The following is a 60,948-nucleotide window of genomic DNA, read 5'->3' on the forward strand; positions in this document are numbered from 1 at the left end:
AAATAGATAGATAGATAGATAGATATACATATATACAAATGGATACATACATACATATATAAACATATACTTTCCATAACATATTCTACTCCTAGTCTTTAGTTTTATGATTGTGCATATCTCTTATTTCCTATTCCTCCTGACTCCTCTACTTTAATTTTGCACATTACTTTACCCTTCTATTATTTAGTGTAACTCCTTTCCAATGATTCCTCCCTTGTCTTCCCATTCCACAAATCTCAGCACCCTTTTGTATGCTTCTTTGACCTATGCCCGCAACCTCCCCTTTAAAGATCCCTCCCTTATCCTCTCCCCCCTCCCTATCCCCTTAGCATTTTATTTTTTTCTAAACTTAGGAGACTTTTATACTATTCTAGTTGTGTATGTATTCTTCCCTCTTGAACCCATTCCCAACATAATTAGGTTTCCAGAACTAACAGCCCTCCTCACCTGTCTAATTCCTCTGTATCAGTTCTTCCTCTGGCACCACATTTGTGTAAGATACTCTTTTTAGCTGTTCCTGACAGTTTTACTTTTTGAAGTCATATCATGCTCAGGTTTACCCCATTATTTCTTATGAACAACTCAGTTACTATTAACAATCTTGGACATCTGCTTTAGAGTTTACTTATGTAAAAGGTAAACAGTCTATCCTTCCTGAGTCCCTTGTAATTAGTGTTTGGTATGTAGCTTATGTTTCTCTTGGCTCTTGTATGTCAAATCTTCTATTAAATTCAGTTGTTGTTTTTTTAACATCCTGAAAGTCTGACAATTCATTAAGTATCCATTTTTTTTCATTCAGAATTATGTTTTGCTCTGCTGGATATGATATTTTCTACCAGAAGGCAATTCTTTTCCTTGTGAAATATACTGTTCCAAGACCAGCAGTATTTTAGTATCATGACTGCTAGATCTTATGTGCTTCTAATTGTGGTATTGTCAGAGGTATTTTTTTCCTGTTGCTTGTAATATTTTATCCTGGAGCTGAGGGCTTCAGGAATTTTACTGTAATATTCCCATGGGTTTTCCACATAGGATCTCTTCAGGTGGTGATCAGTGGAAGTTTTTTCTCTTTCTACTTTCTCATCTTGTTCTAATGCTTCAGAACAATTATCTTTGATTATTTCCTGTATTATTCTATGAATTTTTTTTTTAATCATAGCTTTTAGGCAGTCTGATTAATCTTATATTTTCTCTTCTTGATCTCTTCTCCAGATCAGTTTTCCTTATGAAATGTTTCACATTATGTTCTATTTTTTTATTCTTTAGGTTGTGTTTTATTATTTCTTGATCTCATAACTTCACTGACTTCCCCTTGCCCAATTTTGATGTTGGTGTAGTCATTTTTTTCCTTAAGATTCTGAGTCTTCTTTTCTATTTCGTTGACTTTCTTTTCATAATCCTCTTGTTTTTCTTGGATTGTGTTTTTTTTTCCTCAATATCTCTCATTTGATTTTTAAAGTCTTTTCTAAGCTCTTCTATGAATTCTTTTGGGGAAGAGGGTCAGCTCTGTCCACAGAGCCAGCTAGTTATCCTTTCACATGAGACATAGATAATCATCCATATGTGATTATTTTCATAAAATGAAAAAAAAATAAACTCATGTAGTAGAAGGGAGCACACGATGACAAAGTGTTATTTAACATACAGAATTCCTTTACCATTTTACTTGTAATAAGTGTTTCAGTGAATCAATGACATCTTTATTCCTCAGGCTGTATATAATGGGATTAAACATTGGTGTTACAATGGTGTAGAAAAGAGAGAGTATTTTGTCAGTTTCTCCTGAGCTGTCTGACTTGGGTCTTGAATATGTAATGGTTGCAGATCCAAAGAAGAAAATGACAACTATAATGTGAGAAGAGCAAGTTGAGAATGCTTTATATTTTCCCATATTTGATGGCAGCTTCCAGATGGTAGTAATGATTTTAACATAAGACCTGATTATCAATATAAAAGGTATCATGACAAACAATGCTGCAACAACATAGACAGAAAGCTCTATCACAGAGGTATCTGAACAAGCTAACTTTAGTAATGGAGGGATGTCACAGAAAACATGATTAAGTTTACTAGAATCACAGAAAGGCAGAGAGAAAACCTGATATGTCTGCCCAATCATTACTGGGATTCCAGTGGTCCAGGAACCAATGACAAGCTGGACACAAACCTGATGATTCATGATGAAAGGGTAGTAGAGCGGTTTACAGATAGCAACATAACGGTCATAAGCCATCACAGCCAGAAGTAAGCACTCAGCCCCTCCAAGAATAAGGAGGAAACAAAGTTGTATAGCACAGGCCAAAAAAGAAATACTTCTGTCATGGGTCCAAAGATTTGTCAACATAGTTGGGAGAGTGACTGATGTGTAACAGATTTCCAAGAAAGAAAAGTTCCCAAGGAAAAAATACATGGGAGTATGGAGAGATCGAGAAACTTTGGTTACTAAAATGATGAGACCATTTCCTATCAGGATACTCATGTAGATCATTAAGAAAATGCCAAACAAAAAACCTTCAAAATTAGGAAGGTCAGAAAATCCAAGGAGAATGAATTCCACTATGTTAGTAAGATTTGTTCCTACCATTATTTCCTTTGTAGTCCATCTATAGTAATGTTGATTCTGGGACAGCACAGTTACATTATCTTCCTTGGCTTACAATTTCCTTTTTATTTTCTTTTTTTTTTCTGTAAAAATAAACATGGCAGGTTATGATCTCTGAGTACCATGAATTCTATGCTTTAATATCCCTTCAAACACTGTCAAAGTATACTGTGTTATTTTTAGCTTTGACATCCTTTGTTTTACATTGTGTTTACTAATGTCCATTCTAAACCTGATATTTTATGTCATGTGCTCCAAATTCCTTAATCTTTTAATTTTGTCTTTCTAGCTTTCTGCTCTATCATTTTATGTTATATGTCTATTGGTCCTTCCAAATGCTAATATTCTAGGTTTTCTGCTATAAGACTGCTTCCATCTAAAAATTCTCTTACTTTAAGATTTTCTGACAGACACTGAGAATTAAATAATGTTTGATATGTGAATTGAAATTAGGAGACAGGGAGTAACATGAGGGGAAAATCTTGTGAAATAAAAATAAGCATTAAAATACACATTTGATGTTATTCTCTATATCTGCTTTCAGTTTGTTTTCTAAAGAATGTTGTTTCTGAGTAGTAGAAGAAATATTTGGTAAAAAGAGTAATTTGGACATAATAGAAATATAATTATTTCTCTCAAATATTATTATTATAAGCTCTTTCCTGATGAACCACTCAGTCTTTGCTTATGTTCTATTCTATTCTGGAATGATATTTTTCTACTGACTGCTCCTTGTTTCTGAATGTTATGTCCTTCTTTCACATGTCAGTTTTGTTTCCACCATCTCAAAGTCTGTTTCACATATTTCATGTCCACATCAGAGCAACCCTTTTTATTTGGTTGTTTGTTTTTTGAATCAATAGAAAATCTGTCATCTAGAACAAGCATACACTGTGGAGTTGCAGTGGATTGAGTGTTGCTTTTGGATCCAGGAAGAAATGAGTCTTAATCTTGCTTCAGCCACTAAAGAACTCTGGAGCCTGGGTAAATAATTTAAGGTCTCTCAATTATACTTTTTGCTGTAATACTAAGTACAAACAAATACAAATATAAAGGGCACCCCATACCTAAAATTTACATTTTCAAAAGATGATTATGATGACAATAACTATGATAGTGATACTGATATCATAACAACATAATTAATAATAATGACAATAATATTAATAATAATATTAATAGTAATAATAAATACCTACATGATAGAATTTTGGGGAAAGAGAAATGAAAGAAAAACTATTTTGAAAAACAATGTCCAAATAAATGCTCACTATTGTTAGCAATGATACTCATTAGACATTTTAAATTTGTTGCCTCTTCTTCCTCCTTCTCTTCTTTCCTTTCCTTCTTTCTTTGGATCTCTTTCTCCTCTTCCTCTTCCTTTTCTTTGTCTTCTTCCTCTTCCCTTCATTCTGCTTCTTCTCCTCTTCCTCCTGCCCTTCCACATCCTCTTCCTAATTCTTCCCTTCTTGTTCTTATTCCTTCTCCTCCCCCTCCTCCCCTCCTTCCGCCCCCCTTCCTCTCCCTCCTCCCTTCTCCCCTTCCTGCCCCTCCTCGTCCTCCTCCTCGTCCTCCTCCTCGTCCTCCTCCTCGTCCTCCTCCTCCTTCTCCTCTTCTTCTTCTTCTTCTTCTTCTTCTTCTTCTTCTTCTTCTTCTTCTTCTTCTTCTTCTTCTTCTTCTTCTTCTTCTTCTTCTTCTTCTTCTTCTTCTTCTTCTTCTTTTCTTACATATAAACAAACACATTTATCTTAATACCCAGGAAATACTACAAATGCATGTAAAAGGCTTTCTATGTAAGGATAAATGTTTGGATGATAAAGCTGTAGTAACATGAAAATACATTTTTTTTTCATTTTCCCTCAGAAGCATATAATTGTCTTGGTCTTGTGTGAAAATCCCAAATGGACAAAACATCTGGACCTATATTCCATTATCAATTCCTTGAATTTATCTAAGTTCTACACATATTCCCTTTCACAATTTACCTGTTCCTCACTCCCATTCAGTTTATAAACAATTGAAACCAAAATTTTCCAACTTGATATGTTACTTCTAGAGGATTTTAAATAGGAGCAATTCATTCATATAAGGAATAGCTTTTAGGGGTATTTATGTATTTATTTTTTATTTGTTTTAAATTTACATAGAAAATGAGAAAAGAAAAAAAATTGTCATGTACACAGCAGAACATAAGAGATAATTCAACATAAAACAATAAATTCCCATATCTAAAAACCTATATAACAAATACTACACATTTTTTTTCAAATCTGCCCAGTCAGTCTTTTCTTTCTTGTAGGTTTTCTTTTGTTCTCCACTATGTACATTTGTGTTATTTTTCCCCCTTACTCCCCCACCATAAAGAAGACTATAATTAAGTGTATATATATATATATATATATATATGTCTATATAGATGTAGATAGATATAACATACATACACACATACATATGCACACATGTGTATGTATATATGCATAGGTATGTATACACACATATACATAAATACATATAAACATATTCATATACACATATACACTCATACACACTTGAATGAGACCATACTATGCTTATTTCCATTTGCCATCTGTTTCTCTAAAGGTGGATAGCATCTTCTTTCATAAGTCCACATCTTTCCATGGTTTTCTAAATCAACCAGGTCTTCATTTCCTACAGTAGAGCAATGTTCTAACCCAAACACATCCTATCTGAGAGATTTTCTATGAAAGTTTTTATTTCCTCCAATTTTCTGCATTCTTTCTATTCTTGGCTACATATGTTATATTTATTCAAGAAAACTTTAATTTAAAATAATCAAAATTATACATTTTACACTTCAGCAATACTCTCACCTTATAATATAGTTTAAGGTCCAATATTGCTGAATATACTTTCTGTACATCTTTTTGTTTCCCTCTGTTTTGTTTGAAGGTCCTCACATTTTGTTCTTCCAAATAAATTTATTATTTTTTTAACTTAGTAAGAGATATTTTTTTGCAATTTAATTGGAATAACATTTCACAAGTATATTAGGGAAAATTTGTCATATTTATTAATTATTTATTATAACAATTTATTATAACTTAAATATACTTTATTTATTATATTGTCTCTTCTAACCTGTGAACAATAGATGTTACTTAGGTTATTTAGATCTGACTTTATTTGCATAAAAAGTGTTTTAGATTTATGTTCATAGAGTTCCTGAGTACATTTTGACCTCTATATTCTCAGGTATTTTATACTATGCAGTTATTTTAAATGAATGGCCTAAAATAATATTGAATAATATTGCTGAGATATATTTATTTTACTTAAGTTCCTTTTCAATTTAATTCTATTTTAGCTTCTACTTTGTCTGAGATCATGATTACTACTCCTGCTTTTTTTTTTTACACATAAATTCTACTCCTGTCCTTTATTTTATCTTTGTGTCACTCATTTTTATAGCATTTTCTGACAACACGTATAGCATGCACTCATATATTTGAGGCTTAGGGTTCATACAGAATCTTGCCAAGGAACTTCAAGTGCAGCAGATATGTCAACTTGTGGGCTGTGGAAAAACAGAGGAGCAGGAAACTAACAGCACTTAGCACATTACTTGGAACATAATACATTCTTTTTAAATCTTATTGACTGTAAGTTACTTCATAGGTCCTTGGACGATGGGAGAGTAGCACAAAGAATGAAGTGTTTCTTGAATGTAGAAATAAAGGAAAACAAGAGGAAATTGAATTGCCTGAGCCAGAATAATTTGGCAAAAAAAATTCTAAACATAACTTTGAAAATAATAGAGGTCCAAACTTCCTTTGGCATAAGGCTGTGAGCCTAAAGAAAGAAATTTAATGTATAAAGTTTTGGACAGTAAATGGCAGACTCCTTCCCTCAGGATAATTTTTAAAGGAAAAAAATCCCATCATAATCAGTCAGGCAAGAATGACTTACATAAATATCTATGTCCTTGATATTCCTCTCTCAGTGATTTTTTTATTTTTTAATAATTTGATTGTTATTAAGAATAACATTTTTTGTTATTCATATCAACAAATCATCCTTTTAAATTAGCACAATATTTTATACTTTTCAAAATTCATTCCATAACAATCTGACAATGATTCATATTTGAAAAAAAAATACAAGGGTCTTTTGAGTAAAATCTTTGCCTTTCTTTTTCAATAGTATCTTACCAGGATTCATTAGAATGTTTCCATTCCTTTTATAGCGTCTCAATTCCTGAGTCAGTCTCTATGGTTCAAGTGAGAGATGCTTAGTCTATGACAGATAGTTCAAGCTTACCTTTCTCAGATAGGAGCAAATAATCTTCAGCTGCTCCTGGCTTCAATTTAACAAATTTCCTTAATATAGACACATCTATAGTGTTGCGTGTTTTACAAAAAAAAAAAAAAAAAAAAAAAAAAAAAAAAACAGAAAACCAACTTTCTATCCAGTTACTGACTTGACACTCACAAAGGTCTTGTGAGATAAATCTGAAGGGTGTTCTCCCTTTGATGTAAGAGAAATTTGATGCTCAGAGGCAACAAGAAATTCAAAAGTAAATTAGATTTGAAACAGGGTGTTTTTCCCCAAGATCAATTGTCTAATGCTGAGACTGGTCCTACCCATGTAACGTGAAACAAACTCTATTGATTCTCTTTGTGCCCAATGTCATTAGAGGTCTTCAGGTAGAAAGGATTACAATCCTAACCTTCTCTGTTGTAAAGTCTCCTCCCCCAAGTCATTTCTCACTTTTTTTTAATGAGAGGTCAGTACCCCTGTTTTAAAGACTGTTGAGAATGTACTATGCCCCAGTGAAACAGACCCTAGGGTTTTGAGTCTGGGGACCTTAGTTCCACAGCTGTTTTAGGCACATATTCATGGCCTTAGTGAGGGTAATTCACTCACTACCACTTGGAAGCCCAGTTTTCTATTCTACAAAATGGATATTTGTGATCTCTGACTCACATGTTTATTGTCAAAATTCAACTTTACAAAGGTTATATACATGGTAGTCATTAATAAACAAAAGGAATGGTGGCTATAATATTAGGCTTACAAATGTCCACATACTGGTTACATGAAATCACAGTCAGGAAGGAACTCTTGGTGGCTTCCACAGTAAGAAACAAAGTTGAGTATTGCAAAGCACCAAATAAATATAAATAAATACAAAAAAGCAAATATTTATCAAAATTCTGGAAAGAGTGACTGATATGTAACAAATTTCCGAGATAGAAAAATTCCCTGGGAAAATAACATGGGTGTGTGATGAGATGGATCATTCTTGGTTATTAGTGAGGATATTTCCAGGACGTTCATATAGATAACTGCAAAAATCCCAAATAAGTCAGAAAATTTCTGGATAACAATTCCTCCATAATAGTGTGATTTCTTCCTTCCTTCCTTCCATCCTTCCTTCCTTTCTTTCTTTTTTGCATTTTGGTGTGTTTTCCATTTGTTGTAAAAGTGGTCTAATCACTTTGCTTCTCCAAAGGTCAGCATTATCAGCTGCAATTGTGTGTGTTGGACATTAGATAAAATGCAAGGACTCATGTGTTTTTAATTTTCTGCATTCTAGATATGAGATACCCCTTTAAGTTAATCATTAAATAAATATTTATATTCAAAGTATTATATTCAATTCGACATAACAATGACATCAAATTTTTACTTATAAGACCTTAAATTTCCAGTTTAGTAATTTCATAATTTCAGTTCATTCCCGATCTCACATTGAAAGATGTCCTTGTCCTACTACATTTGGGAATAAAGGAGAACAGAAACTGGCCAACAATGAAAAATGAGAAATAATAGTAGGTCTCAAACATTTCAGAATCTGAACATCTTTGATTGGTACAAATAATGAGGTCAGGGAACCGTAAGTTTTTAGGGATACTCAACACCCCAAAATACCAAAACGCCGGATCCTGCTTGAATGAATTTGACTCTGCCTTCTCACAGACAAAAAGAAAGACAAAGTTTATTACAGATTCACCATATTGGGTTGTTTTAAGAAATCTCACCATTTTTGACTCTTGTTTCCACAAGCAGACCATATTCAATCTGAGGTAACCCCTTCATGGAGGCAAGATGAGACTATATACAAAAAGACTGTGGGAGGGATCAAGGGTGGTCCTGGAGTTATGGGAGGAGGGGTTTAGGGAGAGTTTTGAGGAGGAGTGTAAAGAGTAGCTTGATGGGACTAGGGTGAGGTCAGACTCCAGGAATCAAGAGAATGGGATTAAGGGTGAGAAGTAGCTGAAGACTACTTCTGGAGATAACAGTCAAGGTAGGGCTTGGCTAGTTTAAGTGTAACAGATTTGGGCATAGGCACTTTGATAGTGTCAAGGTAGAAACTAGCCAGACAATGGAAGACTAGGCTATTTTAAGAGCAACCTAGGCTAGAGATTTGGGCCTAGACATAATGGAAGGCTTATGGCCTCAGGCAAATGCCTCATCTAGTGGGAAGATTCAAGGAGAGTTCAAGGGGGTGCCCACAGTCTAAACTCCATCACTAATGTCTTCAGTACTGAGGAACATAGGTTTGTCCTTTTCTGCTTTAGGTAACTCTTGGCCCATTAATTACATTAGAGGTAAATCTCCAAAAAAATCCCCATAACATTTCTGTATCTATACCTATGTCTCCATATACATTTTCAGGCATATCTATATATACAAACAGACACACAGATATATACACATGTGTATACATATATACATGTACATATACACATAGAAAGTATCCTTTTTTGAATGTAATATATTGCATTCATATTATAATTTTGCAATTACTAGAAAAGTCTTTCCCCCATAAATATCCCTGGGTTGGTCTAGTCTCTGATATTAAGCATTAGAAATTTCCTTAGCATTGTAATTTGATTTGTTTCACTTTTATTAACAGCAGTTATATCAATCGTGATTACTTATCATGATCTGATATCAATCATTTTTCAGCTGAAACAAGACCCCCATTTGATTCTTTTTCTTAAGTATTGAACTTTCTATGCCACTCTCTCAGTGAAAAACCCTAAGGTAGCTGCCTCATTTAAATGAACAAATTAAAGTTTGCTATAAAAGTGTTATTTAAATGATCAATTAAATGGTATTGTTAGGGAAACATTTTTTTACAAAAATGAAAAATATCAAAATGTTAAATTTTCATAATCCCTCATGAATAGATATTTTTGGCTTTACCTACATTCCCATGGTCTTTTAAATAAAGACTATCTCCTTCATGGCAAGTATATGTCTAACATCTACTGTGTGGATAACATCTCAAGGTATTTAAATACACATAATACTAGATAGATACATAGATAGATAGATAGAGGTAATGGATATGTGTGTGTGTGCACATGCATGCATGCATGTATGTGGTCCCTCAAGGGATTAATGTCTGTTAACAAAGGAAATGTGCATAAATCTATTACTAAGCTTGACAGTTAAAGGAATACTAAGTCCTAAATTTAAGATGTCAATAAGAACTAGGTGTTGAAAGAAGGTGAAGATTGTTCTTGGTTAGGGTGGTCAGGATGATGGCTCATTGAACAATGGTAGTTCAGTTGGGCCTCAAAGGGAGGGCAGGATTTTTATAACCATGGAAGAGTGGAGCCAGGATTCTAGGCAGTAGGAACACCAGGAACATTGGTAGAGAGGTTGAGAAATACATGGCACAGATGGTCATCCATGATTGGGGGGAAATCAATTTTAGCCCTTTTTATTTTATTTTTTTTTTGCGATTTTTTTTATTTAACATATTTAGTTTTCAGAATTGATTTTCACAAGACTTTGAATTACAAATTTTCCCCCCATTACTACCCTCCCTACACTCCAAGATGGTGTATATTCTGGTTGCCCTGTTTCCCAGTCAGCCTTTCCCTCTGTCACCCCACTCCCCTCCCATCCCCTTTTCCCTTCCTTTCTTGTAGGGCAAGATAAATTTCTACGCCCCATTGCCTGTGTATCTTATTTTTTAGTTGCATGTAAAAACATTTTTGTTTGTTTTTGAACATCTGTTTTTAAAACTTTGAGTTCCAAATTCTCTCCCCTCTTTCCTTCCCACCCACCCTCCCTAAGAAGTCAAGCAATTCAACAGAGGCCACATGTGTATCATTATGTATAACCCTTCCACAATATTCATGTTGTGAAAGACTAACTATATTTTGCTCCTTCCCAACCCATCCCCCTTTATTAAATTTTCTCCCTTTACCCTGTCCCCTTTCCAAAGTGTTTGTTTTTGACTACCTCCACCCCCATCAGCCCTCCCCTCCATCATCCCCCCCCCATTTTTTTTTCTTCCCTCTTCTTTCCTATGGGGTAAGATTCCCAATTGGGTATGTATGGTGTTCCCTCCTTAGGCCAAATCTGATGAGAGCAATGTTCACTCATCCCCCCCCCCACCAGCCCTCTCCCCTCCTCCCACAGAACTGCTTCCTCTTACCACCCCATTCTATCTCTCCTTATCTCCTTCTCTAAGTATGTTCCTCTCTCATCCCTTAATTTGATTTTATTTCTTTTAGATATCTTCCCTTCATCTTCAACTCACCCTGTGTCTGCTCTCTCTCTCTTTCTCTCCCTCTCTCTCTCTCTCTCTCTCTCTCTCTCTCTCTCTCTCTCTCTCTCTCTCTCCATATGTATATACACATAGATAAATATATATATATATATATACATATACATTCACCCATATATATACATAAACATATATGTATGCATATTCCCTTCAGCTGCCCTAATACTGAGGTATCATGAATCATACTTGTCATCTTTTCATGTAGGAGTGTCAACAAAACAGTTCACCTTTAGTAAGTCCCTTGCAATTTCTTTTTCTTGTTCTTTTTCTTGATTACCTTTTCATGCTTCTCTTGATTTTTGTGTTTGAAAGTCAAATTTTCTATTCAGTTCTGGTCTTTTCACTGAGAAAGCTTGAAAGTCCTCTATTTTATTGAAAATCCATATTTTGCCTTGGAGCATGATACTCAGTTTTGCTGGGTAGGTGATTCTTGGTTTTAATCCTAGCTCCATTGACCTCCGGAATATATTCCAAGCCCTTCAATCTCTTAGTGTAGAGGCTGCCAGATCTTGGGTTATTCTGATTGGGTTTCCACAATACTCAAATTGTTTCTTTCTGGCTGCTTGCAGTATTTTCTCCTTGATCTGGGAGCTCTGGAATTTGGCAACAATATTCCTGGGAGATTTCTTTTTGGGATCTATTTGAGGAGGCGATTGATGGATTCTTTCAATTTCTATTTTGCCCTGTGGCTCTAGAATATCAGGGCAGTTCTCCTTGATAATTTCTTGAAAGATGATATCTAGGCTCTTTTTTTTGATCATGGCTTTCAGGTAATCCAATAATTTTTAAATTATCTCTCCTGGATCTATTTTCCAGGTCAGTGGTTTTTCCAAGGAGATATTTCACATTGTCTTCCATTTTTTCATTCCTTTGATTCTGTTTTATAATATCTTGATTTCTCATAAAGTCACAAGCTTCCACTTGCTCCAGTCTAATTTTTAGGTAGTATTTTCTTCAGTGGTCTTTTGGACCTCCTTTTCCATTTGGCTAATTCTGCCTTTCAAGGCATTCTTCTCCTCATTAGCTTTTTGGAGCTCTTTTGCCATTTGAGTTAGTCTGTTTTTTAAGGTGTTGTTTTCTTCAGTGTATTTTTCAGTATTTTTTTGGGTCTCCTTTAGCAAGTCATTGATTTGTTTTTCATGGTTTTCTCGCATCCTTCTCATTTCTCTTCCAAATTGTTCCTCTACTTCTCTAACTTGCTTTTCCAAATCCTTTTAGAGCTCTTCCATGGCCTGGGACCAGTTCATGTTTTTCTTGGAGGCTTTTGGTGTAGGCTCTTGCACTTTATTGACTTCTTTAGGCTGTATGTTTTGGTCTTCTTTGTCAGCAAAGAAAAAATCCAAAGTCTGAGACTGAATCTGGGCGCGTTTTCGCTGCCTGGCCATATTCCCAGCCAACTAACTTGACCTTTGAGTTTTTCAGTGGGGTTTGACTGCTTGTAGACTAGAGAGTTCTATGTTCCACGTTTGGGGGGTAGGTGCCAGCTCTGTCACACCAGCACTGCTCCTTCCCCAACCCCCAACTGGGACTGGGCTTAGATATTCAGCAGGCTGTGCACTCCTGCTCTGATCCACCACTTAATTCCTCCCACCAAGTGGGCCTGGGACCAGAAGTAACAACAGCCTTGGCTGCCCCACCTCCGCTGCCCCCTGGGCTGGAAGCCGAACCGCGAACTCCTTCCACTCCCGCAGCTTTACCCACTAACCTTCTCAGCAGTCTTTGGTGTTTGTGGGTTAAGGAGTCTGGTAACAGCTGCTGCTCACTGATTCAGGGCGCTAGGGCCCCCTCTGCCCGGCTTCTGGTCTGGATGGTCCACGCCACTCAGATGGGGCTCCGTTCCACTCCGTTCCCAGCTCCCAGCTCCCAGCTCCCAGCTCCCAGGTCCGTGTGGGATAGACCTCACCCAGAGACCATCAAAGCTGTCCTGGGCTGCAGCCCTGCTTACCTCTGCTGTTTTGTGGGTTCTGCTGTTCTAGGATGGGTTCAGAGCCATTTTTTATAGGTTTTTGTAGGGACTCGGTACAGAGCTCATGCTAGTCCCTGCTTACCTGCCACCATCTTGGCTCCGCCCCATTTTAGCCCTTTTTAATTATGAAAACTATGGACACAACTAACTTAAGTTTACAGTTTTTGAAAAATGGAAATATCAGTAATAGAATGGGAAATCTGGTGTGTGTGTGTGTGTGTGTGTGTATTGAGTCAGGAAGTTGGATACAGTGTAATTGAATATCAGTTCCAAACTTTATATTTGAATACAAATATTGGAGAATGAAAGTCATAGAATTTTGACTTGGAAGTGACTTTTAAAAAATAAAATACATTCTGAATGTGTGGAATGAATCCAAAGGCATGAAACTGTAACATCCAGGATGCATCCTATAGATCATCCAGGCAATGCAGCCTTCCCTTTTAGCTAAGGAGGAAACTGACATTTAGAAAAGGAAAGTGACTTGCTGTCATGAATTCATTATTTCTATAGTTGTAAAGTAAACAGCCTTCCCTCTTTCCTTTGCTCCTCCTCCTCCTTCTCCTCCTTCACTCTCTCTCTCTCTCTCTCTCTCTCTCTCTCTCTCTCTCTCTCTCTCTCTCCCCTTCCCTCCCTCCTTGTTTCTCTCTCTGCTTTTTTCTTCTTAAATGCCTTCATATATTGACTTCTCATCCTCCATACTAGAGCTTAAACAGATTACTAAATCCTTAAAAGAGGAACATTGCAGGAAGAATGGTGTGCCTTGTGAGGGAAAAAAAAATAGAATCTCTGAATTATGGAAATCATGTTGCCTTAAAAATCATGTAAAATTTGGGCTTAACATTTCTTACAGGACCAAATAATGTCACATTTAAGGTAGGCTTTCCCTACAATAGACATCTGCAGTTATTATATGAAGTCTTTGCATAAACCTAAGGTAGGGCACCTGCCCATATTCCAGGGATATCCCCAGGAGGAGCACAGAGAAACAGGATGATCTGCAACTCTGATATATCCACCTGGTCCTCTATGGTTGTTGATTTACTCTAGGCATAAGTTCACTGGACTTAGGATAGTAACAGGAAAGTATCTTTTTCAACTTCATCTCATAAAGGAGGAAAATGAGATCCAGGGGAGAGTTAAATTTCTGAAGTTCACACACTGCAAGTAAATAAAAAGTAGATCTGATATTAAAACACAGATTCATTTCCTATGAACTCATATGCATTGCTTTGCTTGCACACACACACACACACACACACACACACACACACACACACACATACACACCCAGATTGTTTCTATGAACATAGTGCAACCCTAGCTGCCCTACTAAAACTTACACGTAATCTCCTTTAAGTTCCAGGAATAAAGCCATACTTAATTGGTTATGCCTCAGAGAGGTACTGTTGAGGAGAAAAGACAGCTTGGTCACACTTGGCTATATATTGGGTTGTTTTTCCAAGGAATTGAGAAGTCTCATTCATTTCTGTATTTGTGACAACTCTGTTATGCAACAGCAGTATTATTACACACAGTTTACTATTTTATGGATTCATAACCTTACATTCAGATAAGAAGAAATAATTTTCCCGTGGCTGCACTAACAATACATATCAAGATAAAAATGGAACAAAAGGGGCGGAGCTAAGATGGCCACATGAAAACAGTCTCTTACCAGAGCTCTCACCCAAGTTCTGTCAGATTCCTATAAAAAAGTGAATTTGAGCAGATTTGAGAGAGTTAGAAACTACGAGCAGTCTGAGTGGAGCAAATTTCCAAGCCAGGAGAGTCTGAAAGGCTGAAGGAACGAATTTGTGGACTTGGAGAGCTTTCAGTGTGTGGAGCTGCTCCAGACAGCACCAAAGTGGAAGCGGCCAGCAGGGAAACCCACATGGGAGACAGTCTAGGAAAAAGCTGGGCCCCCCGAAACTGGTGGAGATCCCCAGGCCTCCCAACACAGGACGGCACTCTGTGGAAGCGACTAGAAGCAGCACAATGCCACTGGCCATGAGACATCAACACCTGAGCTTGCAGCCCAAAGGTATGAAACCTGCCTTCTTGAACTTCCGGGAGACATAATGGCCAGGTAAATAGCTCTAATCCCTCCCCTCCCCATCCAGAGAATTCCTCAGAGAAAAAAAATGCTGGAATAGAGGAGACAGGAGTGGGGCTTCAGTGGCTGAGTACAGGGAGTTCCTGAGTCCCAGAGGGGCAGAGCCAGCAGATATCAATGCCAGGGGCCCAAACATACTCTTGCTCCCCCGGGGAAGTGACAGATATCACCTCAAACAACAAAGAGCTGAGACCATTGCTGAAGAGCAACAGTGCTGGAGAGCAACCCTAGGGGAACAGACCTCAGGCAGCCAGACCCCTCCCCCACACTTCATGAAGCCAACGACTAGACTCACAATCCCCAGAATAAGAAAGCTGGGACAGAGAGTCCTGAGCCCCAAAAGCAGATATTTATTGTAAAGCCAGGAAAAGGCTAACCAACATGAAGAACACAAAAAAACTGAAGACCATTGATTCTTTTTATGGAGACAGGCATGATCAAAATACCAATTTGGAAGAGGACAGCTATGACACTATACCCACATCTGATACCTCAAAAGGTAGTGTGAACTGGTCTCAAGCCCAAAGAACATTACTGGAAGAGCTAAAGGAGGATTTTAAAAACCAAATTAAGGAGGTAAAAGAAAAAAATGGAAAAATGGAAAAAGAAATCCACTGTCAATATCAAGTCCCTAAAGAATAAGATTGGTGAAATGACTATGGAGATTCAGAATCTAAATAGAGAAAATGACACCCTGAGAGGTAAAATCAACCAATTGGAAAAGGAGTCTCAAAAGCAAAATGAAGACAGTAACTCATTAAAAATTAGAGTTGAGGAAGTGGAAGCTAATGACTCTATGAGACATCAAGAAGTAGTAAAACAAAATGTAAAAAATAAAAAAAATTAGAAAAAAAGTGTGAAATATCTGATTGGGAAAACAACTGACCTGAAAAACAGATCTAGGAGAGACAATTTAAGATTTATTGGTCTACTGGAAATCCATGATGTAAAAAGAGCCTTTACAGTATCTTCAAAGAAATCATCAAAAGAAAACTGCCCAGAGGTCCTAGAACCAGAGGTCAAAATAGTCATTGAGAGAATTCACAAATCACCCCCTGAAAGAGATCCTAAATTGAAAACACCAAGAAATATTATAGCCAAATTTCAGAATTACAAAGTCAAGGAGAAAATACTGCAAACAGCCAAAAAGAAACAATTCAAATATCATGGAACTACAGTCAGGATCACGCAAGATCTTTCAGCTTCCACATTAAAACACAGGAGAAACTGGAATATGATATTCCAAAGGGCAAAGGAGCTGGGATTACAACCAAGGATCAACTACCCAGCAAAATTAAGCATAATTTTTCAGGCAAGGAGATGGACATTCAACGAAATAAGGGAATTCCAGACCTTCCTGATGAAAAGGCCAGAAATCAATGGAAAATTTGATCTCAAAATACAAAACTCAAAAGAGACATAAAGAGGTAAACATGGGGAAAAACCCCCACAAACCTTATTCATCAATAAGGGCAAATTATTTGCATCTTTACATAGAATTATATCCTCTTATGTATGTTTTATATGTATACATATATATGTCAATCTTGAAAATAGTACAGCTATTAGAAAATTGAAAGGGATACACATAGACTGTGAATGTCTGTATAAAATAACTGATATAAGGATAAAAAACATAATTAGGAGATTTAAAGGGAGGGCTTTGAAAGGAGAGGTAAGGAGGGAGTAGAAAAGGGTAAATTACACCAAATGAAAAGGCACAAAACACATTTTAGTAGAGGGAAAGAAGGAAGGGAGAAGAGCAGTATTTGAGCTTTACTCTCATCTGATCTGCTTCAAGAAGGGAATAACATATCCTGATGAGTATAGAAATCTAACTTGTCCTACAGGAAGTAGGAGGGGAAAGGGGGAAAAAAGGGAGGGGGTGGACAGAAGGGAGGGGATAAGTACCAAGTGGGAAATGGTAAGACAATGGAGGGGAATAAAGAGGGAGGGTAAACTGAGGAAGGTGGCAGTCAAAAGTAAACTTTGTTTAGGAGTGGAAGGGGAAAGAGAGAAATAAAAGCATAAAAAAGGGGAAATAGGATGGAGAAAATGACACAGAGAGAAATCATAACTACAAATGTGAATGGGATGAACTCTCCCATAAAATGGAAGCAGATAGCAGAATGGATTAAAAACCATAATCCTACAATATGTTGTTTACAAGAAACATATTTGAAACAGGGGGATACACACAGGGTAAAGGTAAAAGCCTGGAGTAAAATACATTGCGCCTCAGCTAAAGTAAAAAAAGTAGGTGTAGCAATCCAAATCTCAGACAAAGCAAAAGTAAAGATAGATTTAATTAAAAGAGATAAGAAAGGACACTATATCCTGCTAAAAGGCACCATAAACAATGAAACAATATCATTGTTTAACATTTATGCACCAAGTGGTATGGCACACAAATTCTTAGAGGAGAGGTTAAGAGAGTTACAGGAAGAAATAGACAGCAAAACTATAATATTGGGAGACCTCAGCCTCCCCCTTTCTGAACTTGATAAATCTAACCTCAAAATAAATAAGAAGTTAAGGAAGTGGACAGAATTTTAGAAAAGGCAGATATAATGGACCTCTGGAGAAAACTGAATAGGGATAAAAAGGAAATACACATTCTTCTCAGTGATACATGGCACATACTCAAAAATTGACCATGTACTAGGGCATAAAAACCTCACAATCCAGTGCAGAAAGGCAGAAGTAGTCAAAGCACACTTTTCAGATGATGATGCATTAAGAATTATTTGTAACAAAAAACCATGGAAAAATAAGCTAAAAATTAGTTGGAAACTAAATAATCTAATTCTAAAGAATGAGTGGGCCAAAGAACAAATCAGAGAAACAATAATTACTTCATTCAAGAGAATGACAATAATGGGACAACATGCCAAAACTTATGGGATGCAGCAAAAGCAGTTCTTAGGGGAAGTTTTATGTCTCTAAATGCTTACATGAATAAAATAGGGAAAAAGAAGATCAATGATTTGGGCATACAACTGAAAAAGCTAGAAAAAGAACAAATCGAAAATCCCCAATTAAATATCAAATTAGAAATACTGAAAATCTAAGGAGAGATTGATAAAATTGAAATCAAGAAAACTATTGAATTAATAAATAAAACAAAGAGCTGGTTTTATGAAAAAAAAATAAGATTGATAAACCTTTTGTCAATTTGATTAAAAAAAAGAAAGAAGAAAATCAAATTACCTGTATCAAAAATGAAAAGGGTGAGTTCACCTCTAATGAAGAGGAAATCAAAACAATAATTAGGAACTATTTTGCCCAATTGTATGCCAATAAATTTGACAACCTTAGAGATATGGATGAATATCTACAAAAACATAAATTGCCCAGGTAAACAGAAAAGGAAGTAAAATTTCTAAATAACCCTTTCTCAAAAGAAGAAATTGAGCAAGCCATCAAATCTTCAGGGCCAGATGGTTTTACATGGGAATTCCATCAAACATTTAAAGAAAAATTAATTCCTATACCTTGTAGATTATTTGGAAAAATAGTTGAAGAAGGAGTACTACCAAATTCATTTTATGACGCAAATATGGTACTAATACCCAAACCAGGTAAGAGTCAAAACAGAGAAAGAAAATTATAGACCAATTCCCCTAATGAATATTGATGCAAAATTTTTAAATAAAATATTACCAAAAAGATTGCAGCAACTTACGACCAGAATAATACGCTATGACCAGGTAGGATTTATTCCAGGAATGCAAGGCTGGTTCAATATTAGGAAAACGATTAGCATAATTGATCATATCAACAACAAAACTAGCAGAAACCATATGATCATCTGAATAGATGCAGAAAAAGCATTTGACAAAATAAAATACCCATTCCTATTAAAAACACTAGAAATCATAGGAATAAATGGAGCCTTCCTTAAAATTATACCTAAAACCTACCTAAAACCATTAACAAGCATTATTTGTAATGGGGATAAGCTAGATGCATTCTCAATCAGATCAGGGGTGAAACAAGGATGTCCAATATCACCGCTACTATTTAATTTGGTACTAGAAACATTAGCTGTAGCAATAAGAGAAGAAAAAGAAATTGAAGGAATTAGAATAGGCAAAGAAGAAGCTAAATTATCACTTTTTGCAGATGATATGATGATTTACTTAGAGAATCCTAGAGAATCAAGTAAAAAACTACTTGAAATAATAAACAACTTTTGCAAAGTTGCAAGACATAAAATAAACCCACATAAATCCTCAGCATTCCTATACATTACTAACAAAGCCCAACAGGAAGAGATAGAAAAAGAAATTCCCTTCAAAGTTACCATAGACACTATAAAATATTTGGGAGTTTATCTGCCAAGACAAACCCATGGCACATACGAACATAATTATGAAACACTTTCCACGTGAATAAAGTCAGATCTAAATAAATGGAAAAATATCAGTTGCTCATGGTTAGGCTGAGCTAATATAATTAAAAATGACAATTTGGTCTAAATTAATCTATCTATTCAGTGACATACCAGTTGAACTACTAAAAAATTGTTTTACAGAGTTGGATAAAATAATAACAAAATTCATCTGGAAGAACAAGAGGTCTAGCATATCTAGGGTATTAATGAAAAGAAATGCTAGAGAAGGTGGCCTAGCCATACCAGATACTAAACTGTACTATAGAGCAGCAGTCATCAAAACTACCTGGTACTGGCTAAGAAACAGAGTGGTGGATCAGTGGAATAGAATAGGTGCATAAGATGGAGAAGTCAACTCCTATAGCAATCTACTCTTTGATGAACCCAAAGAGGCCAGCTTCTAGGCTAAGAATCACTATTTCACAAAAACTGCTGGGAAAATTAGAAAATGGTAGGGCAGAAAGTAGGCATAGACCAATATCTTACACCATATACCAAAATAAAGTCAAAATGGGTTCATGATTTAGGAATAAAGGCTGAAGCTATAAGCAATTTGGGAGAGCAAGGAATAGTTTACCTATTAGATTTATGGAAAAGAAAAGAATTCATGACCCAACAAAAGACAGAGGGCATTACAAAATGCAAAATGGATGATTTTGATTATGTTAAATTGAAATATTTTTGTAAAGAAAAGCCAATGCAACAAAATTAGGAGGGAAGCAGAAAATTGGGAGAAAATCTTTGTAACTATTGTCTCTGATAAGGCCTCATTTCTAAAATATACAGGAAACTGAACCAAATATATAGGAATACAAGTCATTCCCCAATTGAGAAATGGTCAAATGATATGAACAGACACTCTTCAGAGGAAGAAATTAAAGATATCTACAGGCATATGAAAAAAATGCTCAAAATCACTACTGATTAGAGAAATGCAAATCAAAACAACTCTCAGATACCACATCTCTCCTGTCAGATTGGCTAAAATAACAAAACAAGAAAATGATAAATGCTGGAGAGGATGTGTGAAAATTGGAACATTGTTACATTGCTGGTGGAGTTGTGAACTGATCCAGCCATGTTGGAGAGAAATTTGGAACTATGCCCAAAGGGCTATAAAAATGTTCATACCCTTTGACCCAGCAATACCACTTCTAGGATTGTATCCCAAAGAGATCACACAAATTGGAAAACAACCCATATGTACAAAAATATTTATAGCAGCTCTTTCTGTGGTACCTAAGAATTGGAAATCAAAGGGATGTTCATCTATTGAGGAATGGCTAAATGAGCTGTGGTATATGAAGGTAATGGAATACTATTGTGCTATAAGAAATGGGGATGATACAGACTTCAGAACAACCTGGAAAAACCTACACAATATAATTCTGAGTGAGCGGAGTAGAGCCCGGAGAACATTATACACAACAACCACAGATATATGGATTCTGTGAGGACTAACCCTGACAGACTTTGCTCTTCTCAGGAACACAATGTGCAAAGACAACTCCAAAAGACTCATGATGGAGAATGCTATCTACATCCAGAAAAAGAACTATGAAGTATGAATGCAGATTGAGACACACTTCATGCTTGCCTTTTTCTCCCCCCCCCCCTTTTTTCTTTCTTTTGTTTTTGTTTTTGGGTTTTTTTTTGTTTGTTTGTTTCTGTTTCTTATTTCTCATGATTCATTCCATTGGTCATAATTCTTCTCCACAACTTGACTAGTGTGTAAATTAATTCAATATGAAGTTATATGTGGACGTTATATGGGATTCATTGCCGTCTTGGGGAGGGAGGCGGGGAGGGAGGGAAGAAAATCTGGAACTCAAAATTATGTAGAACCATGTGTTGTAAACTAAAAATAATTTTAAAAAAAAGAATGTTAAATTTTTTTTAAAAAAATGTAACAAAAGTCTCCTGATTCTGCTCCCATGGTTCAGATTCTAATGCTCTGACTCCACTATACCAGGCTGTCTCATTAATGGATATTTGGCACACAGTGGACTCAGAGTCAAATTTGGCTCATTATCAAAACTGGAAAAGTAGCTGGGGAAAAGAGCTGTCCTAATAGAACTGCAATCATTTCTTCTCAAATAAACCAAAATACTAATACTGAAATAACCATAATGATAAATGAAGATGAAGGATAGTTTAGATATATTCCCATCCTTGCTGCATGATTTGGTGGCTTTAAATGCTTTGATTATGTAGATAAATAGAAAGATAGGTAGATAAATAGATAGATGATAGGTAGATAGAGAGAGATGGAAAGAAAGGGGATGACAATAGCCAGATTAGATAGATAGATTAATATACAGATGGAAATAGATGGATGAAAGATAGATACATATATAACCATTTTAATTCATCAAAACATATACTTTATTGAAAGAAGCAGTTGAATATTATTTTGCCCCATCAATGCACAGGAGAAAGGACAGAAAGAAAGGGAGAGAGAGAGAAAGAGAGAGAAAGAGAGAGAGAGAGAGAGAGAGAGAGAGAGAGAGAGAGAGAGAGAGAGAGAGAGAGTCAATACATGCAAATGTCCGAATAACTGAAAATCTTTAGCACTGTTATATTAGGCCTCTCTACCGGGATCATGAACTCTTCCTAAATATATCAGTTTCTCTTCTGTCCATGTGGTCTATTGCATAGTTCAATGACAAGCAACTCATATTTGTTTCTGCATTTACCAACATATACATAACCTGTCATTCCTGTCCTTTCTGGTTCTCCATTTCCTAATATGCTTATAACATTTCATCAATTCTGTTTTTTTTTTAATTAAGGCATAAGTTTTATCACAGAGCCATGGTCAATAACAGGTTTCATTTCATAAAATGTACAAGATGCCAAGAGACCCAATTTGGCTCCTTTAATGAGGATTTCAAATTCTTTTTTATTGTTTGCACTTTGGATAGTTTAATATAGACAATTAATTGCATATACTATAATATCAGTACCTTCTTGATTTTAATTTCTTGTGAAAAGAGGTTGACTTGTATAATTGTTATTATTTCTGCTTTATAGCTATACTCAGTAGTACCTTAGGAAATAAGACATAGAGGTAAAAATAAAGCTACACTATATATGAATATATATGTATACTATATATGGATAGGATATATGTGTACACCATATATTGCTATATGCACACATACATTTATACATACACACACTATTTATCTCTCATATATGTATATATCCTATTATTAGTGTATGAGGATTATACAGAATTATGTGCATATACAAAATTCTATAGTATACTATGTGTAGCAAATATATAAACTGCATTTAATATACTGTATATATGGTGGTATATGTAGTATCTTATATTTAGCATAAAAATATATACTTGGATACATGAATATATACATATATCTTTACATGTATAGATTTTGCCACACCTGTATGCATACATAAATGCATATAAAAGTATAAATTATATTGCTACATATGTATGTATAAAACTACAATCAGTATAAGGTATATGAAATATAATTTATACATAGTCAGCTGGTATGATATGTTGTTGTTTTTGTTGTTTTATTGTTGTTGTTTTATGTTGTCTATGACTCTAAGTGACCCCATACACTTTGTCCATGGGGTTTTCTTGGAAATGATACTGGGGTGATTTACCATTTCCTTCTCCAAAAGGTCCCATTTTACAGATTAGGAACTGAGGCAAATTGGCATTAAGTGACTTGTTCAAGGTCACATAGCTAGCATCTGAGGCAGATGCAAACTCAGATCTTCCTGATTTCAGGATCAGTGCTCTATCCACTGCACGACATAGCTGTCCACATAAAGTGTATTAGGTATAATTCTACATGTTTACTATAATTTACATCTTGCATATGGTATACTATATATACGTGTGTAGATACAGACACTTAACTTAGGTATACATACTTATACATAATAAATCTCCTCATCTAAATACTGATAGATGTACTAGGTGTCATATAGCATATAGGTGTATGTATGTCCATGTATGCATATATGTATTGGTAAGTATATGTGTGTAAATACATAGTATGCATATACATGAGTATAAACACTATATGCTATATATGTATAAGTTGTGATTATATGTATTATATATATATCTTTATGTGTGTGTATATATACACACATACATATATATATACACACTCATCTGTATTTGCGCAGATATTCTCAAATATTCATATATACTATATATGAATATAAATATGTTTACATGCATTTGTGGATTTATACACATACAGAGATGAAAGAGACAGGGAGAAAGGAGAGAAGAGAGAGATACAGAGAGTGACAGAGAGAGAGAGAGAGAGAGAGAGAGAGAGAGAGAGAGAGAGAGACAGACAGAGACAGAGAAAGGAGAGATAAAGTGAATTGTTTTAGTTGACTTCAAATTACATGAAACAATATAAAGCTAATGGAATCTTTACTTTCATCAAATGTGCTAAAACTACAACTAGAGAGCTCACAATTGACTCTAGTGCCTAAGAGCACTGTTGAAAAGTGATTGTCTCTCTGTTCTCCATTGATATCTAATAAGCTAGGGATCATACAGAGGAAGGAGAAAAAGAAAAATAAAAGTTTTGAAAGTCCATTTGAAGTTTAGTCTGAAGGAATTAGGGTTACTTCAAAATTTTATTTAAAGGTTGATTAAAAGAAATGGAGAAGCTTAAACCGGAAAAGAATAAAGGGAGAAATGATGATTGTCTTCATTTACTTGAAGGTCATTGATGAAAGATGGAGGGATTAGGTTCATTCATTTGGATCCAAGAAGGTATGATGAATTGAAGGCATTGAGAGTTGCAGAGGCAGATTTATAACTTAGCTAAGGAATGAACCTCATAACAATCAGTACTATCCAGATGTGTAATAGGTTTCCTAGAGAAGCACCATATTATGGATCCCACCCAATCAGTAAGTAGATATCTTTCAGAAAAACTTGAATGAACCATCTACCTCTAAGCAACTATGGAGAGACACTTTTGAAGATCTAGGTTGTAATGGACAAGATCCTATAAATTTACATTTTAAAGAAAAAAGGGCTATACAATCAAACATATCACTCCACTCTTCCTTCTTTAGAGATAGCTCCACAATGTGAGCTTTTTATTTTTGTGTGTGTGTGATAAGTTACTTGTCCTCAGTATTTTACAGACTGCCAAGTAACCCAGACTACACTTACTGGAATTTAACCTCTCTGTTCTTTTTTCCCCCTCTTTTCCCTTGTGCCCAACTCTTTGTGACATCATTTTGTGTTTTCTTGGCAAAGACATTGGAGTGATTTTTTTTTTCTTTTTCCATCTCATTTTACAGAGGAAGAAACTAGGGCAAACAGAGTGAAGTGATTTGCCAAGGGTCACACATGGTGTCTGAGGCAAAATTTGAACTGAGAAAGTCTTCCATTAGATATAAAAATGAAAAAATTTTCTCTTCTTAAAACAGAACATCACTTGGGGGGGGCAAGATTCTGTACTGTCTCATCCCCATTTCCTTTTGTGGTATTTTTATAGTTCAATAGTTTATATAAGTTTTACAAACCTTGATATATGAAAAATAGATACTGTGCAGTTTACATCACAAAATTAACTGGTTGCTTGTCCACCAGAAAGAAAGTTTCAGATTCTCTGAACTGGGGAAAAAAATGCCCAAACTAGGTTGTTTAACTACCATATTGCTACTCTTCAAATGCTGTTGCTTTGGCCAAAGAGAATAAAACAAATTACTAAAGGAATAACAATGAAGCAAAAAAAAATATTATTTTCAGTATTGTAGAAACAGAGCTGTTTGAAGTTAAGACACAACAATTGCTTTAAAAGAGCATAATTAACCTAATAATCCATTGAAACCACAAAAATTGAATACAAATTTTTAAAAGCTTCAAATAATTTGCCCTAGCAAGCAAAGTAATGTCTCTGTTTCTGTCACTCTGTCACTGTTTGTCTCTATCTCCATCTCCCTAAATCTCCCTCTCTCTCTCTCTCTCTCTCTCTCTCTCTCTCTCTCTCTCTCTCTCTCTCTCTCTTTCATACACACACACACACACACATATACATACTCATACATGCAAATACATGCACACACACATACATATACAAAATTAAATTAACAGTTTTTTTAAAGAAAAATATTGCTAGGAAAATATCATATAGTGGGATTGCAACCAATGTATCTATAGATAACTTCATCAAATATAAAAGACTATTTCTAAAGTTAGATGGATCCTAGCAAAACAAAATGAAAATACTAGGCAGTTTTCCTGTATTTTAAAATAGAATCCCTGAAGTGGTTCTCACTTGTATGCAATGTAAAGACTATGGGAGAAATAAAATGAAGTCTGTTTCTGTATGATCCTTGGAGATCCTTGGAAAGAAAACCAAACATTATGTATTTGGCTCATTGTTTCATGACCTGTGAGACTGAGGTAGTAGTTTCCCCAGTGTAGCAATGACATCCTTATTTCTCAGGCTGTATATCAAGGGGTTAAACATTGGGGTAACAGTGGTGTAAAAAAGAGCAAGCACTTTGCCTGATGCAGCTGATTGACTAGATTTTGGCCACAGATACACAATACTTCCAGATCCATAGAATAAGCTCACAAGCATGAGGTGAGAAGAACAGGTGGGAAAGGCTTTGGATCTCCCTGAGGTTGAAGGCAATTTCAGGATGGTACTTATAATTTTGACATAGGATGCAACTATCAACACAAAGGGAATTAGGATGAATATCAGAGCAACAACATGAATGTAGACCTCTATGTTGTATGTGTCCCCACAGGCCAATTGGAATAAAGGTGAGGAATCACAGAAGATGTGATTGATTTTGTTAGATCCACAGAAGTTCAGAGAAAAAATCTGGTATATCTCCTCTATCATTACTGGGACCCCAACCACCCAGAAAGTCACAATCAGTTGGACACATGCCGTAGGATTCATGATGAGAGGATAATAGAGAGGCTTACATATGGCCACATAATGATCATAAGCCATCACAGCCAGGACCAAGCACTCTGCTGCCCCCAGAATATAAAGGAAGCAAACTTGTACAGCACATTCTACCAATGAAATAGTTCTCTTCTGGGACCAGAGATCTGTCAACATTCTGGGCAAAGTGACTGATGTATAACACATTTCCAAGAAGGAAAAGTTCCCCAGGAAAAAATACATAGGGGTATGGAGAGCTGGATTGATCTTGATTATGACAATGAGGAGGCCATTTCCTATCAATATACTTAGGTAGATGACAAACGAAATCTCAAAGAAAAATCCTTGGAGGTTGGGAAGGTCAGAAAATCCCAGGAGAATGAATTGCATCACATGGGTGAGATTGTCCTCTGCCATTAGGTTTTCCTTTTGCCTGTAGAAATGATGAATTCAGAGTGAAGCATTCACTTTCCTTCTCTGCTCTTCAGTTTCCCTAGCAGCCAAAAAGTGAAAGTTAGATCAGAGGATCTCCCAGATCCCTCCTAGATTTAATTTCATGTTTTCCTCACAAGTTCCAACCTTCTATGTTTTATTCTTTTGAGTCCTGTCTCAATTCTAACATGCAATATTCTTGGGTAAAAGCTGAAAATCAACCAAGAAGTTATTAAGTCTTTATCCTACATAAAGCACTCTGCTGAAGTTCTTTAATCATCAATTTTAGATAAAATCATCCCTAAAATCATCAGTTTCAAAAGGAACACAATTCTAAGCCATATTTAACATTTCTCTGTTATTATATGGTATTTCTCTCACAGCAGGAGTCATAGTCTTCATAGAAGATATGACATGGAAAATAAAATGACATACTATGAATTTTCCTAAATAGTTCTGCTGTTATTGCCTGGTGTTTTTCAGCCAATCTATCATCGCCCATGATATTTTTTCATGCTTGGAAAGTTTTCTCTGATTTTCTGTCCTTATTATAGATCTGCTCTTTTTTAAGTCTATCTGATTTCTCCTTATTTCACTATGAAGTTTTCTCTTTCAATCTCCTTTATCAGTTTGAATCTTTCTTGAATTACTATATCATAAGATTTATACCAGATATTTCTCAGTTAGCAAATGCCTGCTACTTAACTTTAATGATCTTTCTCGTGTGTTTATCCTATACTTACATGACATTTAAAAAGTTTCTAGAGACATAGTTTCTGGATAATTTAATAATTTTATAAATAAGCCAGCATGTTAGTAATAAAAGGATGGTTTTTGGCCATCTCCCTTAGAGAAAAGACAATCATCTGTCATAGATTATATGCCCTTCTGATGGGGGCTCATGTCACCCCATCATCATGTCACCCCATCATCATGTCACCCCTGCATAGAGAAAAACATCTCTATACCAGATCACTCTCAACTATACCAGACCACTCCCAGCCTTGGGCTATCTAGACAAAAGGATGTATTTCCACTGGAGCTTAAGTAGAACACAATGGACTCCCCCACCTTTGATTAAATTCCTTTCAAGGTTGGTTAGGGTCTGACCAGGATCTAAGAGAGTCTAGGAAATGACTTTATCCTTCTGAAGAAAAAATGAACTTTTGAAAAGAGGAATTTAGGAGATGGGAAGAACCTCTGAATCTCCCAAAGATATTGGTTATTAATAATCATTTCTTACACTTGGTACTAGGTACTTAGCACCTTAAAGTTAATGAACTTGCACTTTATAATTTTGTCTATTTTGAACTGAATCCTGCTCATAATAAGTATTCAATAAACATTTGTTAAGTAGAAGAGATTGTCTTTATGATATGAATTCAGGAATATGTATTATGCCCAAAATATTTCTCCTGATGACTGAAACATAAAATTCCAAATGTAGAAAATCAGCAATTGTAGTAACAAATTATTTTACTTTAATTCCTTTTCATTCATTAAGCCATTTTCTCCTCTTCCCCCTTTAGTGCAGAAACTTTATCAGATCATTTCCAAAGTAAATTCCCTGTAAAAATGAGACAAACAAACAGGTAAATTGCAATAGTTTGGAGATTTAAACGTGAGCATGAAATGAGACATAATTCTGGTAGAACGGGTCTATGTCATTGATGGAATACCAAGAGCAGTAAAGTGAATCAAAATAATTTTAACTTCTTTTTTTTAAATAATGGTCCCAAATCCCAAATACAACACACTATCCTAGCCATTTTGGCATCTTCACTGTGTTAGTTTGGTACAACAGAAAGATTACGGGCTCTGGATGCAGAAAATGGGTTCATATTGCAGAACTCAACCTCATTACCTTTGTTTCCACTGGGAAGTCACTTAGCATCTCTGTGCTTTATTTTCCTTATTTATAATGTCAAGGATGACCCTGAGAATCCTTCCATGTTTAAAACTCATCCTAAACCACCAGATTTACCAATGGCATTCCCAATATTCTCTCTCTCTCTCTCTCTCTCTCTCTCCCTCTTTCAGACACACACACACACACACACACACACACACACACACACACACACACACACTGTTCCCCTCCCACTATGAAGGCAAACAATATGATATCAATTAAATATGTGAAATCAGTCAAAACATATTTCCATATTAGACTTATAGCAAAATGAATAAAGGAAGGAAGGAGGGAATAGTTAAATAGAAAGATAAATAAAGTGAGAAAATTATACTCTTTTGCACTCAGAAATTAATTAATTCTCTCTCTGGAAGTGGCTAGCATTTTACATTAGGAGTTTTTTAGAATTACCTTGAATGACTGTGTTCATCAGAGTAGCCAAGTCTTTCAAAGTTGATCTCATTACAATATTGATGTTTTTGTGCGCAATGATTTCCTACTTCTCACTTCATGTTGCATCAGTTAATGTGAACCTTGCAATTTCCCCCCAAAAATAGCCCTTTTGGTATTTCTTGGCGCACAATAAAATTCTATCAGTCATATGGTACAACTTGTTCAGCCATTCCCTAACTGATGAGCATCCCTTCAATTTCTACTTCTTTGCCACCACAAAAAAAGCAATATTCTTTTTTTGTAAATATAGGTTCTTTTCCTTTTTCTTTGATCCCTTTGTGGTGTAGACCTAGTAGTGGTTATTGCTGGATCAATAGATATGCATGGTTTTATAGCCCCTTAGGCATAGTTTCAGATTGTTCTCCAGAATGGTTGAACCAGTTCACTCTTCTAGCCACAGTTCATTTATATAATTATTAGCCTTCATTCCCTCTAGCATTTGTAACTTCTGATGTGTGAGGTGGTACCTAACAGTTTTTTTTTAAATTGTCTTTCTCTAATCAACAAAGCTTTAGATAATTTTTATATGACTATAGCTACCTCACCTTACTATAATTTTCATATTTTTGACCATTTATCACTTGAGGAATGGCTTGTTTTTATACATTTGTCTCAACTCCCTAATATTTGAAAAATGATAGTCTTATTGGAGAAACCTGCTGTAATTTTTTTATTACTTCATTGTCTATGGTTGTTTTTAGTGAAATATAGTTTCCCTGATTATCAATTTTAATTAGATCTTCCTGACATTTCCCCCTCTAATGCAATAGATCTTTCTTGTATGCATCTTTTATGTGAGCAAATTTTCTCTGTTCTTCCTCTCCCTACCCCATTCTCCCAATCCATTCTTTTTTCTCACCCCTACATTGTTTTTCTTTTCTTTTTTTGAGAGTATCTCAATATTATCATCTCACGCTTATGTCTTATGTGTATATAAGTGCCTTCTAAGTGCCCTAATAATAATGAATTTCTTTGGAGTAACATGTGTAAGCTTTCCATAAAGGAATGTAAAGTTGACCTCCATTGAGTAACTTATGATAACTGTCATATTTACCTTCTTATGCTTCCTTGAATCTTCCAGCAATAAGACAAGATCAATGATACATTTGTGATGATTCTGTTAATTTATCCAAGATCTGTTTGCAAGAAAATTCACTAAACTATTCCCTCACTTTGTATCAACAGTCTTATTACTATTACATATACTGAAAGGAGGTCAATGACAGAAAGAAAGACTCCCACAGATACCAAAATATTCATAGTATTTCTGTGGAAGCAAAATAAACATTCAAAATCTGGCACGAAAATGGGTATTCATTAGTGAATAATTAAAAATATATTGATATGGGACTTTAATTAAAGATTGTAGTAACAAATAACAAAATCAGAAATAAAAGAAATTTGGGAAAGATTTTTTCTATGAATTGATAAGAAAACAAAGTCAAACTATGTTCAACCATATGGTAAATCGATACAACAGTAACAGGAAACTCAGATGAGATTAATTGCATTAAGAAATCTTGGTCTTAGAGAACAGAAGACAAAGTCTGTTTTCCTACTGCTGGAAATGAAGGTTGGGGGGAGTACAATTCTGGAATATTAGATGAGTGATCAGACATGGTGGCTTTAATACTTGCCTTTTTTTAAATCTTTTTTTTTTCTTTGACAAAAAGGAAATTAATTGGATGTGGTGTCCTGGTAGATTACTGTGGCTTAAAAAAATAAAAGTCATGAAACCCCCAGAAAAATAAAAGTAGTTATAAATAAGTAACATGAATTAATTTATTTGGCCACATTTGTGTCTGCTGATGAAGAGTTCCCCTCCTATACCCTGGATGGTAAAGTGGTCAAGGGTATATTCTATATAGAGAACCTTTCACTCCTCAGACATTGGGAACTCATGGATCACTGAGAATCCAAACTTTAGACCCTTTCAAGTGAGAGAAACAGAAGGAGAGGTAGCAAAAGAGTCCACACTTACCTCTCTCAGACAGAATTAAATCATACTCAGCTGCTTCCTTCTCTGGTGAATATATTAAAATAATATAGGCATATATTGAGTCACCTCTATTAACTTCTTTCATGTTTACAGAGATGCTAACATACATTATTTTATCTTAAGCTCAGATCAACACTTGGTAGGGGTAGTGCAGGGGTAGTGCAGGTATTCCCATTGTACAGAGTTGCCCGAAGTTCCACAATAATTTTCAGAGAAAAGATTTGAACTCAGTGCTCTCATTACTGCTTATTTGCTACTTTACTAGGCTATTTCTCACCTATGAATTACAATATAACACAAGCCATAGCCATACTCTGCAAAAATGGATCATTTTCACTTCTAAAAATGGTCTTTCATCAAAATCACTGTAGTCTATAAATAGAAATGGTTCCTGCCTTTCATAACCCTGTGGGGATAATTCTTTTCCCATGCTACTTATCACATTTTAATGAGATGGAAAGTATTCTGGCTCAAAGTCCAGTAATCTAAACACCTAATTTAAAACCATAGAAAAATTTAGGGCTTTGAGCCATGAGACCGTGTTGCATCCTTCACTCGGCAACTTCTTAACTGCTTAACCATTGCACAATCTTGATTCATCTCTCAACCTAAGTTTTTCTATCAGCAAAATGGGAATTATGCTGTTTTATATTCCTTCTATTAATGCATCTTCATGAGAAATACAATTAGAAAGGGCATGAGTATTTTAGCTACATTACTTATTACCATAAATGATTATAACTCAATTCTTTTATTCAACGTATTGAGAAAAATAAAGCACCCCTGATATCTTGAACTAAATTTTCTTCTCTATATCATCTCACTATAAAATACAGAATTGGTTATGTTCATGCCACCACATGCCATGAGCAGCAGATCTTGGGAAGATACATGTATGCACTCAATGCGTTGAAAGAGGAGTAATGTTAAAAACAGCTCTCTTCTTTGACATTGTACCCACTAAATTGGTTAAATGGGGAAAAAAATAGTTGTAGTAAATATCAGAGGTTAAGCAAGAAGACAAGAACAACGATACCCTTGTGGCGAAGCTATTAATTGATGCAAGATTCTAAAAATCCATTCAGAATTTTGCAAGAAAAGTTAATAAATGATTTACTCTCTTTGTATCAGCAGTAACATTACTGTAACATATATAGGAAGGAAGACAATGAGAGAAAGATAAATTCCCACAAATACCAAAATATTCAGAGCATTGTTTGTGGAAATGAAACAAATATTCAAAACCTAGAATGGAAATGGTAATCATCAGTGTATAATTAAATGCATATTTATATGGGACTTTAAATAAATATTGTAGTATAAGGATATCAGAAATGAGATAGATTTGGGAAAACTCCTCTATGAATTGAAATCAAGGGAAGAAAGATGAACTAGGTTCTACCATTCTGTAAATTTTCATAGCTGTGGGATATTTCTTTCTTTCTTTGACCTCCATCTCGTATATTTTAAGAATACTAGATTATGAATCAGGAGACAAGGATATGAATCCTATCTTTACTCTTTCTTACCTTTGTGACCTTGGGTAAATTATTTCTGTTTGTTTAAAAATAGGATGTTGTTGTAAATTATGTCTCTAGTTCTGAACCCCAAATAAAGGCTACAACTATTCACAACAGTTGGATAGGCAAGCAATCAACAACTAATCTATCTGGTGAAATGGATGACCACTGGACCTTATTAGCTGCTCAGCCAATGTCTTAAAATACTCTGGGTCTTGTCATTGAATAGCACAGGAGAGAGTAAAACATACTCTATATTTTATCACCTAATTTGGTAATACAGTTTAATGTCTTCTAGACCCACATGGTCTTTCTGGTACTGTACTCTTTTTTTTAAGGCACCTTTTTTTTTAATTTAGGTTTCCTTTTTATTACTAAAACTTAAATATACAATAAGAAATGAAAAAGAAACATATTATAAACTTAAATTTTGAAACTTAAATACAAAAAAGCATATCATATTCACAACAGAATGTAAGAAAGAGTTCAAAATATATATCAATAAATTTCCATTTCAAAAAAGCCTATATGATAAATACTACACATTGTATTGAGCATACATATATACACATACACTTTCCCTAACAAATTCTACTCCTGATCTTTGTTTCTATATTTGTACATATTTCTTATTTCCTATCCCTCCTAACTCTTCTACTTTACTTCTACCCCCTACTTTGCCCTTCTATTACTTAACCTAGTCCCCCCCACCCCCCACCAGGATTCCTTCCTTATCCTCCAATTACCATTAATCTAAACACCCTTCTATACCCCCCCCCCCTTTGATCTATTCTTTCCCCATCCCCACTAAATATCCCTGTCTTTTCCTCTGCCCTCCCTATCCCCTTGGCATTTTATTTCTTTCTGAATTTAGAAAACTTTTACTCTCTCTCTCTCTCTCTCTCTCTCTCTCTCTCTCTCTCTCTCTCTCTCTCTCTCTCTCTCTCTCTCTCTCTCTCTCTCACACACACACACACACACACACACCATTTATATATATTTCCCTCTCTAATCGATTTCTAAGGAAAGTAATATCCAGAAATAAAATCCCTTCTCCATCATCTAATTGCTCTATGTTGGCTCTCCCTCTCACACCTCATTAGCTGTTCCTAAATGGTTTTATTCTTTAAAGTCATATCATACTCAGGTTTACCCCAATATTACTTTTTTATGAACTACCCAATTACTAATAATAATCTTAAACATACATTTTAGATTTTACATACATAAAAAAGTAAACAGTCTATCCTTATTGAGTGCCTTGTTATCAGTCTTTGATATGTACCTTATGTTTCTCTTGGCTTTTGTATGTTAAATCTTTTATTAAGTTCAGGTTTGTTTGTTTGTTTGTTTGTTTTTTTGTATTAACCCTGTCCTGAAAGTCTGACAATTCATTAAATGTCATTTTTTTCAATTAGGATTATAATTAGCTTTGTGGAGAATGATATTTTCACTGAAACTGCACTTCTTTTGCTCTTTGATATACAGTATTCAAAGACATTTAGTACCACCACTGCTAAGTCTTCTGTGATTCTAATTGTGGCACTGCCATATTTAAAATGTTTTTTTTTCTTTATTGTTGCTCATAATATTTTATACTTGAGATGTGGGTTTTGGAATTTGACTATAATATTCCTGAGAGTTTTCCTCACAGGATCTCATTTTTTTTTCCTATTTCTACTTTCCCTTCTTGTTCAAATGCTGCAGAACAATTTTCTTTAGTTGTTTTTTTGTATTCTTTTTTCATCATAGCTTTTAGGTAGTCTATTTTTATGTTTTCTCTTCTTGTTCTGTTCTCTAGATCAGTTGTTTTCTTATGAGATGTTTCACTTTCTTCTCTTTCTAAAATTTTTTTATATTTTGTCTTATTATTTCTTTATCTGTTATAACTGTGCTGACTTCCCCTTGCCCAATTCTGATTATCAAAGGGTCATTTTCTTTCTTAAGTTTCTGAATCTCCTTTTGTAATTCGTTGACTTGCTTTTCTTGTTTTTCTTGGATTGGTCTTTTCTTAGTTTGTTGTTGTTGTTGTTGTTGCTGCTGTTTTTTCCTTCAATCTCTCTCATTTTATTTTATTTTATTTTTAATTCTTCTATGAATCCTTTTTGAGCAAGTGACCATTTGATTTTACTCTTTGGGGTAGAAGAGGATTTTTTTGCTTCAGTACCCTCCTCTGAAGATGAACCCCAGTCTTTTCTACTCCTGCAGTAATGTTTTATGGTTGGATTCTATTTACTTTGCCACTGCATTAAAAAAAAATGTAATATCTTAGTCCTGGGGTATTGAGGTGGTACATCTGGTCTCAGATTCTGCTTCAGACCTCCTCTCTTACCTTGAGCTCAAACCAAGACCTGCAGCCTCCTCCAGCTACCCACAGTCAGCATCATCCCCATTCCACTGCTTCTACACTCACCAGGCCTGTGCTGGTTCCTTTTTGGCCCCAGCATGTCTCCACAGCACAGCAGGGTCTGGTACTCCTTGTCAGGAGAGATTCCATCCATCTTCCCAGGCTCAAATGCTCAACTCATTTCATTGTCCTGGGGGTAAAAGTTCCTGCCCCTGGAACTGAGGCAGCCTCACTACTGAGCTAACCTGGGGGCTTGCAGTTTTTTGTTTACTCTTAAACCACAGGACCTAGCCTGGAGGTGTTTACTCTTCACTGGGACCAAATCTCATCCTGGGATTTTTCTTCAGATATTTTTCAGTTGTTCCAGAAGGACCCGGATTTTACCACAACTCTTATTTATTTTAACTACTTTATATTCACCTCAAGGATAAGAAACTACTTCAATAGCCAAGGGAAGAGTTGAGAAAAGAGCATAAAGTTGAAGGATTTTTAAAGTTATAGTTTATTACATTAAATTGACATATTTTGAATAAAAAACAAATAGAATTCAGATAAGCATGAGGAATCATCAATTAGAAAAAAATATTTAAAACAAATATATCTGTAAAGGATCTTATTTCCAAAGAAATAGGAAATTAGCATATCTGTACTGGACTTTCACTTCCAATGACTAAATTCCCAAAGATTACAAGTCATTCTTAAAAGAAAAATTGCAGATTGTTAACAACCACTTAAAATATGGCTAAAAACACCCCAAAAATAAAAAAAAAGGAAATAAATGATTTTGAGATATCAATTCACATCCAAAAAAACTTATAAAAATGTCACTAGACTGCAATAATGTTGAAGGATTGTGCTGTGCTGTGGCAAAGGAGATAATACATTGCTTTTGTGTGTATGAATATGCCCCACTATTCCAAATGTAATTTAAAATTTTGCTATGAAAATGACAAAAATATTCCCACTGATATATTACAGAGAAAGACACACACACACACACAGAGAGAGAGAGAGAGAATGACATCTAGAAACAAAGACAATGAGAGTGTGTTATTACAAAAAAAGAAGTTAAAATATTATTTTTCATGTTGCCTATAATATCTCATATATCATTTACTGACAAAAAATGAAAGCATTCACGGCCTTTATTTTGATTATATCCTTAAAGCAACCAAGGTAATACAGAAGAGCCCACATGCTGGATGAATTGGATCATCTCACTTTCTGGTTCAAAATGACAAAATATTCAAGAGGCTAATGGTAGATGAAATCAACAGATACAAAGGGAAAAACAAAGGATGTATTCAGATTAGAATTTGTGATTTAATTAGAGCTATAATAAAAACTTGTGCTTGGATTAAAAAAAAAACTTTTTTTTTTATTTGCAATACTGAAAAGTGTTTTGAGCTGTGACTAGATATCAACTTAGTTTAACAAATTGAGACAGAAAAAGCCAAATGGATTTTTTTTGTCTGCAAATTCACTGTCAATAAAGAAACATTATGGCAGTAGAAGCAACTGAAATCTTTGGCAGCATAAAATGTGTCATAGTGATGAGGGCATAGTCTCTGGGAACCCCTTGAACCCTTGAACTCTCCTTGAATCTTCCCACTCGACCTGGCCTTGGCCTGAGGCTACAACCATTAAGCCCAAAAGCCTACCTTGCCCAGTTGTCTATTGTCCAGCTGTTTCCCACCCTTAATCCTGTTTCCCATCCTTAATCCTGATCAAAATATCTATACCCTAGCTGGTTACCCTAGCCCTTTATGGTCTGTCATTTCCATATAGCCTTCAGCTATTTCCCCCACCCTGGAGTCTGACCTCATCCTTAAGTCCCTCCCTAGACCCCTCTTCTGGTCACCCCAGACCACCCCTCAATCCCTCCCACAACCTTGGTGTATATAATCTCCATCTTGCCTCCATGAAGGTGGTCAGAACCAATCTAGCTCAGATGGGTCTGGCCCTTTTTCTTTACAGGCGTCGCAAGGGGTGGGATCTCTCCGGGCAGGCTTATTTGGCTAACTCTTAATAAACTTTATCTTTCCCCTTGGCTGAGAAAGCTTGAGTCGAATTCTTTCGGCAGGACCCGGCGTGTCGGTACTTTGGGGTGTCGAGCACCTCTCACCCCAAACCCTCATCAATAGATCCCAGAACTCATATTTAAGCACACTCTGTCAGACCATCACCGGAAATTTGATGTTCCATCTTGCATTCCACTTTTGAGAAAAAACTTCTAGTAAGCTAGTAAGAGTTCAGAATAGTATGAATATTGAAATGTGGGGTTTCAAGATGATTCAGTTTGGGGTTTCTGGGAACCCCAACATGTAAGGGTGCAGGACTACATCTGCCTGGAATGAATTCATGTACAGAAACCTCCTTACAGTCAAATGACTAAGTTTATTGTAAAGCTAATTGGAACAGGTGAAATTTTTAGGGAATCTGCAACTTAATGGGGGTGAGACTGATATTTATATACAAAAGAAAGGGATAGTGAAAAGATCTGGAAGGGATTAAGGAGTGGTTCACAGCCCTGGGTGGTCCAAGAGCAATAGTGAAAGGAATGAAGTAGTCTGGGGTGGGCAAGAGGCAACTATGAAAGAACTGGCAAGTAAGCTAATGATCTAGGTGAGCTGGGTTGGGCTAGTTGCCTTGGGCAAGACTTCAGTGATTCCACTGATGAAATGTATGGGAAAGTTGAGGGACTTGGTTGCTTTCAAAGACATGTTTTTTTTTTCTTTTAGGGTCCAGGTCCCATCACCTCATCACTGATACAATTTAAGTTTTGATTTAAGAAACTGGGGTGGTTAATGTAGAGAAGACTGAAAGGAAAGATGATAGATGTGTTCATGAATTTGAAAGCCTCTGATATGAAGGAATGCAATTAGACATTTTCAGCTTGAGTCAAGAGGGCATAATGAATAAGAAAATGTTTAGAATTGCAGAGAGACAATTTTTAGGTTTGATATAAAAAAGGCATTTCATAACAAATTGAATACAACAACTAACTAGATATTTTAAAAAAAAAATTTTGTGAAAAGTCTGACTCTTGCCACTTGAGGAGTATTTTTTTTTATTTTTAGTACAAATTTTAGCAAATAAGCTCCAAAGTTTTTATATATTTAATATTCCGTAAATTTACTTCATAAAAGTAGAGAACCTGTTATACTATCAAACATAGCCGTAGTGTCATTCACTTATTTCTTTATAATTGTATAAAATGCAATTTCCTCATTAAATTCTGTCTTCTGATAGACTGCAAAGTGACCCATACCCATAATGCCCATAGAAGAGGAACACCTTTCCATTGTTTCAGAATTAAAAAAAAAACGTGCAGAAAGAAAGCAGTTTTAAATCAAAATATACAGTGATTTGCTCTAAAAGCACATGATTAATGTAATAATCAGAACAATCCAACTGCACTATGGTGAAGGGAAATTACATTTTAAAAGCTTCAAGATTCCTGAATTTACCCTTGCAAGCAAATTAGTCTTTCCATTTTTTTTCCAGTATCCACTTTTGTCTATGTTTTTTGGTTTACTTTGTTTCTCTAACTCCTTGTCATTGTCTCTGCCTACAAATCTGACTGATCTCTCTCTCTCTCTCTCTCTCTCTCTCTCTCTCTCTCTCTCTCTCTCTCTCTCTCTCTCCCTCTCTCTCTCTCTCCTCCCTCCCTCTCTTCATTTTCCAGCACACATTTTTTTTTTAGAGGTAAATTTATCTGTTGCTAAGAAAGTTGTAGAAATCATAGTGAGATTGAACTAAAAGTATTTGTTGATTTTCATCATCATTTAAATAACAGCAAATTATTCAACATTGGTCCAGCAAAAGAAAGGCAGTTTTAGGCAGGTGTTCAAATAGAATCCTTGAAGGGCTCTCATTTCAGCGAATTTTAACCATAATGGAAAAATAAGTAAATGTGCACTTTTGTAGGAATTATGGAATGAAAAAAGAGAAAACCATTGTTTTCATAGTTAGCTAATTTCTTCATGACTTGATTCATTTTGGAAGTAGTTTTCTCAGTGCAGCAATGACATCCTTATTTCTCAAGCTATATATCAGAGGATTAAACATTGGGGTAACAGTGGTGTAGAAAAGAGCAAACACTTTGACTGATCCTGCTGAGTGACCAGATTTTGGCTGAAAATACACGATACTTCCAGACCCATAGAATAAGCCCACAACCATGAGGTGGGAGAAGCAGGTGGAGAAGGCTTTGGATCTTCCTGAGGTAGAAGGCAATTTCAAGATGGTAGTTATGATTTTGGCATATGATGCAAGTATCAACAGAAAAGGAGTTAGGATGAATAGCTGAGCAACAACATGCACGGAGACTTCTATCTTATATGTGTCTCCACAGGCCAATTTGAATAAAGGTGGGGCATCACAGAAGATGTGATTGATTTTGTTAGGACCACAGAAGTTTAGAGAGAAAATCTGGTATGTCTGCTCTATCAATACTGGGACCCCAATCATCCAGGAAGCTATAACCAGTTGGACACATACCTTGTGATTCATGATGAGCGGATAGTAGAGAGGTTTACAAATGGCCACATAACGATCATAAGCCATCACAGCCAGGAGCAAGCATTCTGCAACACCCAGAATAAAAAAGAAGCAAGTTTGTACAGCACAGGCTAGGAATGAAATAGTTCTCTTCTGTGTCCAGAGATCTGCCAGCATTTTGGGAAGAGTGACTGATGTGTAACAAATTTCCAAAAAAGAAAAGTTTCCAAGGAAAAAATACATGGGAGATTGGAGACCTGAGTCAATCTTGGTTAAGAAAATCAGGAGGCTATTTCCTATCAATATAGTTAGGTAGATGACTAAGAAAATCACAAAGAGAATCCCTTGGAGTTTGGGAAGATCAGAAAATCCCAGGAGAATGAATTCCATCACAACTGTGACATTGTCCTCTGCCATTGTGTCCTTCTTTGGCCTGTGAAAATAATAAATTCAAAATTGGCTAATAACTTTTTTCTCTGGTCCTCTGTTTCTCTCTCAGCAAATAAGGGAAGTTTAGATTATGTGATCTGTCAGCTTCCTTCCCAGGTTTAATATATTATGATTTAATCCCCCTCCCCAACATCATCTGTTATATCTTTTAAGACCTTGTCTATTCTTTGGGGGAAAAGTAAAAATTGTTCAATAAGTGATTATAAAGTGCTTCCTATCTACCAAGAACCATGCATATTTGGATGGAAATTTGCAACCAGAGAAAAATAACTAATATAATATGTAGAATCTTAATTTCATCAATGCCAACGGGAAAGCCATCCTACCACACACCAAACTTTTCTTTTTTTTTTTTTGTAGTAATGTCCAGACAGCAGGAATTATAGCATCTGTGTAAGGTACGGTATATAACAAAAAAGACATACTGTGAATCTGTGAATTATCCCAATTAAGATATTCCTTTTTGCTTAGTATTTTTCAATGTGTCTAACTTTACCTTTATTTTTTTTTTCTCTCTCTCTCTCTCTCTCTCTCTCTCTCTCTCTCTCTCTCTCTCTCTCTCTCTCTCTCTCCCTCTCTCTCTCCCCCCCTCCCTCCCTGCCTTTCTCTCATATTATTACAATTATATCATTTTTTCAGAGTGCACCTTACTTCCTCCCATTCTTTTGAATAAAATTTTCTGGACCATATCCAGCTGTATATATTTTCTCTCTTTTTGAAATTACCATATTATAGAATCCGTACCAGATGTTTGGTGTTTAGTGAATGCCATCTGCTTAACCTGTGTTCTTTTCCATATTTCTATCCTGTGCCTCCTACTACATTCTAAGCCTCAAAAGGCAGACATCATGCCTCATACAATTTTGTCTCTTTAAACTATGTCTTACTCATGGCAGCTTCTCAATAAAAATTTGTTAGGTGGAACAAATTTCCTCTATGATATGATTTCAGGAATATGTAGTCACCTAAAATATTTACCTCAGTGAGAGATGCTTAAAATGATAGATTTAGAGATTTATCCAGTAGTTGTAGCAAATATCTTTTCATTTATCAGACTATAGTCTCCTTTAACACTTTTATATGGAAACTTGGTTAGCTCATTTGCATTGCAACATGCATCTGAAATCTGTTTCCTGGAAGAATGAAACAGCAGATTAGTAAATTATAATATTTCATCTATTTCAACTTGAGCCTGAACTGGACATAGTCCAGGTATAACTCTTCCGTGTAGGAGGTGGAGGTAATCAGGGCGTATTAGGAAAGTATTATGTGTTTAAAGGATGGTAGTTGCCAAGAAGACTGATATCACTGATTTAAATATGGACAGAAGTTATGAAGCTAAAAAAAAAAAAAAACTTGTACTTTTCTTTTTAAAAAGAGTCTTCTAATTCCAATATACTACCTCTCTAGCCAGCTTGGATTGTTCTATGTGGAAACAAATAACAATGGAAGAGACATTGGGTCTGCATTCAGAAAAGAAGTTCAAATCCTAACATTTAATCTTGTTACTTATAGTGTAATCAGCAATTAACTTGCCATTTCTGATTCTCATTTTCTTCTGCAATTTGAGGGGTGACCTCTGAGATCATTTCCATCTTTAGACCTTTGAGTCTAGATCAACAAATACACCAATGGCATCCCTGCCTTTCTGCATTTAGTCATACCCTTTATTTCTGTGACAATGAGTAAGAAGTCAGTATACATTTATGTGTTGGAAGAAGTTGACTGGCCTTGAATGCTACTTCTGGCTCTATCATGCAGAAATTGTGTAGCAAGGTTAAAACATGTCATTTTCTTTGCTTCATCTTGCCTTTGAGTGCTGTTTGAATGTTACCAACACTGTCTATCCCCAAGGCTAAAATCAAGATTATTTCAGACAGGGAGCACAGATGGAAGCAAAAAGGCAGAAACTCCCCTGATCTCTTCCCCAAACCCTTCCAAATACCTTTTAATAATGCCACAAAATAATTCCTGGAGCAGAAGAATCCACAAAAGGATGGGGTGAAATACTTTTTAAGCAAAAGACAATTTATATATGGACAGAGGGCACAGGTGTGAATTGAATATGAAGGGATGATATCTAAAAAAAAAATTAAATAAATAAATTAATTAATTAAATTAAGGGGTGAGAAAGAAGAAAGAACTGTGAGAAAGGGAAAGAAGGTAAAATAGGGTAAGTTATCCTACATAAAAGTGTCAAGAAAAAGTTTTTACAGTGGAGGGGAAGATGGAGAATAGCAGGGGGGTGAGTAAACCTTACTCTTATGAGAATTGGCTCAAATTTGGTATAAAAATCTATCTTACCATACAGGAAAGTAGGAGAGGAAGAGCATAAGAGAAGGGGGGTTGATAGAAGGAAGGGCAGATTGGGGGAAGTGTTAGTCAGGAGCAAAACATTTTTGAGGAGGGAGGATTACAGGAGAGAGAGTATAGGATATATTTGGGGAAATAAGATGGAGGGAAATACATTTAACCTGATTTTTACAGATGAGAAAAGCAAGGCAAATAGATCTGAGTGTCTTGCCTAGGTTCACACAGCTAGTACATGTCTGAGGCTTGATCTGAACTCACCAAAATGTGTTTTCCTGACTTCAGTCCCAATACTCTGTCCTCTGCTCCACCTAGCTGACTTCTTCTACCTAGACAACATCTATGATATCTACAATTTTGATTACATTAAAAAATACAGAAAACAATTGAGTGAAATTTGAATAAAAATAAACTATTTTTGGGAGAAATTGTATTTTTTTAATTAAAGTCTGATATTATACACACATACTCGTATATATACATATATACATATACATATACACATATATGTATATGTGTATATATGTATATATGTGCACACATGCACACACACAGACACACACAAATATATGATTTAGGAAAAAAAAGAATATTAGCATCCATGCCCTAATAGTTAATGTGTCAAATAATATCCAAAGGAGTATTATAAATTATCAATCACCATCCAAGTAAATCACTAATAATAAAAAGGATAAATACAACTCTGTCTTCACCTTATACCCAGCAAATTGTCTAAGAGGAAAAAAGTTTAGAAATAGTCAATTAGGGAGCTTCAGTAAGACAATAAGAATAATGATATTCCAGTGGTGAAGCTGTTAATTAATCCAAGCATTCTGCCAAAGCAATTGAAACTACACATGAAAAGCCACCAAACTCTTCATAAACTTTGGCCCTGCTAAAGAGTAAAGAGGCCATTCTCTGCCTCATTTCTTATTAAGCCTTAATCATTGTATTGTAAATTTGGGCGGGGGGGAGAGGAAACAGTAACAGGAGGTTGGTCCTGGAGAACAGAATCCTACTTCCATCCTTTGACCAGTGTGGGTTAAGAGGAGTGCAAATGTAGAATATTAAATTAGTTATTATGTGTGGTTGGCCAGATGTTTGCCTTCACTTAACTGTTTTTCTTTGTTAAATGGGAAATTAAGTGGGTGGAATGTTCTGAGAAATGACTGCAGATTAAAAGATATATGGCCGAAAAAGTGATGCAGTTATAAAATAAACTACATGAATATCTATATTTAGATACTTTGGTGAGTACTGTTGAAGTCTCTCGCCTCCCCCACACATTCTTTGGTTGGTAGATGTATTTGGAATATTAGATAAACAGAATCTTTTATTCCCTGGGTACTCTCTTTCTTGAATCTCTATCTCTGAGTAGGATCATAAAATTAATGTTGTCACAAAGATCATAGATAAGTGATCATTCAGATCCCCATCAGACCGAAGAACTTGAAGATGAGAAAGCAAAAGAGTTCACACTTACTTTTCTTAGATGGAATGGTCATATTATTGATCTCCTTCCTCCTTCAATGCTTGTGCTGAAAAGAATAGAAGCATATAATAACTTACATCCATAAGAGACTTTAATGTTTACCAAACTATGCACTTTATTTCAAGACTACTCTAATATGGGTATCACAGAAATTCTGATTTTTTTAGATGAAGAGACAAAGACTCAACTGATCTCAATTACTTTTCCTGAAATTCCAAAGCTGTTCAGTTCTAGAGTCAAGATTTGAAAATGAGGTTCTCATAACTGCAAGTTCAACAGTCTTTCCACAATTCATCTCCCTTTATCATTACAACATACAAAAAAGCACCAAGAAACCACACATTGGCAACCCAGCTCCCTTCTAAAAATTATCTTTTAGGTGAAGTTATTTAGCCCTCCTTTTTAGAAGAAATGATTCCTGCCCTTCTGTGTTCTCTTGAGATCATTACTCTCCCATGACATGTATTATTCTGTAATGAGAGAGAAGGTCTTCTGGCTCAAAGTCCAATCACTCAAACAACTATTAATGAGGACAAATCCTTATGCATGAGTCAAGGGACTATATTGACCCCTTATATCTTGTGATACCTAAATTTCTGATTATTATAAGGTTACTTCTTTTCCTCATATTGTTTTCCTCATTTTAAAATAGAAATGATGTTATTTTTCATTCTTTACATCATATTGTTATACGGAGAAAAGCAGTTAGCAAGGAGTGGTATTTTTTAGTCATTTTCATTGTTATAATTGAGGGAATTAACCAATTATTCCATTGAGTTTTTACTATTCAAATATAGGGAGAAATGCAGCCCCCAGTATCTTAGACCAAACATTCTCCTCTGTAGCTTCCTACTCCAAAAGGAAACTTTTGGAATAATTATCCTATGTTTTGGCAAGGCACATTATAGTATGTGGAAGAATAGTGGAAGTGCCGGGAACACATGGTTATGAATCAGAGGATATGGGCCTGAATCTCAATTCTACTATTTCTTTCCTGGGTGACTTTCAGTAAGATATTGCTCTTCTCTGTCCCCAAATTGGTTTCAAAGGGGGAGATCTGAGTGAATGATCTGCATAGTCCTCCACAAAGAAAAGAAGAGCACTTGGATGGGTAATACATCACCAACTGCTCAAGATGGAGGAACCCCATGCCTTATCACTTGCTCTTCCACTATGTTGTAAAATGTATTGGCCTTTTGGTTGCCCTTTGACATCTGACCAACTGACATACCCTAAAGTCCCTTGGACATTGTCACTCTGCTACGAGAGAGAGAGAGAGAGAGAGAGAGAGAGAGAGAGAGAGAGAGAGAGAGAGAGTGTCTGGTGAACTGAAATTCATTTACCAATATATTGGATCTCCATTCCTTGTTTATGACCTGTTTCCAAATGTATTATAGTTTCCCTGTTTCTGTCAATGTGATCTGCAGTACAGTCCAGTAATGTGTTTGTTATTCCATGTTCCTACATGTACATATCAAATTCATGTTTATTTCTTCATGTAGCTATAAATACATACCCTCTCATGCTCACCTTTTTCTGACTCCTGATTATGAAATATTCTAATAGGCATGTAACATTTAATCAATTCTATTTCTTTTGAGTAAGGCATGCCTATTCATAGGAGACTATTGCCAGTCATCCTGACCAATGTCTTGCCGCTGGACTCTGCAGGAGAAAGTGATGCTGAGGACTTTTCATAGCTCTGCCTTACTTGAATTCAGTTCACTTGTAAATCATGACATCACCCTCCTGATGTGGTTGGTCCTCTTTGAGAACAAAGGATGAACAACAAACCTATTCATTGAAACTTGGTCAAATATGGGTTTCATTTCACTATGTGTCTGAGATACCGAGAGAAAAAATTTTCCTCTTTTCATTAGGACCTCTTCTTCTTTATTGCCTACACATTGGATACTGTATATATATTATACATGAGCATTATACACAAATATAGTGTATACTCAGCATAAAGTGTATACTGTGTTTTCATATCTACATACATCTATAACATAAATGTATATAAGAAATATATTTAGTGTACTGTGTATAGGGTGATGTGTGTGTGTGTACAAACACACACACATAATGTTCTATATGTATGTATAAAATAAATACTTACACATAAATGTTTATGCTTATATACACAACTGTATACCAGAAACATCTTATGCACACATATATACATATGAACACACACATGCATAGGTTTACATATGCATATACATGCACAAATGTACATATGCACATGAACATAAACATGTACATGTATATATTCGAGTGTATACACCATATATGGCATATTATCTATGTATCTAATGCTAGATATATTAAAACATATAGTTTTGGGAGTGTATTAAATATATTTTTACTCTGCATTCTGCATATGGCATATATATGTATGGATCTATGTACATATGTAGATATATGTGCACATACAAACAATGTAAGTATATGTGAATATATACAGTTTATACCTAGAAAATTAACCTATGTAGATATAAATATATATTATGTGTAGTATGTTACAAATATATTTTATGTATGTTCATATATGTTTGTATACACACACACCAGAGAGAGGTGTATGTGTATGTGTGTGTGTGTGTGTGTGTGTGTGTATACACACACACACATATATACATACACACATATACATTGTACATTATATACAGTATATATAAATGTATAGTATATGCAATATACTATATATATAAACTACATGTTATATCTAATGTATATATGTATGCACAATGTATGTTATTTATATATGTACTCATATATAAGCACAAATACACATAAAGTATGTGTACATTTGTATATGCATCTAAAGTAGACATCCATGTTGACAAATGTATGTATATGCTTGCATACCTATGCACATTAGTGTCAGCTTGTTACTATAGTGGATAGAACACTGAGCCCAGAGATGGGAAAATCTGAGCTCAACTATGACCTCAGACACTTATTAACTGTGCCCTGGGCAAGCCATTTAAACCCCATTTGCCTCAGATCCCTATGTGTAAAATGCAGACACACTGATGAAAGAAACGTCAAACGACTCCAGTATCTTTGTCAAGAAATCTCTATGAACAAGTCCATGACATCACAAAGAGTCAGCCACATCTGAATAATGGAACAGTAACAACAACAACAGTATGTATATATCTCTGTGTGTATATGTGTGTATACATACAAACATATTATATATACATAAGTACAGACATGTGAATTTATATATATGTACACACTTATGGCTATACTCTTTTAAAGCAAATCCATATCTTCAGATACACACATATATGGATGTGTATTTATATATACGCATACACACATATACCTACACACGCGTATATAAATACATACGTCCATTTAATTTATTATTCATTCAGTTGAATTGGTTCTAACTCTCTGTGACCACATTTGAGTTTTCCTGGCAAAGATACTGAAGTGTTGCGATACTTTTTTTCCATCTCATTTTACAGATGAGGAAGCCAAGGTAGACTGGGTTAAGTGACTTGTAGCTAGTGAATGTCTGAAGCTGGGTTTGAACTATGGAATATGAGTCTTCTGACTCCAGGCTTGGCACTCTATCCACTGGACCACCTGACTGCTCCTATACAGCTGTGTGTGTGTGTGTGTGTGTGTGTGTGTGTGTGTGTGTGTGTACACATGGATAAGGAAAGGGTTAAAATTACAGAGAAACAACTCTAAGCTTGATATAAGAAAGAAATCTCTTAATAAAAAGAGCCATTCAAAGGGAAATGGATTATCTTGGGTTGCACTGGACTATGGACCCTATTGCAACAACTAACTATACATGTTTTAGTAAAACATTTATAAGTAAAGGAACTTTCATCACCAGTGGAGGAGTTTTTCCAGTGCCAATTATAATAGACTCTGAAGTATCTTATAAATTTAGTATTCCATGAATCTATATCATAAAGATGAAGAAACAGTTATACTATCAATCATACCCATAGAGCCATTCATTCTTATTTCTTAATATTTGTATAAAATGTCTTCTCATTTGATGCTATGTCTTCTGAGTTTTGTAGACTGTCAAGAGATCCAGATTGCACTTATACAAGGAAAACCTTTTAACTTTTACAAAATATTTTAAACCATGTGGAAAGAGAACATTTTTAAATGAAGAGAGAGAGAGAGAGAGGGAGAGTGAGTTAAGCTAATAAAACAACTTATTAGCACTATGGGGAAGATATATGAAATTTTAAAATCTTCTAGGTTCCTTGATTTACTTTAGTAAGCAAATGCATCTTTCTTTTTCTGTTTCCTTTTCTCTGTCTCTTTTTTTATTTCTCTCACTCTATCTTTCTTTGTCTCTGCCTACATATCTGGCTGACTCTCTCTCTCCCCCCTCCCTCCCTCCCTTCCTCTCTCTGCCTCTCCCTCTCCAACACAATTAAATTTACCTTTTTTTGGGAAAAAAGTTTTTTTGGAAATGTTCATGTGATATTGGGAAAGTAGCAGAAATCATAATCATAATATGATTGCACTCAAGGTGTCTGTTGATATTTGTTATGACTTCAGAAATAGTGATTTGTTCAGCTCCTTCACAGTCTAGTAAAATAAAGTGGAAACTTTAAGCAGGTGCCCTGTATTTTCAAATAGAAACTCTTTATTGATTCTCAATGATGTGCACTATTATTGCAATTAAAAAAAAAACAAGCAGATGTGTATTTTTTTGTAGGAACTGTGAAATAAAATAAAAGAAAACCAAAGTTTATATATTTTGCTCAAGGCTTTATGACCTAATTCACTTAGGAAATAGTTTTCTCAGTGCAGCAATGATGTCTTTATTTCTCAATGTATATATCAAGGGATTGAACACTGGGGTAACAGTGGTGTAGAAAAGAGCCAACACTTTGACTGATCCTGCTGAGTGACTGGATTTGGGCTGCAAACACACAATACTTCCAGACCCATGAAATAAGCACACATCCATGAAGTGGGAGGAGCAGGTGGAAAAGGCTTTGGATCTCCCAGAGGTCGAAGGCAGCCTCAGGATGGTGGATATGTTTTGAAACAGGATGTGAGTATCAACAGAAAGGGATTTATGACAAACACCAATGCAGCAACATGGACAGAGACCTCTCTTTTATGTGTGTCCCCACAGGCCAACTCCAGTAATGGTGGGGCATCACAGAAAATATGATTTAGTTTGTTTGGACCACAAAAAATCAGACAGAAAATCTGATATGTTTCCTCTGCCAGTGCTGGGATCCGAATCATCCAGAACATCATAACCAGTTGGATACATAACCTTTGATTCATAATGAGAGGCTTACACATGGCAACATAATGGTCATAAGCCATCATACTCCCAGAATATAAAGGGAGCAAGTTTGTACTGCACAGGCTAGGAATGAAATAGTTCTCTTTTGGGTCCAGAGATCTGCCAGCATTCTAGGGAGAGTGACTGATGTATAACATGTTTCCAAGAAGGAAAAGTTGCCTAGGAAAAAATACATTGGGGTCTGGAGACCTGAGTCAATCCTGGTTATCACAATGAGAAGCCCATTTCCTATCAGTATACTTATATAGATGCTTCAGAAAATGGCAAAGAGGAGACCTTGGAGTTTGGGAAGATCAGAAAATCGCAGAAGAATGAATTCTTATAGTGAATTCTTATCCCAGAAGCTGGAGTCTTTGAATTTATTGAACAATAGATTACAATAGTCATTGACTAGTATGTCTTGTGTACCTAACCTATTGTATTGATCCACCACTCTTTTTCTTAGCTAGGACAAAATAATTTAGATGATTGTGGCAGTTTTACATATACTTTCAGACCTGGTATGTCTAGGCTGGGGTAGGAGGTGCTATTTTTACAAATTGAGCAGAATCATTCATTAGAACTGGAATAATATCTAAGACAACTCCAACAGACTCATGATGGAAAATGCTAACCACATCCAAAGAAAGAACTTTGGAGTCTGAATGCAGATGGAAGCATACTATTTGCTCTCTTTTACTTTTTTTGTTTTGTTTTGTTTTTTCTTTCTTGTGGTTCGCCCCACATTGGTTCTAATTCTCCTTTACATAATGAGTAATGTGAAAATGTGTCTAATATTAAAAAATATAAAGTGTCTGCTGTTAAAAATCACTGTAATGATAACTCTCATGGACATAGTAGTTTACCCTATTTAATACATTGCCTTATAACAACCCTGGAATGTAGGGAATGATAGTATCATTTTCCAAATTTTATCATGATGAACTTGAAAGTAAGAGAGGGGAAATGATGTGCAAATAATACATATCCAGTAAGTGGAACAGCAAGACTAGAATGTTCCCAGTGGTTTTTTTATTACCTTACATTGATTCATTAATGGGTACTTAGAACCTTGGGGTTAGAGTCTGAATATCTGACTCTCATTAAGAAATGAAAAGTGTCATGGGAGGGAAGCTATCCGCACTGAGCAAGGAATCTTGTCTATTTAAAGAGCTTTAAATGCTTTCAAACAATATTTTTAGATGAAAGTTGGCAGATTTAGTTTTTTGTTTGTTTTTTGAGGACAAATTTTAATGTTTAAAAGACATACTCATTTTTCTTCATCTGACTTCTGCTTTCATAGGTGTGTGGAGCTCTTGATAAGGTAACTTTCTCTAAAATTAGATTCACAATTATCCTTCCACTTATAGTTTGAGAGAGCTAACAATTTTACCCTTCTCTGATATAACTGGAGAGGATCTTAGAGATCAATCAGCCTGGGATCCCCCAGGTAAAGTGAATGAGAATATAAAATAAGCGTCATGGTGGAAAGATACGAACAGTTTTCAGATGAAATAATCAAAGCTATCTGTAGCCATATAAAAATGTTCTAACAAACTATTGATTGGAGAATTGAAAATTAAAACAATTCTGAGGTACTACCTCATTCCTATTAGATTAGCTAATAGGACAGAAAAGGGAAATGACAAACATTGGAAGGGATATTGGGAAAATGAGAAAGCAATGCACTGTTGGTGGAGTTGTGTACTGATTCAACCATTTTGTAGAGCAATTTGGAACTATGCTGAAAGGGTTATAAACCCTGCATACCCTTTGATTTAGCAATACCACTACTAGATCTGTATCCCAAAAGAGATCAAAAAAAAAAAGGAAAGGGACTTATATGTACAAAAAATATTTATAGGACTTATATGTACAAAAATATTTCTGGTGGCAAAGAATTGGAAATCAAGTGGCTGCCCATCAATTTGGGAATGACTGAACACATTTGGGCATGCACTTATGACAGAACACTTATTGTGCTATAAGAAATGGTGAGCAACTGCTCTCAGAGGGGGAAAAAAGAAACCTGCAAAGACTTACATGAACTGATGCAAAGTGAAATGTATTGTGCATAGAGTAAAAGCAATATTATAAAATGATCGGCTATGAATGGCTTAGCTTTTGTCAGGAAAACAATGATCCAAGAGAACTCTGAAGGACTTATGATTAAAAATGCTATCCTTCCTCAGGGAAAGAACTGATGGTGTCTGAATACAGATTGAAAAATACTTTTTAAACTTTATTTTTCTTAAGGTTTATACTTGGTCTATGTTTCCTTTCACAACATGACTATTATGAAAATGTTTTGCATGACTGTACATGTATAACCTACATCTCTTTTGCTTTCCATTTCAATGAACAGGGATTTGGGGGAAGAGGAAATGATTGAATTTGGAACTCAATGTTTTAAAAACAAATGTTAAAATATTTTTATAAATAACTGGGGAAAATGCTAACTAAATTTTTAAAAGAAAAAAGTGTGAGAAACATGATGGGAGAGTACGGAAAATAATTTTTGAACGAGCATGTGATTATTTTGTTATTAATTGTTTATTTTTATTTATTTTGTATATATGCATGTAAACTCCACATTTTCCCCCTCCTTTCTATTGTATAGAGGATAGAAAGAGGATTAAAATATTCTGTAATAATGCTTTACAAACCCTAAAAAAATTAATGAGTATTCTCATGAAGACTTTATGAATTATAGAGTGAAAATATTATCAGCCATATTTTACAAAAGACAAAAATGACACTGAGTACATTGTATTTTGATTTAGTAAGTTATTTTTCAAGGTAGCAGTCCAACTGTGGTCCTCTGACCCCTAATTTTTGTAACTTTGGGGCAAGTTATTTACTCTTTCTGGGCTTCAGTTTCTTTATCTTTCATATAAGGAGAGGTTGGGTATGGAAAACATGACCTCTAATGTTTATTTAGGTCTCAATCTGCAATCCCATTATTTAAAGAGTCTGTGATTAATACACATTCATTAAGCTTGGAAAGTAGAGTCCTTAACTATTCATGACATAAAGAAAGAGTGGTTCAGGATCTTACTCTAAAGAAACAATATAGGTAAGAGATAGAACCACAATGTTCCCATTTGTTATTCAAAACTCATCTTCCCTTTGCTCTTGCCAAGACTATTGTCATCATAAGATTATTGGATTTGGAACTGAATGGGACCAGAATTATTATATAGTTCAACCACTATCATTTCAGAGAGAAGCAACCCAATTATAAGAGAGAGGTAATCATTTTCTTGTGGAATGGAATTTGAAAATAACAGAACTAGCTGTCATATGCTTTTTGGACTCTAAATTCAATGTTCCTTCCAGCATGCCATTGATCCTAACTTTTCTACAAATACATCAGTGACATTTCTCAAGATTTACCAGGACAATCATGCTTAACACAGGATCTCCTGCATCTGCTGCCCTGACTGCTTTCAACTCCATTGAAGATGTCCCTGAGAGGATGAGCTCATCACTTCTAAAATCATCACCATGCTTTTACTCAAGCCTTGACTAATTTCACCCTGCTCAGGCTCCTTTCCCCTCTGTTTGGAAGGATGAGAGGTAGACTATCAAATTCCTCCCAATTCCTTCCTTTATAGAGGGCAGAAACTGGACTCTCAGATCACTCCATCTTGCAACTGGTGCTCTGCTTGAATTGAATTTTATGGAACAGGCCTCCACACTGAATACTCCACAGCATGCCATCTGGCCCACCCCTCTGCCTTCCTGCCTCTTTTTACATGTAATCTCACCCTTTGTATTGTAAGCTTATTGAGGGCAGAGACTGTCTTTCTTTTTTATTAATTTAATCCCCAGTGCTTATCACAGTGCCAGGCACACCATATATGCTTAATAGATATTGGATTGGGTTGGGTTAAACAGACAGATACTACTGAAAAGAAGAAAATATTTGGGGAAAAGTGGGAGGGCCATTGCTCCAAAGAATACGGTGAAATTATCTGTTTGTCCCTTTATCTGTAACTGTAACCCTGATAATGACTTTTTTATCCTTTGCAAATTGTTTTTTCTCACTCATAACTCAATGAGACATTAAGTGAAATTATTATTTCCCCCATTCCTTATGTGGGGAAATTGAGGCTTTGAGAAAGGTAGATACTCACCAATTGTCTCACAGATGGAGAGAAAATATTTGTCACAGTGCTTGTTTCATGATAAGGATTCAATGAAAGTTCATTGATTGGTTTGCTGATTATATATTTGGTGGGATCAACTGGAATGGGTGCATTACTGTTGTTGTTGTCTTTTTTTCCCCATGGAAGGATTATCCACATGAGTGTGATCACTGATCCACAAGAATTAAAATCACTCTCACTTTCTTCATTGACAAGAAATTCTGAGGATTTCCCCCTCTCTCCATCTTGACTTAATTAATTGCCTTAATGTTCCTTTTACACAGATTTATTTTTATAGGATATATGGCAAAGATATTAATTAGCAGTCTTGTTATGCTTACACATGTTTTGGGGGGAGCTAATTGGTCTCAAGAGATAAAAAACATGCATCTTCATGCTGACTAAGGGAAAAAAATGAAGTTCTCACCAGTTGTTTATTTTCTATCTATGGTATGAGTAATGAACTCCTTTGAATATTATTAATCAGTCTTCCTTTCCTCGGCAAAAATGGAAATTCTTTGATCCAGTCTCATTAAATTATATTATTCTGGCATCTATTTATGAGGAGATAATAACGAGAAAAAATATTATTTCTAATAATTTTTAATGTTTCATTTGGAGCCATAAAACATCAAAACCAAATAACACCATATCCCAAAGACCTAGGAGAAACAAATAATTCTCAAAGATTAGGATTCATCTTTCCCAGTAATTACATTAATTAAGCTCTCATTTTGCATATTCTGAGTACTTTTAGAATGAAAGAGATTATATTCATTTTAGAAGGCAATCAAATATTTTTTCGATTAATGTAAAATGAATGTTTCATGTACAATGTCCATGAATTGGCTTAACAAACCATAAAAATGACATATAAGGCAGTTATAATAATTAGAATGTATTTGTTTCAACAATCCAGCTAGCAGCTTCTGTGGGGGTATAAGATCCACTCACAGGCAGCACCCGGAAAGCTGCCAACAGCACAGGTTCTTTTGATCTGCTTAACTAAGGAAAGCATGGTGAAGGGGTTGACAAGTTTACTTTAATCCAGCATACAGACAGCATTCACTTGGCTCAGGGGAAAAAGCCAGCACCCTGAACTTCAGAACAAAATACAAACAAATTACAAATATCAACAGACAGACCCAATACAATTCATAGTTACCAACATCTAGGTTCAGCCCAGGAGCTCAGAACAAGGGCTGGCCCAGAGTCATGTGCCACCACTACTGCGGCAAAGAGCTCCAAAGAACAGACAGCCAACCCCTGGTTTTTATATCTTTTTCAGCGTTAGGGGTGAGTCACACATGCGACTCACCCATGTGACCTAGAATCATCACAAAGAGGCAGACTTAAACCCAAGTCGTCTAAAAGCCTCTGCTCTCCCAGACATGTAAACTAGGCCCTCCCTGGAGTTAGCCCCACCTTGGGCCCCACCTTAGTTGCCAATCCACACCTACTAAGGTTTTACACCTAATAGGGGTTTGGGCCTGGGGCTTAGCACCTAGTAAGGCTCAATGAATTACTCAAAGGGAACAAAAGCCAAACTATTCAAGGGCACTTGTTGAACTAAGTGCTAAGGAGCCCATTTTTGCTTACTAACACAGTATTGCATCCTAAAAAAGCAACAAAGTTCCATAAATCATAGCTTTGAGACAATGCTATTTTCATGATCCTCTATTATTAGGAAGGTAGTGGAAGAATATGGGAGTCCATCATTGAATAACATAAGTGATAATGTTAGATAGATTCGTTACTCTGTATCTATCTTAACAGAAAATAAATATAATGTAGAACAGTAAAACTTTGACCAATGCTCCTTAGGACAGAGAATGGATTTGCTTACCTCTGCTGGACTGGACTTAAATAATATTCCCAATTTACCCTCATTGGTCTTTTCTAATTCTAAAACAATATGTAAAATAAAATAGGATTTTAAGTATCCTTCTATACTCCAATACTGTCATTACTTTGGCATAGGCATTCTTTGCACCAACCCATATTTCAACCTTTTTTTTTTGATTTAGCAGATTGTCCAGAGAAATTGGAAAAGACAGTTACCCTGTGTCCAACCTTTTATTTGAATCTCTGAATTCCAGAGGCTGGGATTTTTTTCCAATAAATATAAACAAATATAACAATTGTCAACATCTCATGAAATGAGTTGTTAAGGTTCTTATTTAAACCTAATATTTTGACACAAGTGTAGGGAAAATACTAAAAAAGGAGGTAGGAAATACTAGAGATATAATATTATGATAAAGATTTTCATTAGCGCTTTTCGTATACTCATTCATTTAAATAGTATTTTATTTTTTCCCAGTTATATCTCACAACAATTTTTAGCATTCATTTTTACAACATTTTAAGATCAAATTTTTTCTCCCTCTGTCCTTTCCCTCCCCTCTTCCTATAAAAGGTAGGCAATTTGATAGACATGTGCCATCATGTAAATATATAATTCCACATTAGTTACAGTTATGAAAGAAGAAACAGATCAAAAGAAAAAAATGAAGAAAAATAAAGTAAATGAAAAAAAGTGTGCTTTGATCTGGATTCAGAGTCCATCAGTTCTTTATCTGTATGTGGATAGTGTTTAATAAGATGTTTCTGGAACCAGTCTCCAACCTGAAATTGCTCAGAAGTGCACATAGCAGGCCTAGAGATGGTAGTGCCAGTAATAAAATAGTTTAATCAATCAGTTTCAGGGTGAGGAATGTTCCCATAGCTGAATTAAAAACATAGGTTAAATGCTTAAAGCACAAGTGGGGAAGGAGGAAGAAGAAGGCGGATTACAAATAATTGTTTAGTTGTTTTCCATGAGAAACTCACAAGTCCCACAATACTGTAATTCTGGAGTCAAGTCTTTGAGGGTTATGACCACTTACCCTAGGGTACAGAACCAGAGTTCTGTGATGAGGACAAATTCTACAATCTTTGATTCCCTTAGCTAAAGGTTCAGTGATTGTGAGCATTGTTAATTTTGATTGATCAGTTTAAGTTTCATTGTGAAGTCTGTCTCCCAATCCAGAAAGGTAGCTCTTGAGAAAACTAAATTACTAGTAAATTTGTTACCCATATCATATCAATTAATATAAAAATTATAAATTCTGTTTGGAATAGCAGTTTCCTTCATCAATCCTTTGTACAAAATAGGCTTTGAATAGGGTAAAATAGGCATTTAAAGAATCCACCACTCAACTAAGGAAAGAAATCCCAAAATAAACACTCCAAGAAACATCATAGCCAGATTACAGAACTGTCAAGGTCAAGGGAAAAAAACATACTGCATATGGTCAGAAAGGAACACTTCAAATATTGGGGAACCACAATCAGGATTACATAGGATTTAGCAGCTGAAAACATTAAGGGGTCAGAAGGCATAGAACATGATATTTCAGAAGGCAAAGGATCTAGGAGTACAACCAAGAATTATTTACCTGATGAAATTAAAAAAATACTTTAAGAGGAAAAAGTGGTCATTCAATGAAATAGAAGGATTTCAAGTTTTTATAATGAGAATACCAGGACTGAACCAAAAAAAAAATCTGCAATATCAAGACCCAAGAGAAGCCTAAAAAGGTATAAATGGAAAAGAAAACATAAGGAATTCAATGGAGTGAACTGATTACATCTCTACATGGGAAGATGGCACTTACAATTCATAAACATTGTACCACTAATAGTACAACCAGAAGGAATATACATAGACACAGGGTAGGGGTATAAGGAGAATTTGAGGAAATAACATAAAAAAATAAAGAGATGAGAAAGAGGAGTACCCTGGATGAAGAAGGAAGAGAGGTTGAATGAGATAAATTATTTGACATGAAGAGCTGTGAAAAAAAACTACCATGAAAGGAAAGATGGGAGGATAGATGATGGACATCATTGGAACCTTACTCTCATCAATATTGGCTCAAAGATTGAATAATATACATAATCAATTAACGATAGAAATCTTTCTTAACCAATAGGAAAGTAGGAGGGAAAAAGATTAGGTAAAAGCAGGGATTGGGAGAGAGGTGAGAGGAGAAATGACAGAAGAGTGTGTAGACCAAGGGAGGCAGTAGACAAAAACAAAACACAGTTGAGGAGGTAAAGGGTGAAAAGAGAAAGAGGGCAAACAGGAGGAAAAATAGGATGGAGGGAAATACACAGGTAGTGATCATAACTGTGAATGTAAGTGGGATGAATTCTCCCATAAAATAGAAGTGGATAATATTCTGCATCAAATAACAGAATCCTACAATATGATGCTTAGGAGAAATATCAAAATGAAGGAAAGTGATTGGGAGACTATATTATGCTTCAGCCAAAGTAAAAAATAAAATAAAAAAAGCAAAAGTAGCAATCCTTATATCAGACAAAGTAAAAGCAAAACTAGGCTTAATTAAAAGATATATATGAAGAGATATAATTGCATCTTGCTGAAAAGTCCTGTAGACAATGCTTTTATATCAGTACTAAACATATATGCACCAAGTGGTATAGTATCCAAATTCTTAAAGGAAAATTTAAATGAGTTGCACGTTCATGACCAAACAAGAGATAGAGAACATTATAAAGGCTAAAAGAGATAATTTTGATTATATTAAATTAAAAAGCATATGCAGATGATTGAGTAAGTACAGGGACTTTCTTGAGCTCTTCCCCAAACTTCTTCAACTCCCTCACACTATCAGGACCATTCAACATGACCCACAAGTTAAGAGATTGTTTTTACTTTAAGAAACCAGGTCACTGGAGAACAGAATGCAGAATAATAGCTAGCGTAGAAGCTGAAAAAGGGAAAGTACCCCAGAAAATATTGAGTGACCTTCCCTACACCCCTGATCACTCAGCATGATGAGGCTCTGGGGAGGTGGGAAACAGGAGGAGTAGCCCAAGGAGGGGAATGTTCAGACAATGGCCTTTATCCCCATGACTCCTGTTGGAGATATCTCCTTGCTCATGCAGGAGCAAGAGGTGTCTGCTTTAGTTGACACCAATGCCACCCTATCAGTTTTAAACCCACTGCCTTCCTCACTCCCCTCCCCTGGAATCATGAGAGTATTTCAGTTGTGGGGAACACTAATAAGACGATTGCAACCCATATCTCAGAGCCTCTCTCCCTTTTTATTGTAGGGATTAGAACTTTTCATTCCTTTCTTCTGGTCCCTGAGACCCCCAGCCTCTTACTAGCACATTATATGCTCCATAAATTACTTTTTCATTTGACCTAAAATAAATATCTTCCTCATGCTTGTTATCCCAGACACCATTCACCTCTGAAAGTGTACCCACAATTTTGGGTCTTTTCCCCTTAACCTCTTCCAACCATCTGTCTCTTATTCAATTTCCCCCTACCTTGTGGGCTTCAGATGCCACCAATATTGGGTCAGTTAGCAGTGCCCACCTGTTGTTGTGTGCTTAGACCCTTCTAAATCCTTACTTTTCCCATGCCAATATATACTAAGCACTGAGGTGTTTGGGAGAGTTATGACCTTATTAATACCTTCTTGTCTAAGAACCTTATTAGCCCCTGTATTTCCCCCATGAACACTGCCTTCTTTCCAGTCCACAAGCCTGGTGGATGGGACTAGCAAGTTGTGCATGATCTCTGAGCAGTTAACACTATTGTAATTCCCCAAGCACCTGACATGCCCAAAACTGCTACACTCTGCTTAACCTTGTGCCACCCTGGGCCATGTAGTTCACAATGAACTAAACTGACAAGCATTCAAACTCTGCTCCAGAGAGTGCAACTCAAATAGGCTTTAGAGGAATTGATTTCTCAGTGAAAGTCATTTATAGCAAAGAAGTTAGAGATCTAGACAAAATAATAATAATAATAATAATTTATGTGTGAAATTAATATTTATTTAAACTACAAATCAAGTTTTGTGAAAAATTTATGGGGAATGAATGAGGAAGAAAGGGAAAAAAGAGGGGCTCATTCTGGGGAGAAGAGAATAGCAGAGAGGAAAGGAGAGGCGAGGAAAAGAGAGGAGAGGAAAGGAGAGGCGAGGAAAAGAGAGGAGAGGAAAGGAGAGGAGAGGAGAGGAGAGGAGAGGAGAGGAGGGGAGCAGAGGGCAGGGGAGGTCAGGGGAGGAGAGGGGAGTTAAGTTATTGTCCACCCACAAGTATTTATTAAGCTTTTACAATAAAAGGTTCTGAGATTGATGCTACATTATGGAATATACTGTAATGCTTCTCTGGCACTGATATTTCTCATTAAAAATATTCTTGTATCATTTGCCTAAGAATTATCTGACTATGGAGTAACTGAATAGGGCTCAGAGATTTAATTAAAAATCACCATAAATTCCATCAGAACAGTTTAGACAGTAGTCATAGAATCCATGTAAATGATATTATTGAGAAATGATTTTGAGATCGCTTATTTTCCTGAAAGTTTCCTTCACATCATTGTTCCTTAGACTATATATGAAGGGATTTAGCACAGGAATCACTACAATATAAAAAACAGATCCTACTTTGACTACAAGCCCTGGGTTTTTGGAATTGGGGATAAAATAAAGGAACAGAATGGTCCCATAGAAGATGGTAACAGCTGTCAAGTGGGAGGCACAAGTAGAGAAAGCTTTATATCTCCCAGTGGCTGAATGCATTTTGAGGATGGTGTAAAAAATGAAAAGATAGGATGTAAGGATAATGACGAGGGTGCAAAATGCACTGAGATTTACAAAGATAAAAAGCATCATCTCACTGAAGTATTTATCAGAACAGGAAGCAGATAGGAAGACAGAATATTCACATACAAAGTTATTAATGATTTTGGTCTCACAAAATGACAATACAAGAAGTGAGTAGGTGAGTACAATAGAAGAAATAATGCCCCAAGAATATGCCACAGTCACTAGCAGTGCACAGCATTTTGGGGACATGGAAACTGCATATAGCAAAGGGTAACATATAGCGACGAAGCGGTCATAGGCCATCACTGCCAACATGCCCATCTCTGTTATCACACAGATGATTCCAATGGAAAACTGTGTGATGCAGCCTTTGATAGAGATGCTTTTGTCTTCTACAACTAAGTTTTCTAGTAGTTTTGGTGTTGCTATAGTGGAGTAACAGAAATCCACAAAGGACAAGTGCTTCAGGAAAAAGTACATTGGGGTGTGGAGTTTGGGATTGATCTTGATGACCACAATCATGCCCACATTCCCCACCACAGCAACTGCATAGACAACGAAGAACAATAGAAAGAGGGGCACCTGGAGCTTTGGGTAATCAGAGAATCCTAAGAGGATGAACACAACCTCACTACTCTGATTCCTGTCAGGGGTCATCATGATTCCTGTTGGAGAAAATTAGAGATGGACCATGAGAAGCAAAAAATAAATGAAATTGAGGAACAGAAGACAGTGGCAGAGTATGAATTAGAAATTATTATTGTTACATTTTTATAATAGGGGTAGATTCAAAGTTTACACTTTTGTCAAGTCCTATACACTTAGATTAAGAGGAAGTCATGGAGAAGGAAAGAAGCTGAA

General features: G+C 35.6%; 4 protein-coding genes and 1 pseudogene across 4 annotated transcripts; all 5 read right to left on the reverse strand.

Moving 5' to 3' along the window:
- Positions 1-1,657: 1,657 nt before the first annotated feature.
- Positions 1,658-2,590, reverse strand: LOC118853954 (olfactory receptor 10AG1-like). Its single transcript, XM_036764212.1, has one exon. It carries the CDS (start codon positions 2,585-2,587, stop codon positions 1,658-1,660), a length of 930 nt encoding a protein of 309 aa, XP_036620107.1. The 5' UTR covers positions 2,588-2,590.
- Positions 2,591-26,065: 23,475 nt separating this feature from the next.
- LOC118855050 (olfactory receptor 10AG1-like) lies at positions 26,066-27,001 on the reverse strand. The gene has a single exon (XM_036765180.1). The coding sequence runs from the start codon at positions 26,999-27,001 to the stop codon at positions 26,066-26,068; it is 936 nt and encodes a 311-aa protein (XP_036621075.1).
- A 12,242-nt stretch (positions 27,002-39,243) lies between these two features.
- Positions 39,244-40,176, reverse strand: LOC118854019 (olfactory receptor 10AG1-like). Its single transcript, XM_036764326.1, has one exon. It carries the CDS (start codon positions 40,165-40,167, stop codon positions 39,244-39,246), a length of 924 nt encoding a protein of 307 aa, XP_036620221.1. The 5' UTR covers positions 40,168-40,176.
- An 8,600-nt stretch (positions 40,177-48,776) lies between these two features.
- Positions 48,777-59,043, reverse strand: LOC118855051 (annotated as a pseudogene).
- Positions 59,044-59,802: 759 nt separating this feature from the next.
- On the reverse strand, positions 59,803-60,747 carry LOC118854190 (olfactory receptor 5D13-like). Its single transcript, XM_036764533.1, has one exon. It carries the CDS (start codon positions 60,745-60,747, stop codon positions 59,803-59,805), a length of 945 nt encoding a protein of 314 aa, XP_036620428.1.
- Between the last annotated feature and the right edge of the window lie 201 nt (positions 60,748-60,948).

Source organism: Trichosurus vulpecula, chromosome 6, assembly GCF_011100635.1.
Source record: "Trichosurus vulpecula isolate mTriVul1 chromosome 6, mTriVul1.pri, whole genome shotgun sequence".
In the NCBI taxonomy this organism is placed as follows: Eukaryota; Metazoa; Chordata; class Mammalia; order Diprotodontia; family Phalangeridae; genus Trichosurus; species Trichosurus vulpecula.

Bases quoted from the DNA above. Each gene is read 5' to 3' on its own strand.
- LOC118854190 (XM_036764533.1), bottom strand. From the start codon at position 60,747: ATGATGACCCCTGACAGGAATCAGAGTAGTGAGGTTGTGTTCATCCTC.
- LOC118855050 (XM_036765180.1), bottom strand. From the start codon at position 27,001: ATGGCAGAGGACAATCTCACCCATGTGATGCAATTCATTCTCCTGGGA.
- LOC118853954 (XM_036764212.1), bottom strand. From the start codon at position 2,587: ATGGTAGGAACAAATCTTACTAACATAGTGGAATTCATTCTCCTTGGA.
- LOC118854019 (XM_036764326.1), bottom strand. From the start codon at position 40,167: ATGGCAGAGGACAATGTCACAGTTGTGATGGAATTCATTCTCCTGGGA.